Genomic DNA, 72089 nt, shown 5'->3' on the forward strand with positions numbered 1-72089 from the left:
CAATCGACGCTCTTCTAGCATTGTATGTGATAGTGTTACAGGAAGTCTGAACTCACTGGACCACGTGACTAATGTAACCAGAGATGTAGAATTCATCATCACACTGTCAGCAAAGAGTCTAAAGACACAACATAGATACGCTTAACCTTAAAGTTATGTCTGAAGTCAGGAGGATGTTTATAGATTGAACGCTCAAATCTCACCTGGAACACCTACCTTCAGGTTAATCTGAATAAAACTCATTTTATCAGCATTTTTATCTTTCTGGTGTCTTTTTAATGATCTTATATACAAAATGGATTTGGAAAATTCGCCAGGTCACTGCCGGGATTAAATAGATACAAGGATGCATTTATGGATTTTTTCTGATTTAATCCGATATTAAGCGAGATGTCTAGGAATGATATTCCTCAGCGCTCAGGAAGCGACCTTGACTCTGCAGGGGAGGAAACTCCCTCCTCAGACAATCAGCCATTGTTTTCCTTCAGGCCTCATTCACATGGTTTGTGTTGCTTTGCTGTACAAATGCACTCATCTGATGTTCCAGGAAAATCCTCATGTTGGACAACAAACAGCGTGACGCTTATTTCAGAATGCCAGAAGATTGCAAACATCTGGAGCAAACGAAAAGACTAAATGTTGTGCGAGGAAAATGTTTCCTTCACATTGGTACTCGAGGCAATATCACAATGTCTACCATTCATGGTGGCTGTGGGTAAGGTCTGCTTCAGAACAAAGCAAAGATTATAGAAAGAGACAATGTCTGTGGAGGCAAAACATATCACTTATACCACAAAAGCCACCTCGCCCCTATTCCCCCCAAAAAGTCTTTTTGTCAGCAAAGATATTTTAGAAACTGGTTTTGGGGTCAAACATCATTACGTCATATCATAACAGATTCACTGGCGCTGAGACAAGTTCAAATAACACAAACGTCTTCTTTCAGTTTGCATCCGATTTGTGGAAAATGAAGTCTTTGTGAGACTTTATTCAGGACATGGGTCACATGTTGGTCATAAGACAGGGGCAGATCTAGGATTTTGGAAATCAAGGCCAAGAATATGTCCAGCTTTTATGCATCCTTCCATGTTCAGTAAGATCTATGTAAATATAATTCCTTGTCTGCCACTGGTTCTACAAACTGCGCCTCATCAAACATCTGAGGATTAAATGATTAATTTTCAAATGATTGAAATTTTAATGAGAAACCATAAAGACAAGGTCACACAGAATGATCCATTGAAGGTTCATTGAGGGAAAAGTTTGATAAAAAAGCAATTTTTTGGAACACCCTTTCAAAGTCAACTCATAATCTAATGACACACAAAGACAGAGTGATTTCTGACAATAAACCCAAGTGCACTTCCATATACCAGATGGTGGGGGGCAGAATAGAGCTGCGTCTCATTTTCTTCTAACACAGTGAGCATGTGTGTGAGGGGTGTGGGGCTATTACAGAGGACTTCCAGCTCTGCAGCGCTAACACACCACCAGAGGGCATGGGAATGGCAGAAACACCACTGACATGCCCCACACTGCATTGAGAGATTAAACATGTCATCTAAATCAAAGCACACCTGTCTACTATCAATACTTTTAATCTTGACGTGAGCCCAGATCACAGTTTGACTTCAGTTCACTGAAGGCTATGCAGGGAATCACAACCAACATCGAGCGTTGAGTTTCGGGGGCCCATGCTGAGTATGAGCGATACACGTGTCACAATTTGCTCTGCTGTTGTGTTAGCAGTGAAGGTTGATGTGTGTGATAAATGATAGCTGCAGTTCTGTGACCCTAGAAGGTCATCTGTTATCAAATGAAACACAGATCCAACTAAAAAGAGATTTAATTTACCAGTTTTGTCGTCATATTATTCAGGATCCAACGAGAGATAAATGCACCAACTCTCAAACAGTGGAAGCTCTGCATCATGTTTCCTGTTCTGGAGGAAGTCTTCCTGTGATTACTGGTGAGTATTTCCTACCCCACTGTAAAAAATATTTCATATGGAATTCCACGGTCTCAAAGACAGATAGAGGGCTGATAGAGAACTACTACCTCCACCACAGGATGAAAGGTAAATGTATTGATTGTTGGAAATAGTTTCTAATCATAATAATTATTTCTGAGTAATTCATATGTTACTCAAATTGATTATTTATTTGTTTCTTAGAACGTCAGAAGTTGGGACACCTTCAGATGTATACAGTTGCCTGTAATGAAGTTAAATTTAATAATTGAATCTCTTTAGATAAGATCTTTTTTCATATATAAAGTGACTTACGACTAAAGTTTCAGACAAATTTAGTCGTAATAAAAGTAAAATCTTTCTCCCTGGTTGATAGAATGTGAATACTCATTGTACAAGTTAATCCAGTTTGTCCAGGCGGACAGTGTGTTATTACCAGATGCCACTGAGGTCAAGCGGTAGCATCCCTACCTGGGATTCATTTACATAGCAGCAACAGAATGGAAAACAAAACTATCCTGGCTAAAAGTCAAACTTTGTTCAGTTTGAAATATGACTAGGTCATCACGTTTTGCCATGCTATTCTTTATGCACCTGTGTGTATTGTTATATTTTTTTTTAATGAACAACATGGCTATAATATGCCCAGCTTCCATTCGAGATGGTAATGAACTGCTTTGGGGGGAAAAATTATCAGCAATATATTCCAACTGTAATTATACGAAGGTGCAAACATGTAAAAATGTAGTGGGACAAACACACACATACACACACACACACACACACACACACACACACTGAAGTTGACTTTCAGTATCACTGTAACTGCTGTGTAGGTCTGTGCTGTCTATTCATAACTGCCTCTGCAGTCGTGGCATGTGATTCCTGCCGTCGGTCTTGGACAGGGCTCAAACTCCAGGTGCATTGCGACACTTTTGTCGCCTCTAATGCCTTTGTCAGCTTAAAACAAGTCCAACTGACAATTATGGACTGCAACAACCCCGACGCACATGGGCGATAATTAATACGCGTGCACTGCACAGCCCTTTGACATCTCGGTGCTTCTCAGTGTGGAGCCCACTAGGGGAGTTTTATTTTTGGCTCCTTGGACTTTGATTAAAATATGACTTTCTAGTTGACCTTCACACCTACTGCGGCTCTGCCAGGTCCATGGGAACACAACCGCTTGATAAATAAAGGTCTCCCACTGGAACTGCTGACAAGACAATCAATTGTCCACATTGTGGGCCCAGATCTGAGTGATCTGTGGTGCTTCTGGAGGAAGACACCCGCCTGTCTCTACAGAATACGATGCTACATGAGACTCTCCACCATCATTTAATGATCTGCGACACTTTAACTATGTTATAAATACTTAAATTCCAAGCACCAATAGCCCAAATCACCAATTTTTACAAAAAGCAAATGAAAATTGGGATGCACTCAAGAGAGCAGAACAGAGCAGAACAGTCCCTTTTGATAGAAAAGTCTCTCCTGGAATGTTTCAGGGAGTAAAAAAAACAAAAACAAAACATCTTCAAACCATGCTTTTGTCTCCTGAATTGGATGATTTCTTAGCACATCTTGCACCCAATGTCATAGTTACATACTGTAGTTTCTTGAAATATTAAAAGGAGTGAGAAATATTTCCTGGATCTTCCCGTTTATCCAGATCCACCTCAGACTTAAATGAGTGTGCTGTTGTTACACGCCCAGCACTGCAACTATGCTTCAGAAAAATCTGCCAATTACTTCATATAATGCTGCTCCAAGACTGCTGCGGAGGTTAGTGTGTATCTGATTAAATATTTTTGGGTTTTTTTTGTTTGTTGACATTAGTCTCATAGAGAATAAAGCACTCATAATCCACTGGTGAACCATACTGTTCACCAGTATGACTACTGGTGATTAAAAATGTGTTGTTTTATATTTCAATAACTGATGAATCATATTGTTCACCAGTTATTGAAAAGTAAAAGACACATTTCTAACACTTTCAAGCATATCTTGAGTATCACAAACATCAGTAACATCTAGGAACATTTTTTAAAATTTTGACACTTTTATTTCCTCACTGTTAATCTTGTCAGAATTCCGTGTTGCTGACCTTACCAGGCAATCCCCCGAGGAGCCTGCTGATTTACAATGGCCCTGCCCTCTTCTGTGACATCACTCACATGACCTCATTGGATTTCAGCAACATGACGTACATGCTCAACCTATTACCACCCCGTGGGCTTGATCTTGCAAGAACAGGACGTAAACACTTGACTTCAGGTGTCCTTATTCCTCTTCATCTCAGATGACCTGAAATGACAGGTAGACCTCCTCTAACCTCCTCTACACGAAATATCATGTCTCCTTGATCATCTTCATGGCTCTCAAGTGATGCTTTCTGTCCTCAGATCTCCTGACTTCTCCATCAAGTGCAACTTTTTCTACTACTTTTTAAATCTACAAAACAAAAGAAAATCTCATTAGAAGACATTGAAACCATCAGCATTGTTTAGCATTATTGTGTTCTGGTGAGTGAAAACCGACAGCACTGTTAGTTTAACTTTCGACAAACTCTATGAGGTCCATCACATTAGTCTTCCCCCACATTTATCCTAAATCAATCAATATCCTGATATACCTGAACTCACCTGTGGAATTAACACTAGTTTCTTCTTCACCCAGAAGGTGAAGCTCATGGTTTTACAGGAAAATACCACTAAACTAATTTAAAGCTATTGATTTAAACTTATTGACCTGTCTGAAATTTCCCTGAACTGAGAGAAGTGAATGACTCAACAAGGAGCGACTTTTCAGACCATTGTCTTGTTTTAATGCTAACAAGAAGAGAAAGAAGAGATATAAATTGTGGATAGACACATGAGATGGATGAATGGATAGAAATATTGATCCACACAGATAGAGTAATTGACAGATGGCAGAGGGAAGAAAAAATAAAGCAGATTTGTTAGGTAAGGTTGAAGGAGAATGACCTGTGCTCCTGCTTTTCAATTTGCAGCTTCATTAAAGTAATGGATGAACGCTGGACGAGATTTCACTTTGTTACCCATAAAAAATAAAGGTGATTCCCTGTTGAGCATCGGTCTTCCTATTATTTATTAGTTTATTTGTTATGTGTCTGTACTTGTCTGTGGCCTTTGAGATGCATCACACTGTATTAGTGAGCAACACTGATTAAAGTACTTTAACATGACAGCAGAAAAAGCAAAAAACAACAACACAATGCTGTTTTAAAATGAATCTTTTCAAAGTAACTAAAATTAGTTCCATCCGTCCACACACTGGAATTTTACATCCATTTTCTTGTAGAGGAGATGATCACAATCGTCTCGTCTGCAGCCGCTTACCCTCCTTGCTGGGGCCTATCCCAGCCTGGTTTGGGTGAGAGGCAGGGTACACCCCGGACGTGTTGCCAGTACATCGTAGGGCCATACATAGACGGACAACCATTCACGCACACAGTCACAACTATATTTCCTGTGATTGATTTACCTATGCTGCATCTTTTTGGAAGTGAGAGGAAGCCAGAGAACCCAGTGATCCCGTAGAAAACCCATCCAGACATAGGGAGAACAAACTCCACACAGGAAGGAATTGAACCCACAACCTTCTTAATGTGAGAAAGCAAATCTTCAAGTGTATCCATGATACTGTATTTATGTTTCTTTTTCAATCTTATACAGTTTATTTTACCTTAAAATCTGTATTAGTGGTTTTATTTAAATTAAAAAGTGTTTGCATTTGCCCTTTGTCCATTTTTATATGAGCTGGCCGTTGGTTGTTATGTCACCCTCAATTGTGCCCCAACAATTGCACCATAATGATAGCTATTCCAGGAGAGAGATTGAAATTTCCTTCAGATTGTTATCACCTTCATCCTGAAAAATAACAGTGGTGTAAAATGATGACGTCACTAAAATCAAATGCCTTTTTCCCAAAAATGATTGTTGGGAAGTAATCTCTCGAATGTATTGGAAATCAAATGCTGTGTTCATTTCATCCTCTTTGGACGCTGCTGCGGTTTTGGATTTTCATCTGTAGTCTCTTGCCTCTCCACCTTGCACTACAGACATAAATTCTGCGTCTGTTTTGCATTTGGATCAGAAATGAGATGCCCGAATGAACCCAACATCACAAAGGATGGCAGTGATCACAAAGTCCATCTTGGTCACACACGCTTATTAGCATGCACAGAGTTGTATCATGCTCTGAAGGTGCTACTACATCCTGGCCTGTCATAAAATCAATACTCTATCTTCTGAAGGCTTCACCAATAACTCATATTGGCTTTGTCACAAACTCAGTTCAAGGACGGACTCTTGAAATTGTTTACCTTGTGAAATATCTGTGTACAGAAGATGTAATGGTTGGAAACGTGCTCATCGTAAAAACATAGAATGTGTTCCAATCCGTGTTCCCTGTTCTCTGCAGGATGCTTTTCTTTTTGTCTTCCATCCTGGCTGTGCCTATATTGTTCTTTGGACACGAGTGTGTGTGCGGCGCTTTGTGTTTGTTATCATTGGGGGTTCTGGGGTGTTGCTCTGAATGTGAGAATGAGACACTGCGAACAGATGTGGCAAAAACTCTAAACAAGAATCAGCACGACCATACACGTCTGACACACACCATCACACAGACGGATTCCAGCCACAGTATTTTTCTAGGTCACCATCTCATCGAGTGACTTGACAAGCCTTCCTATCTTGAAAAGCCGTTTGAAGTTTCCTAAAGCGAATGGATGAATGGATTAAACACTGTGTGGAGTTCCCTGCTGGTAATTGATGTATTTAAAACAGCTTTAAAAAAAAACAAAACTTGATCCAAACCCAAGGTTAATTATTACCCGTTTGTTCAAGAATTGAATTCTTTGTATTTTGGGCACCTCCAAACTTTTGATTTCAAACATCAGCCTGATATTTTTATATATGGACTTCAGTAACAGCCTGTAACAACAACAGTTTCAATGTGAAATCCATTTAATTGTTCTGGGGCTTTCGGCAGCATAAAATAAAAACCTATAATAAGGAGATAAGATGAAGTGTCCTCGCCCTTGGCTGAAGCAAAATCAGATTAAATATGCATTCACTTTAGCAGTTTATTAGAAATAAATATCAGAGTTGTGACAAAAACTGTGAAAAAAATTAACCAATATGAAGATAAACGTCCAAAGTTGTTTCAAATAGAAACTCATAACTAACTGGTACAAAGGAACCCCCACAGCTTGTGACTAATGTGCATGCACAATTTATGAAATACTTTTTAAGTTCTGCGCCGGACAAACAACTCCACACTCAAAATAGCCAGAGTTGAATGCTCTTATGCAGAAATATATAAATAAATAAAAATATTGGATGTCTTTGCTGGGCTTTAAGAAAAAAATATCAAGAATGGACATATTCCCTGTGTCATATCTCCATAAATAATCTTCATTGTTGCTATGTTGTCATGGAAAAGTGGGCTTTCAAATTGAACTTCATTTAAATGAATCATTCTTCATGATGAAAACAGATGTTAACATTTTTAGATACTCAGAAAACCCCCAAATAGAAGCATTGCAGAGATTTTTTATTCAAATTATAAGAAAAATGTTTTTTTCAAAAATCAATCTAAATCTTCTCAAGCTATCTGATGGTCAAACAAACAGATTTAGAACATGTACCATCACATACACGGTCGGTCTCATAAACCAATCATCTGAGCATCAAGAAAAACACCATACAATAAAAATTGATCTAACAAAAACAAAAATGCTTTCGGCCACATTGAACTGCGTTCGTCAGCAAACTCTCAGTTCTCTCAGTTGTCATGAAAGTATACACAAGCAGGAGCCTCGTGACAATGAGGTGAGAAATTTTTCTTCAGGGCATGCAGTTTAATTTTACTCTATACTTGTCTACACAGTGAATCTGAAGCCCCCCAAGGGTCTGGGGACCCGTAGTAGTTCACTGATTTGCCCGTCTGAGAGTCCAGCTGCAGTCAACTAATAGTGACAAGTCAATATTTTGTCTCCATCGACACACTTGGCTTCATCAAAACTGTTGAGGTGATTTAAACTAAAAGAATTCTGGTACACATTAGTGTTTCAATGTCAGTGAAACAGATCAATACACTAATAAAAACGTATTACGTCAAACAGCAAAGGTGGCGTAGTGTTCAAGGGAGGCGCTGGCGTCACACCAGCATCAGCTTCTTCATTCCTTTTATTCCATTGCCTCGTTTGTTTTATTGGAGGAAATGTACGAGACCTATTACCAAAGTAGCCAATTGTGACACTGTTGTTGTACTTTTAGAGAGATTTAAAGGAAAATAAAGTATTTCCCATTTTCCTGCTGGAGTCCTGAAACCCTCTTGAGAACTCCCACTGGGGGAGTCCCTGGACACCACTTTGAACATCCACTGATCTATATCACATTACTTTGCTGGCTGCAATTCCCAGGAGTCAATCGCAATGGCACTTCTTTTAGAATATAGAAACAGCCTAAAGGATTATTTCTACTGTCCCCTTAATCTACTGATCAGTTTCTGAAATATGTTTAAAAAAGAATCTTTTCCACTTGAGTTTATTTTCTGCGGTTTTGCCGAAAGATTTTGTTGATTTCTGAGTTCAGTTCCTCACATTTCTTCCCCTCTGCAACTAAAATAGCACACTTTTTCCATTGCTTTCCACCCAACTACCTGCTCTCATCACTCAGTGGGTTAGGTTACACATTCTCATCACCGAACGCATCCATGTGAGGAGAACAGTGCTTTGCTCTGGACCTTCACTGGAGCTGAGTACATGTTCATCATCTAGAGGGAGCGTGTGACACCACTACAATGTGCAGTAAGCGCTCGCTTTGTCATCGCTCATGCATCTGGAATGACCCTTGGCACACAATGCCTGCATCTGATGCTGCTTAGGGTATGTGTAGAGTTTCCAGAGCAAAGGAGGTCACATGTGTAGATGGAAGATAAATTGTGTTTTAGATTAGAAGGGGGGGGGGGATGCTGCCAGTTTGATGGTGAACTCCTCCAGCAGCAGGAAAAGGGATTAAAAAGACCATCTGACACAACCTTCTTCAACAAACCCATGTGACCTCTTGGAAAATCCACATCAAGACCAAGACGAATGGTTGCACTAAAGCATGCATGACACCTGTCAGGTTGATTAAGATGATGTTTCTTCACCACCTGCATGCTAGTCTCACAGACAGATGTGTAGGTGCACGGAACGAGTTCATTCTAGTCAGCGCAATCGCCCAGTTTGCCACGGTGGCCTTTTTTTTTTTTTTGACACTGCTTAGACTTTATGAGTGGATACTGTCATCTTGGGTTAAAAACATCTTTCAAATAAGGCCTCTTTGCATGTCACAGTGTTTAATGAAAGCGGTAGCGCAGCCCGCCATCCTTTCGCTCGCATGTGAGGAAACATACTATAATGTATGATGATATCATGCATGTTTTAAAATATTAATTTGGATTCAAACAAGAAGTAACAGGAGAACCAGGAAGAGGGAATCCTCTGTGATGCAAAATTACAACCAGGATGGGATTTGAAGACTGTAATTATTCACAATATATCTGGGGCAGTAAAGTTGCAAAGAATAATATGAACAATATTCCTCAGGGTCTCAGGAGATGCTTTCAGCTGACTTATGTTACGATCACCATGGTGATGATTCTGAAAAAATTTTCATGCCTGACTCTGCATTATCTCAGCTTCATATTGGAGGCTGCGTTGTTTCGACCCATCACCTCAAATGCATATTTAAATTTCTCTGGGTTATAGGATGCAGATTAAATTGTATGATTTGAACATCACAAGCTGTCCCTGCCTCATTAGGTTTATGTTTGTTGACTTTTTCCATGATATTGGCAACGTTTCAGAAATGACCTTTAAAAAAAAAATAAAAGCGTGACCCAGATTCTGCAGAAGGATGAGTCTCAAAATGTAATAAACTCCTCATCATCCTGAAAACGGAACATATCACTGACAACTCTTCCTTGATCCAACCTTCACCCCTACACAAAAAAAAACACACAAAAAAAAACAGTGAGTGATACCAAGGTGGGTTTATTCTCATCTATGTCAGCAGATATGAAATGAAAGACCAATCACCAATCACATGATTAAGAATGAGCAACTCGACCCCCAAAGTTAAAGATCACCATCTAATAACCATAGATCCCTGTGACTGACCGGTTTTATTACTAATCCTGCCACACGGATATTTAATTTATAAGAAAGTTCCGACAAAATGTGGCGTTTTTTTGTTTTTTTTTCTCAAGACCCCCGGGGGTGCTTAAGTTTATTGACACGGTGGGACCATCTGTCCTTTCCAGCCCTCAGCTAAATCTGTTAAAATGTGAACTTGGCTCTGACTCAAACTGAGAATGAGGACACATGTGAAAAGGATTCCCTTTCCTTGGAGTTTCTATTACGCATGGTTCCTCCTCCTTCAAAATCAGTTTACTCCTGGCCAGTCCTTCAACTTCTCTAAGGAAGCGACGTATAGATTGCAGAGGGATTAGAGATTGGGATCCGGAACAAAGCTGTTGCATAATTAATTCCACAACTAGGAATTCAGCTATTCCTCAGTTCCATCGCCAAACCACCCCCCCCCCCGCGACGAAGCGGCACAGAACGTGGGCGGCGCGTCCAGGAGCCGATCTGGACCGGAGCGGCGCAGGGTCAGACGCTGGACGCGTAGCAGCGGGACATGACAGGGCGACCTGCGGAGCGGACCGGGCGTCTAATAGGTGTTTGTACATTGAAGGGCACGGCGGTGCCTGGCGGATGGTGAACGCCTCTCCGGGGTGGATTCAGTTTCCAGCCCCGGTAACTGTAAACTGACAGAGACTTCTCTGAGTATCCAGGAGGAACCGACCCGAACAGAAGGGACTGTTAATCACCTGAGGACACATTTCTGCTCCTTAACTCCACGTGCAATTATCTTAATGGATCACAACACCTCTGATATTACCCGGATCTCTACTTAAGAGATCTGACTGGGGGATTTTTCTTTTTTTTTAAATTTTTTTTTATCCCCGCACCTTTCCCCCCAACAGAAACGCGTCACTGAAACCATCAACAAACCGTGTCGCTGCGCGTTTCCATTGCACAAACTCAAAGGAGGATGCGCGGGGAATGAGAGTCTGGTAAAAAGAATTGTTTCCAAGTCATAAGAGGACATTTAATGACAAGTGAAAATTATGTGAACAATAAAAGCTCTGGAAATGCGTCGTGAAGGCTTCTGTCTGCTTGAGGTAAGTTCTGCGCCTTTTGCGCGGTGACTCTGAAACCATCGCCTGTGGTTTGACATTTAGTTTGGATATCTCCTTAACCCGGAGGATAATCTGTCTCATTCTTAGGGATTTTAAGGTATAATCTTTTAAAGTATCATCTCGATGCCATAGGTTTTACGTTTATCCTCTTGTCCAGATGTCAGTTTTCGGATGTATTAAGAAAGGGTTGATCTGAATTGAACACCTTTCCGAGTGTTAATCCGCATTATGTTCACTTCAAATAAACTGATTCCGCAAACGTTTTTGTTTGAGATGAGATGTGAAGCAGCACTGTGGGATAAGATGACATGAGAAAGCGATCCCGAATGACGCGATTGTGACAAACGCTGATGCGGATCTGGGACACAAGAGATTTAAAAAAAAAAAAAAAAAAAAAAAAGTGTTAACACAGCAAGTGAATTCCACTCACTTCCGCTTCTCACGCATTTTTATTCATTTGTTAGCTTTTTTTGGAATTACTTTAAAGAAAAGTACACAAATTCAAATTAACACCAATCCCTGGGATGAGTCATCCGATGTCGTCCCCGGCTGTGATGCCCTTTGGACAGAATGAAGAGGCAGCAATGAGGACAAGTGGTTCCTGGGTCTGAAAGGAGACGTGCTGATGTTGCCACAGATGCCTGAGGTGCATTGCTTCACCTTCCTACAACCCGTTGAGCGAGCAGAGCTGCTGCACTAAGAATAACCAAGAATCCTTTTGAAAACCCCCCCCTATCCCGTTCCCATTGTTGTGATTTAAAGTCATTCAAGGGAGAACACGCTCAAAAGACTGATGTCAGAAAAATAACCAATTACTCAAGTGATTATACTCGCTCTTTGAGACTTTGGTGGTAATTCTTTTCTAAATGCTTTGTCCTACATTCAAATATTTACTAATGCTTTGTAAGCAGAAGGGTGCTGAACATCTCTGTCAATGCTGCAAAACACATTTCATGCAACTGCACTCCGATCTGGGTCTGTTGTTCAAAATGTCACCACTATATTCAACTAATTGAAAGACAAATAAACTAAAAGACACAACTTTCTCAGCAGAGGTTTGAAATTTATGCTGTCTTACGTCAGTGTGAAATAGAAATACTATATTAAAGCACATTATTACTGCTTTACTAATTATATTATTATTTTGCTGATAGTGTTTCACACTTCTAAAACTGTTATAACTAAATCTCCTCTCATAAGATCATTTGATTCTGGAAAACACACTTTGAAAAGTAAAAAACAAAGGAATCAGCCAGTGTCCTGTCAATAATTCATTTCAATAATTCCAGCTTTTTCATATTTTAGTGGCTTAACGTGATTTTATTCTTTCTGGTTTCTGTGAGAGTTGGGGAACGATGAGCGCTCAGCATCATTGGTGTTTATCTCAGTGACATTTTGCAGGTGAACCAAACCTCTACGGCTTATCTGAGTTGTTTAATATTTTGATCATTGTCAGGATAATGAGGGTCCGTCTGAATCCTGCCCAGAGCCTGCAGAATAACACCCAATGGTATTACCGATTAGGATAGCACACTGTGGAGGTAAACAGCATTCAAATGCATATTAAGCATGTTTAAACTCATCTCAACACCAAACTAGAAAGTAAAATAAAAAGGTTGTATCATGAGGTGAAAATAGGCAAAAACATCAGCAAAAAAAATTCAACATCACCAGCTTCCCAACATCAGATCTCCATGACAACATGGTAACCAGGGTATTCCAGATGTCGCCCCATCCAGGAGCAACTTTCCCAGCTCCTGTTGGGGAATCCCAAAGCACTACCAGGCCAGATGAGATCTGTGCTCTCTCCAGTGAGTTCTCGTTCTATCATATGGTCTACTCTCCAGCACACATCCCAACCAGATGTTCATACCCCCTCTGTTGCCTCCATCATGAAACTTCCCTTGAGATATCCAAGCTCCTCAACTGTCTGCAAGGCTGAGGAAACTCATTTTGACCACTTCTGTCAATGTTCACGTTTTTAATCATTAACCAGAGCTCTTGATTAAAAGTAAAAATTCAAAGCTTGCAGCTCAAAGTTGCTACACCTGCATTACTCCTGATCCGTCTCTTGATCTCATGCCCCATCTCATGCCATTACTCTTCAGCAAGACTCCAAGGCACTTGAACTCTTTTGCATGGGTCATCAACTCAACCCCAATTTGAAGGGCTCCTATTTTCTGGCTTAGAACCAAGTTTTCATGATGGCTACTTAAACTTGGCATACTCAAGATCAGAGACTTATGAAACCAATAGAATCACATCATCGGGAAATAGCTGATATGCAATTCTCAGGTTAAAAATTTGAAGAGTCCCTGACCGTTACTAAATTCCAACCCCCACTGAGGACATTTGACCCTGTATAATTCTCACTTTTGATACATAGGAATCAAATGGCTCGCAGCCAAGGCCCTGGCACCCATACACCCACAGTGCCCCCTAAGGTTCTCCTTAGGACACTTTTTTGTATGCCAGGCCAGGCAAACAAGTCTGAGCATACCCTCCATACCCTCCAGTCCCCCGTGTTGAGAATTGGAATGAAATCCTTGCAACACTGAATTTCATCTACATCTCGCATTGACTACACCTCCAGCTTCTTTATTACTTCAGAAATGTATGTTAGGGATATGAACAGAATGCCTTACAGTTTTAATTCTACCAGACTGAGGATATTACCTCCTATTCAGACATTGAGCATAATATATGGAGTCGGGGTCAGCAGACTTCTTTCCAAAGTAAAGCCTGGGCCAACCCCTGTTTTGCCCTCCTTAATCATTGAACAGTTGCCAAAATCTCCTGGAGGCCATCCTCTCCCCAGAATTTCCCAAAACTCGTGTTTCTGCTTTGGCAGTTGCCAAAGCCACTGGGCATCGGGCCTCCTGGTACCTGACAACTGCTTGAGGAGAGCCCAGACTCAGCCAAGCTCAAAAGACGTCTTCTTGCAACTTCCATCACCACCGGTGTCTGCCAGCGTGCTGCTAGGTGGACACCATGACAGGTATCCTTTTGACCACAAGTCTTAGCAGCTGCTTCCACGATGGATGCTTTGAACATGGGCTGCTTAACGTCCATGTTCCCCCCACCATCTCTACAACTACCACCATGGGAAGCGTGGAAATTTCTTCTTGAGGAGGGAGTTGAACAACCAGTGGACAAGGGTCTCCACCAGGTGTTCCAAGTTGACATTCCCTACCCATTTGGATTAACTATATCCGTCCTGTAGCTTCCGCCAGTCTGATATAACTCACCACCAGCTGATTGTCAGCTGACTCTTTGTGTCTAAGATAACCATGGGTCACGAGAGGGCACCAGCAATACCTGCAAATAAAATGTAAGCATTTAAATTGATGAGAGTCTGTTCCATACACTCACTCCACTGCAAAGCAGGGTGTTTCTTGGCAGAAACAGTTCAGAAGACGCATCTCTAAATAATGGTATTCACACATCTGTCACTGGGAAATGGTAAACACATTTTTTGTGTATCACATGACATAATATTTGGGTATTTTTGTTATATTTTATTATCAATATGCAAGTGTTATTTTCATGGTGGGCCTCATACCGTCTCCTGAGTGATTTTATACTGTTATTACTTTTACCCAAGTAAACAATAGGGTTTCAGGTGACATTAAGAGCATTGCAGGCTGGTTTAATGCCATCACTTACATTGTCGCTGCCAGTTGCTGAGCTTTATTTGGAAGAAGGCGAACAGCCAGTACTGTGGTTGTACTCTGATACCAGGGTAGGATTCACTGAGCGTGAAACAGTAAAGCCACCAGGAACCTGTCTTTGAAATCTGGGCCACTCTTGCATTTTATATAATGAGGCTACACTGACTTCTGGTAATTGACACTGTCGGACCCAGCAGGTTCTGAAGGAGCCCTTTGTGCACCAGAGTGATTCCTTTAGTGACACAATAAATGAAAGAATTTAAAAGAACCTTTCCCTCATTTTCAGTTTAAATATTTGACATGTTTATTGTTCCATGTGTTTTATTATTTATAGGAATGCTTTATTTATGATGGGGATCAATCAGTTCCTTTATAGGTAATGGTAGATGCCCTCTTGTGTCCTCAGGGATCTCTCGGAACTCAAGGACAGCTGTAACCGAGTTGAGGGTCAAATAGACAGGCGAAGTTTAGCTTAAACGAAAACTGACAAGGTAGTATTTTGCCATGATCAAAATGGCACTAACATATGCTGGCACACAACCAGTGGATCAAGGGTTGCAGATGCCACTAATGCATCATGATGAACAGCAGAGCACACATTAACTGTGTCACCAACCCTCATGGTTTGGACGTTTTCCAGCAATCACTCGAGCAGAAGAAATCTAGTTAAGATGAAAGTGTGTGGATGAAATATTAACACCAAACACTGAATTCCACTCAGCTGTCATTTCAAAAAATCTAAAAGGACACCTATTCTACCAGTGTGTGAGAACAGCAGATGCTGTCTTACATTTTTATTGAGGGTGGAAGCAAGTAAAAACACGCAGGCACTTTTTTTTCCCCCAGATCCAGCAGGTTCAAATGTAGATTGTCTTCCTGAACTGCCTACTATTTCATAATGATGTTTATTATTATTTTATGTTTATTCCCCACTGCATGTGCTGTCAAGTAGCCTGCAACTGTTACTAGACACACAATGCACAAACAGACATTTTCAATTTAACATCTACAAGCCTCCAAGAAGGAAATAACTTCTTAGCCTTTATACAACATTTAATCTTTTTATCTGTACACATGAAAGCATGTTGGTGCTGATAAATGATTACCGACCACAAAGTGGTTTTAATTTGAAGAGGAAATGCATGCAGCATCTGCTCAAGGGTACCACCAGTCTTTTAGTTTCAGTTCCACAGATGTGTGCAATGGGGAATTGAAAGAACAATGGCAGTTCAAACATCAGGACACTTGTCTTTGACGTTATGTTAATGCTTGACTCATTCATTGTGACTCTTCTCTGTTTGCAGGTTTGTGCTATCATAAGCCTTTTGCCTTCAGGCTCTTTAGCGGATCTGACATGTGAGGCTCTGCTCATGCTGTCAGGGAATGTCTCAAGTAAGTTGAGGACAAACATTGGCTAAATGCCTACGACAGACACTGTGAGGAGCTTTTAAAAGGCAGTTATGTCCCAGTACAATCCAACTTGGGTGTTGCACTCTTATTACACATGCCAGGCTGTATTGATTTTCAGTCAGTGCCATTTCATGGCTGTAACAGCTAAATGCTAAAACCTCATCCTCAGTCACATCTTCCTCTTACTGGGTATTGGCAGAATGCCTTTTACTTATTATTCTGCTTGTGTGCAGGCCACACACTACAATAGTTGGGTTTCAACACTTTATTTAACATACACAAATGTACTATACACAAATGTATTGGAATCTGGTTGGGGTAGTAAAGATATTCCTGGTAGACTGGTGTCAATGCTGTCTGTGTTCCAAGCGGTCACATTGCTCCGTGGTCACATGAATTGGTGTCAATCTGCAGTACATTTGAACGATGGCTGGTTTTTATGAAATCAGCTATTCAAACCAAACATTTATCAAAAGCATAAACAGAGAAAATCAATAAATACTGTTATTACATCTAAATAGATGTAGTAATGGTGAATCAGTTGGATGTTAACACTAGATTTCATGTTGTAAAGTTTTATAAACTGTTTTTTTTTTTATATGGAAGGAGGTTGAAATGAGACAGCAGTGGTATCATGTATTCAATCCTGAACTTTCGACAAATGTTGTTGTTTTTTGTCATAGGATTGTTTTTGTAAAAAACAATTTCCTATTTTTCATTTCCTATTTACAAACCGATGATTAAAAATCATCTGAAAGTGTCGTCTTTGCCCTGCAAACCAACCTTATTTCCAAATATTTTTCTTTCTAAATCTTGAGCCATTATAGAAATAATGGGCTGACCCTCGGGGCATGTCTAGAGTCATTTTTGCTGCTGCTGACTGTTATTGCTTGGGGAAAGGTCTGTCATGAGTATTTACTATTACCCTTAAATGCTCACCCTTTGTAGCTGTTAAGCTGAATCTAATAAGATTTTTGCAGCCTCTCCCGGATGTTAAGATTGCTGTCGCTGATGAGATTCTCTTTCTGGCTTGCAGTACAGTCCCTGGCCTCCTCCTGGAACCAAACCCTGACCAATGCCACAGGTCAGTGGAGCGGTGAGTCGGACAAGTTACTTCTTTTTCAGATGTGTGAAACTGATTGCCTGTGCGGCTACTACAAAGCTGATGTGTTGTGGAGTACCTCATGAGGGAAAAAGGTTTGATGTGAACTCAGATTAGAAGGACTAACTTCAAAGATGAGAACAATGCTTGAAATAGACTTGGCGACATGCCACGGGAGACAATATGCGAGTAATCATTACAGCCTGCATACGCAAACATCTTATTCAGCTCTATGCTTTACTGTCAAATAGCCTGAGCGTTGTCGGAATTTCACCGTGGCTATAAGTAGTCCTGAGCCATGCTGGGAATCTGCATCTATCTGACATTTCTGTCCCTACGCTTCAGGCTCCGGACCCTACTGCGACACCTCCATCGATGGCATCGGCACCTGCTGGCCCAGGAGCGGCGCGGGCCAGATGGTGTCACGACCCTGTCCCGAGATGTTATACGGTGTCCGGTACAACACCACCAGTAAGTCCACGCTGTCAACGCCTGCCAAACAAAAACACAAAACAATAGATTCAAAACAAGATTTAATTTGAACACCCCCCCCCCCATCCTCCCGCATGTTGCCAGCTCATCCTCCCCTGGGGCTAATCCTGTTTACATAATTGTATATAAAGAAATTAGCATGGGCATACAAATTAGCAGGAGACAAAAAAAAAGCGAGAAAAAATAAAATCAAACGTGTACAACCAAGGAGGAAGGCGGATAACACGCCGTGAAGTGTCAGAAGGGAGGCACGCGATGGAGTAGAACGCGAGCGGCATGGCCGCCAGGGAGAGAGACGTTTTTGTTAAGTCTTGGCGAATGAATTACGAGATAATGCTGCAAAAGGAGCTGCAAATCCCCGCCACCTGAGAAACTCAAGCCTGTTAAAACAATGGAACAAGGAGAAAGAGAGTCCTGTTGGCTTAAGTTAGTCAGTATCAGTCAAGAAGACTTCTTGAAACATGAACTGGGTGAAAGAGCAAAAGAAATTGACTATTTCTTTGTGTCTCTATGTGCAACAAACCAGAATTCTGGGTTGAGGTTTTACTAAAACCAAGACCCTGTGTTCAGAATTGTGATTCCATCCTCAAACTGATTTTCAACTATATACAACACAAGCGCATTGAAGGTCAAAATGTAATTTAATAGCTGCAGTACACATGTAATTATAGATCTGCCCTATAATTGAATCCACAATGTTTTTCTTTTATAGTGCAACACACCTGCGGCAGTGTAACATGTACCCAGGATTATGTAACTGGATCTCAAAACAGTTAGTGCCAATGATCCACCCAGGTTACTTTTATAAAGTGTGTCGTGCTCAGTGTGCCAGCGTCTAGCAGGGATGCCCATTTTCTCCATTATCAGGCACCACAAAGACATCAGAGATGACGCTGATGGCGGGAAAAAAGCAACAACCAAAGCACAATGACAAACAATGAATTCCCAGATCCCGCCCCCCCTACATCTGGATTCACTCTTGAAATATAAATATTTCTTGACTATCACATGGTGAAAACTCCCACCAGTAACAGACAAAAAGACAAAAATCTACAATCACAAAGAGACTTTCTTTCTCAGTTGCCAACATTGCTATTCTTTATTACATATCAGATTAAAAAAGTTTGTGTTGCTAGTTGATTTACAGCTATAAAGATGACACACACACACACACACACACAGATACAGATGTTAGATCGTTGCAGATGTGGCAGCAGTGGCTCAGCGGCAGAGCGGGTCATCCTATGATCCAAGATCGGCAGTTCAATTCCCGCTCCCGCTCAGCCACCCGGAGTGTGAGCGGACAGTGGGAGGTGTCAGCTCATGTCCGGAGCACTGCCGAGGGGCCCTTGAGCAAGGCACAGTCCCCTTTATAAGTTGCTCATGAAGGGGCGCACCATGAAGAGCCACTCTACCTCCCTTTGGATGCAAACAGGCTCCCTTGTGTGTGTGTGCGTGTGCTACAGGAGCCTGTACTCACTAATATGTATGCATGCGTTTGAAATACTAACTAAAGTGCGCTTTCTTAATTTCCCTTTGGGGATCAGTATAGAAAATTTAAAAAAAATAAAAAAGTTCTCCACATCACTTTTTAAAAGTGGGCATTCAAGATTGTCCAGTCAAATCTGAAAAACAGGTTTTCCGGTTTGTTTCACCAGCCACAGAATGATGAGGTCACAAGGAAGTTGATCCTTAACCTTTTCCAATCATAATGTCACCCTTTTATCCTTGAAGTCTGTCATGATGAGTGCCATCAAAATAAATCAGTTCAGTGTTGAGTCCAAATCAATATTTGAAGTCAATACACCGATAGGTTACTATGAGATTTAAACACAGAAAAAAATTCAGGTTACACTTTGGCCTTTGACCTTGAAAAACTAAATCAGATCGCTTTTAGCTTCAAGGTAAGTTTGAAGAAATTTCCTCAATGCTTTTTTAAAATGTGGCAAAAACAATTGGAGAGGGATTAGTTAAAATCAGTGTCTGAAATTTTGTGTAAGAGCTGTGTCTTTTTATTTTTTGTTACTGTGAAGTGAAGAATAATTCTAAAAGTCATCACAGTCGTGTTTTATAGCCATTAACCTGAAAAACTGCTCAGCAAGATACCACCTACACAATGCTGGCTGTGTTTTTTATCAAACCCCTATCGGTGCTCTGTGATGTGTCTCTATCTGTGACACACTCCGAGGTAAAACAAATATTGGATGGGAAAATACAGTAAGCACAATTAAATAAATGTAAGGGATTAAACCAAATGCATTTGCAGTCAAGTTAAGATCTGAACCCTCTGCAAGACCCCCAGGGTGCTCCTGAGAGAGGGAGAGTGAGCTGGCAATAATTCAGCTGGAGCGCAACAGTATTTTGTCACTGCAGGGTTCATTTCACCTTCAGGATTAAAATAATCTCTATTAAAGCAAAGCCTAAAGGCCCCAAAAAATACTACCCATCAGCTGACATTAGCTGCAAAGGTCAAAGCAGGAAAAAGGGGTCAGGATACAGGATGATGGCATTTTTCTTAAAATTAGGGGCAGATTCAGTTGGGATGTTGACCTACTGAATATTAAAATTCTCTATGATATCATTACAGGATTAAAATCTTGCCATAAAGAAGAGGTGACAAAACCACTTTAAGGTATTTTTTGCTTGAATTTGTTAATTGCAAATATTTAATATTTTTTCAATGAGTCAGACGTTGGAAAACACAAATTTCCCATGACGCACAACCTGAGAAACCTTGTGTAATTTTATTGAGATAAAGTGTTTGAAATACATCTCACACACTGTTTGTTTCAAAGGTACTATAAACTAGAGTTAGCTAATGGTCACCTTAATGATTCTTTTAAGGTTTTTATTAATTACATTGTGCTGAAAGTACATATTTGTTAAGATCCTGCAAAAAGAGAAGGACACACTTTGTGAACACAAGTCTGCTGTGAGTTATCTTACACAATAAAGCCGAGAAGACTGAAGAAGTTAGAATGGAGGGATTTAAATAACATATATAATGTGTTATACGAAATATATACTTCTTCAGTGCTTGTCTGTCACGATGCTGAAGATTTATTCATTTATTCATTACCGTTAAAGCCAACATTTTAATAATAGTTCTGTCAGAAACTAGAAAGGCCTCAGAGGGTGCATACCTCCGCCAACACCATGATGACTGAAACCTGAACAATTAGCAAGTAGTCTCCTCATTGTAAGGATTCTGTCTGCAGTCCGTAGGCCTTTGAAAGAAAAAACTTGTGTGTGTGTGTGTTTTCATAATACCTGCATTCCATCTAATACCATTGTGAGTATATAAACAAAAGATGTACTATTGACCTTTGCAGCACTCCCAGTCTGTCTTGAATTACTCTTGTCTGCTTCATGTCAAATTAAAGCACCCAAACAACAGGAGTTGCCCCCGTCTGGGTGTTTGAAATGTTTGTTGACTTATTTTATTGATATTGACATCTTGAAAAAAATTTTAAAAAGTGGAATTGGGATCTAGAATCGACATCTGTGCCCTATTTCACCTTAAAATTGAATTGTGGATAAACAACCAAACAAACAAAGAAATAGATGAATAAACACAAAAACTAGTAGTTGAGGTAATCACCATTTTTTCAGCTGTTCTTACTCTTGCCAGTTTAATTACCCACAACTATATTTCAGATATTATTATATTAATGCTCCGGTGCATCATTAAAAGTGACAACCAGCCACTAGTCGTCACCTCTCACCTGTGTTTGGGGTGTTCGTAAGGTACTTTTATTTTGGTATCCTCTAAAATACGAGAGTATATTTTGTGTTGTCTGTATTATTTTGTATGTCATATTGTGTTGTATGAGTGACAAAAGTTGATAGTGCATGTGCTTCCACCATCTGTAAATCTGCAAGTAGACCTTGTATATATTTGCATCTACAAAAGCTGCATGGCTTTTTCAAAAAGCTGCAGGTGTGCATTTGATGTGGGGTTTTTTTGTCTGTATAGACAAGCAATCTAGAATTGTCCAGCATTTATTTTGCAAAGTAAAAATTAACTGCTGTATCTGCCCCGTGATCTGAGCTCCGCCAAGGTTTTATGGGTTAGTTCCTTCGTCCAAAAAAAGATTTGGGAAATTTTCTGGAATTATGCTGGCAAACAAATAAATCAACCACACAAAGATATTTATAAAGATTTTTAACTATTTCCTCAAATAAACAATGTTTTACTGCCAATTATAGTAAACAAAAGTCATTCAGGGGATGTGGTACTAATAGAATTGGTAATGCCATTACTGGACGAGTATTAATTTAAGTGGCGGCAGTGTGGCGAGTGGGTGTAGCTGCTGTCCTCAGGTTCACAGAGAGCTGATCTGGTTCACAAGTGCAGGAGTCAGTTTACCTGTTCGTCCGACTAACTGGTGCAAAAGAAGAGGCTGAGAATCTGGAGCACCTTTCAGCTGCACCTCATTGCAGAACTCAAACAAATCCAAGACATTTAGTTTAAAAAAAATTAAAAATAAAAAAAAGATTGAAGCGTGACTCTCTTTTCTCTCCTCGGTCGCAGATGATACGAGTCATAAACTGGACTGAAAACTTGGAAATTTAAAATCTCACTGACCTTATTTTGAAGTAGCAGATGGCTTATCTGGAGCTACAAGATTGAAGTTTGAGACTGGAGAAAGTCTCCCTAAATAACAGAGGTAAATCTGTTCTCTCTGAACGCCTTACAGCGGAACTGAAAATCTGCAGTGCTCTAAAACTGTATTGTCTAACAGCAGTTTTGAGAAAAATACGTTCTGTGATACATTATTTCCAAAATTAGATTACAGTAAATCTTCAGCTTGAGAAGCTGACCATTCTGTTTGTGAGGTTTCAAACTGCACTACCATTTTTTTCAGAACTTCATTTTAACTACTTATTAATGACTTAAAATAATGAATTGATTCAATCTAATGAATTATACACTGGTCCATTTTGCAAATTCTTAGGCAAGGTAAGCATTATCCATGAAGTCAGAAGCAGAGGCTTCTTTATCCTGCAATGGCTGAGGATCCTTTATAAGCAATTCTGGAGTTGGATAATGATCAGGATCACAACTCAAAGTCAAAACAAAAATGTGGTCATAGGTTTTTAAAAGTCTTGCGGCGTTGCTCACACATATATGCATTTTAACAGGATGTTTGCACTGCAAGCAGGCAAACAGCTTGTGTAGCTTCTGACATATCAAATTCATGTTATTTGATGTTGTGTTCTGTTATTGACCACTGACGAGTTTAACCTGATAATAAATAAATAATGACATTTACTTTTTGTATGCATTAGCTGTCACGCTAGGAACTTAGAGATAACATTGGAACATCTCTACCCACAAGAATATTTAATCAAGCATTAGAACAGTTTTTAGTGTTCAGGAATAGAAGGTTCCAATAAGCTAATGAAAGTGGCATCATTCATCTCATCTGGCTCATAATTGCTGGTGAGAGGGCTCTGTTAAAAATCTGTGAAATTAATTTATTAAAAAATGCAAAGTTAATGCCAGTTCAACTCACATTTGTAATCGAAACAACACAGGGCTAAAAACCAATCGTGCCTTGCACAAAAATGACCAAACAGCTCAAAAAAAAAAAGTTGTGCTGAAAAATGTAATATGTTTCTGTCTCTATTCAATATGAGAGAAGAAAAACAGGAAAATTAAACGTCAATCCACGAAAGGAAAGCATGCAAACGAGCCACACTGCCACCCGTTAACCTGCTCGGTGAGACTTTGAAAGAATCCTAATTGGAGTGATGCGATCATGCTAAACAGTGCAGGCTCCTCGATATGTTTGATGCTCTCCTTAATGACGGCAGCATGTTGTCAAACATATGCAGGGAGGGGATGACAGACGTCCAGGGGGCGTTGTCCACCCAGCTTAGTCACCGATTCATGACAGGTGCCCGTGGCGCTGCATGCCCTGCTGTGGGTCGATGACTGAACGTGACGTTGTTATCTCTGTTGTTCAACGTCTTGCCCCACCCGGAAACTCCTTCGCCATTTTCTGCCAAGCTAGATTTTCCCTTAATGTTCCCCAAAGGGAGGCTGGTGGATTTTCATGTAGTGCATTCATGTGTGTGTGTGTGTGTGTGTGACTGAAAGTGTGAATGCACTTGTTCATGTGGGTGCCCACTTCACTGACGTGCTGCATGTTGTCAGGTCGAAGCAGACGGAGGCTGAAGGGGAGGAGAAGGAGGGCTTTAGTTTTATTTTGGAATAACGCTCGCGGTCAACGGGGTGGCAAAACCCCTCACCCCGGCTCACCCTCCTGCTCACTCACAAAGAATGCAAGGCATCTTTGTGCCGTGTGAAGCTGAGCGGGGGGCATTTGTCAAATAATAATTCATGAATGTATGTCCAGATGGGTAATATGAAAGATGAGAAGGAGCGAGTTCGAAAGTGGTGCCAAAAATGAAGAATACCTGTTTTCTTCTTCACATAATCCCACGGTATGAAAAGTAGATTCTTTTTCTCTCTAATTAAGAACAGTACAAACCCTCAAGGTGGCTCCCTCTGCAGAAGTGGGCCAGAATACACACCCTGTACAGAATCTGGCATCTATTTCTCTCACTGTGAGCACTGCCTGCACCGTCTCGAGAGTCGCTCCGTTTTTGTTTGGTTTTTTTAACTTTTACACTTTTTAAAAAATAAATAAATGAATGAGTTGGCAGCAAACATTTCCATGAATAGCACTGGTGCATGTTTTCAGAACACAAGAGCAACTGCTTACCTGAAACCAGGATTATTTCAGGGTGGAAGCGTCGGGAGATGTGGAAAGTTGCAGTAATGATGCTCTCTTCCGGTTCGTCTCGGACACAGATGAATCAGCCTGAGGGTTTGGGATTTGTTAGTGAAGAAATTGATTTGTGGAAAGTTACAGACTGATTAGGTTCCTTTTACTTTCCTGTGGTGGAGGAATAATTCAGACCCCTAGATAATTATACCAACACCATACTGGAACTTCTTTTTGAAAAAGCTTCTTTACCAAGAGTCTACGTGTCCAAGTTTATCAAACATTCTTGTACAATAACTACTGGCTGTTTTCCTGCAGGATGTAAGTGCTTATGTTTGATAAATTTACCAATAAATTCTGAAAATAGTGAAATAGTGACTTTATAATTGAAAATACAGCAGGATAAGATAAGTTAATTCAAATGAAAACCTTCATATTTGTGAATTATGGTGCAGGAAAATAACACCATCAAAAATAGTTTCAGTAAGTTAATTGTTTAACTGGTTGATTGTTTCAGATGCTCCCAAATAACTTAAGGTACAAGTGCTTCATCAGTTTTGTGTTCATACATCTTAATAAAGCTGGAACTGTAAAAGAAATCTACTGACATGAATAAATCTGTCTGAATTTAATAGTCTACATTAATCATCAATAACTACTTATGCTGCATAATTCATATATTATTTTGTTACGAGACTGCAGCTCTGCACTAATTGAGGCTCATCTTTTACTGACAAAGGCTGATCAGCATAAAAATGTTACATCCTAGATGTTTACAGTGTGTGAGAAACAACTCCTTTAATGCAAATAATGTTGTTTTCTCTCTTGCTGATGCAGTTTTTCTTAATTAGCCTCCTGTTTAAAATGCTCAGAGGACCGAGATGCTTCTACTAACTATTGATCTGATGTGTTGAAGTGTGACTAAATTTGGGTCTGCATATCCGCTTGTTAAGGGATACCAAATACATCTCTGCTCTGCATTTTTTGCCTCAGGAAAGGAACTTTAGAATGATCTTTGTTACCGAGCAGAAGGAGGAAATAAAATGAAAAAAAGGATCGTTTAGCCGTGCACTTGGAGATGTGCCTGTGTTCCATCCACATGTACCTAGAGCTCTTGTTTCCACTGGGAGGATTCAGCACCTGGCACGGCACGGTCGCCATTTTTAACACCCATTCAAAAACGACAATAAGCTGTCACCAAGGAAAAGATTAAAACTGATAATTTTCAGATTAGCACGTATTCTTTGCAGAGAAGATAACTGAGTATGAGCCATCTAAGATGGTGCAGAGACTAACCTGGCTGCCCATTAATAGAACTCTTGGCAAATCATCCGTTTGGCAGCGGTCGCTAAATGAAATCAGCGGTTATTTTTGGGACCTTGAGCTTGTGACCTATACAACTGGGGTTTTACGATGCTTTCAGTGGCTCATTCCCTACGTCCTCTGCGAACTGCAGGAGAATGTTAATAAAGAAGCACTACAGTAACAAACTAAAGGTGTTTGGGTATGAATCCCACAGCGTTCCCATCGCACGCCCTGCACGGCTGTTCACTAATGAATGCGGACTCTGTAACTTTTAATGACGTGAAAGAAAGATTGACTTTTCCAAGAAATGTGAGGAGCTGGCTCCCGTTCCAACTTGACCACACCAGTGTTGGCCCGAAAATCTTCATTTACTGTAAAATTCAGTCATGTTTTAGTCTAGAGTCGCATTGAAGACGAGAAGCAGTGGGAAACTGCTAACCTGTCTCTCTCAAAATGGAACAAGCAAAGATAAGCATTTCATTTTGCTAATTCAGTGTAAATTTAGAAGATTCATACAAGATTTGTGTAGCTACTGAACTCTGAACTAACTAACCCAAACCGGAGCTGGAAAGCTGGTCGTCTTGACTCTGACATGCGCGCTAGCTTCCAAGACAAATGTTTCGGTTTGTAAACCTTCCTAAAACCACAAATGATTGCTTTTCCATTTCAGTTCAGATTCAGATCAAACAATTGAGATTAAAAAAAAAAAGTCGATTAGAGAGCTTTAGAGGTTTTGTAGTGTGTGGAATATTTACCTCTCATGTATTTCATCCCACAAGGAAACCTCAGCTGCTGGGAAACGGCGAGAAATCCAAACAAGTGCGATATTGCCGTAAAATCATGATTTAGTTTAGATGTTACACAATCGGAAAAACATTTCTGAGAGACTGGCCGACCACAGTGTTTGATTTTATGGCCATCTCCGACCTGCAGGTCAGTGTCATTTATTGAGATTAAACATCTTGTATTACAAGATATTTGTGTTTTTTTTGTGTTAAAGGAATAGTTTGACATTTTAGGAGTTATGCTCTTTCACTTTGCTGAAGGTAAGATGTGAACATCACCTTCACAGACCAGAGGAATATTCTCTGTTGTTGAGAAATGAAATGTCTTGGTGAGTTCTCATGACCTTCTAGAATTGGTATTTGGAAATTGAATCAACTGTTCTGTTTATTTTCACTGGTGATAACATCCGTAAGGTTGCTGTTTAACAATAATGGAGGCCATCAGTTTCTATTGCTGTCTATCTTCAGAAAGATGTTTAGCTACTTTAAATCAGAAAAGAGTTCAAGGTCATACTTGCTATATATATTGTGTTCCTATTGTGTTTCATGTTTGTTGTCCCTATTTTTAAATAGTCTACTACAAAATATGTGCCTTCCAAATAAAGTGACATTATTGTTATGACTGTAATTATTGCAAATTCTTTGCCAGCTTGAGCCTGAAGGAAAGTTGTTCAACCACACAGTGTTGTGATATTAATTTGAATAAAGGGGAGAGAATTATGGCACAAAGTGTGTTTTTAGTGAAGACATTTTTCCAGTGGGCTCAACTTAGTGCGTCACAAATCTAGTAGTAAAAAATGAATAATAACAGAAATAAAGCATCTTAATATCCTTAAAAGATTAAATATCCATATAGACTCGCTGTCTGTCCATTATTATTTAAAGGCTTCTTCCTGGAGACCTAATTAAAATCCAAAGACTTAAAACTATTCTGTGCATGCTTTGCGGTTTTTGCATGACAAAGTTTGCCATTAATAACTTTAGTCTTCGACATAATACTCCATAGACAGACTTTACATCTCTTTGGGATTTTGCATTTGGGGTTAAGGGAACATCACAACCTAGGTAACCCTGATTGGGGATGACAGTTCCCTTACACCATCAACATGCTATTTTTACCCACTTCAGTGCACATTATTGCCCCGAGGCAACGTAATCCCATTTTATCTCTTACCCACACCAAAAGATTCTCATTATTAAAACATGCACTTAGGGTCATCTGTCTCTATCTCAGGTGATGCTTTGCATTTTCAATTTTTGAACATCTAAAACTAAATGTCAATCTTGTGTTGTAAAATAAATTATCCCTAAATAGACTTTCTAATTTTATTATTGATTTACTCTTCATATATCTCTCTCTTTTTTTTTTTCAATGTTATGTGGGGGAAAAAAAAATTAATCAACTTAAGTTTACCAGAAAATAAGTGAAAGCATCACCACAGTCGGCAGGATTTATCTTGTGGGGACCATGAATATACAAAGCTCATACTAATCCACCAAGCACTTGTTGATCTACCCTTACTTAAAACGACACTGGAAAAAGAATTTGGCAGACACTGTATACATCTAGCGGTTTATAAGAAGCTTAAAGGTTATGCGTACTTTGACATATTTGTCTGAATGGAAAATGACCTGAAGTCACCAAAAAAAGTTTTAAAGTTAATTTTAGTGTCTAGAATTGTATGACAGCATCCCAAAACTTTGTTCTTGTCAAAGTGAATTACCTGTTTGTAAAGCAGCTGTGTTACTATGATATCATAAAATATGTATTCATAGCCAGATATTCATGATGCAGATGTTGGTCCAACCTGATAATGTCTGGAGACAAACGAGCGCTCCATCTCGGTGATGTTGTTTTTCATCATTTCTTGATACTGACAGCTCAGAAAACAGTGAGACAGGTTTAATAACAGAGTCCAGGACAAACTTCACTTTCCCCACCAGGCTCTGAAAATGGTTCGACTGGCGCTTGAAGAGGTGTCTGATGACCTCATTCAACATCAGAAATGGAGCCATCCAAATAACTCGGTGGAAAACTTTCTGGTGCGAGATGAGCACTTAACTGGCTGTCTATTTTGTATTTGCTCTCACTGGCGATTGTCAAAATCTCTCCACTTTTGACAGAAAACCTTTCCTGGAGATGAAATAATCCCCCAAACCAAATCAGAGAGCAGCGCGTTGCATAACTTTCTTAAATTCACATTTGCTAAAAAAGAAAAAAAAACAAAGAATTGGACCTCGAGCTTTAGTCTTAAACATCTCACTTAAGACTCGGTGGCATCACCTGTTCCTCTGCAGAAGGCTGCTAGCACAAAGAATAGAACTAGATGTTTGAAGATGTGTGATGTCTTTCCTTTTAAATTCAGATAGCCTCATTTGCACCATTTCATCTCCACAGCGTCCCATTTCCTTTCCTTCATCTTAAGAAATAATAAATCTGAAATGACAAATGTGAAATTTGTTGCAGCTTATGTCATGTTTTCTTGCAAATGCAAAAAGAAATATGTGCTGTGATACAACTGGCCTGCATGAAAAATTTGAATTTTACTCACGAAGACCCCGTACTATTTCAGTTGATTATACATCAGTGTACATAAATATATTTAAAGTTATGACGTGGGTCGAACGCTTTTCCCTAAATGATAAAATTGGATGCAAGAAATTGATGTCAAAATGTAAAGGATATCAAGTCAGCCTGGGCAGAGGGGTGATAGACTGTCACGGCAGCAAACGTGTGAAAAATCACAGCTTTTAAGACTTCCTCTAATGATATCCCTCCCTATTAGTCTCAAAAGCAGGAAAGGTCACAATCGTGCACGAATTCCCATTTTATTTATTTCCAGCAGTTTAAGGCGGAGAAGCTGGAAGAAAATTCATTATTATTATTGAACTCCTCAAAAATTAAAATTTTATAACAGCCTTATTCCCCCATTCTTTTCCTCCTCTCTTTGCAGATAACGTTTATAGGAAATGTCTGGCAAATGGGACTTGGGCACTGAAGGGGAATTACTCCATGTGTAAAGCCATACTTCATGAAGAGGTAAGACATCAGTGCATGTGTGTGTGTGTGTGTGAGTGAGTGTGTGTGTGTGTGTGTGTTTCCTGCTATATGTCCTGATTAATGAAGCTTTTACATGGACCCTCTGCGCATGAACATGCATTAATCAAAACGGAAAGGTTAGCAGTGGAGGATAAGTGCAGCAGGTTGATGAGGGGCATATTTATTGTAAACATAGATTCAGGGGTCGGTTGCTTGGGACCTGCAGCCATGAGAGGATAATGCAGTAACACCAATGCTAGATATACCGCAAATTTACCATGAAATACCTGCTTCAAAAGCACAATGGATGTTTTTGAATAAGCGTCGAACAGACGCCATCACCGCCGCCGCCGCCGGCAAGGTTTAATGTCATCTTTCCTACAGATTATATAAAGGTGAGAGCCATTCTACTCACAGCCATTCTCTTGTCAGGACATCATTTTGAAAATTCCTCAGATTGAACTGCAGCAGTGATTTTCCTACACAAAATTGTCTTCTAGCTTTGTGACCAACAGACAGGTTTGCTTGAAAGCAACAACGGGGTGCTATGATGGTCTTTCTGTTTCCACATGTTACGCCATTCACATGTTCACATGGTGCATTGTGATGTGCAGATGTGAGTCCTCTTTTTTTCATATAATGATTAACTGGAGGACAAAGACAGAACATGCTGACCTAATTCAGGCTGTGATAAGTGGAAATCTGAACTACTGTGTGCGAGATTTAAAATGAGATGATGAATTATATGACAAAGTACACTTGATTTGCCTCACCTGGCCAACTGTGGGAAGTGAATATTCCATAGCTGAGTTTCCACAATTGCTACAATCCTGTGCTGGTTCAGCACTGGATGGTGGATTCCCTTTTTCGTCAATGTATATACTGAAAGCCAAAAACAAACGGTGTATTATTTCAATTTTCAATACTTTCTGAAAATTGTCAGAAAGTATTGATAATTGTGTGTGGCTCTCAGCTCGTTCATTAATCATTAGCCTGATAGTTAAGAGGTAATAGACTATTGTGATGATATATCTACAAAGACCTCACCCCTAGTACTGTATTATAATAACCTTTTAGATCTCTCATTTACCATTTAACATAATTATATGTGATTTGCCCATGAAGGGATTTATTAGACCCCATTTACAGACAGACAATTTGGAGGGAGGCATCAGTCAACAAATGAGAAGAGTTTTCCTCTTGAAACGTTAAAATGTTAATGAATTCTTTTGGTCAGAGCAAACATTTTGAATCTCTATCTACACCAGGCTGCAGGGACCAGCCCTCCTGATGGAGCGGAGCTGAGTCGTGTTGGATAATGATGTTCTTCTGGTAGCATGCACTGGATTTTTCCTCATGTTTGTCTGGCCTCCGGCACTTAAGAGAACATAAAGCAACAAATTCCTCTGCACATTCACATGGCGTGTAACATCTATATGGAGTCCCATGGCTCAAGCTAGCATAAACAAAGCCTGGGCCTTTTAATGTTAACATGTGGGATGGCAGGGAGATCCCACAATGGAGCCGTATTGCCAGATTTGAATTATAGTGAATAAAGATTTAAGGTTCTTTCATCAGCAAAGACAAGGAAGAGAAAAAATTATGTCTAATTAAATGTTTGTATGCAAAGCAAATCTATTTAGCAGATAGGAGAAAACAAACAGGCTTGTTTTGGTTATTGCTACAACGTGACATCCACTAAGAGGAAAAGTATTAATTATTTGAAATATCGCCATCATTAATCCTGCCTGTAAACATCGGATTCACTGATCCCCCCCCCCCCCCCATCTGGCCTAACAGCCGTCAGTGAGGGATGGGGATTCATTCTTGATCATCTCTGTAAACAATAATAAGAACAAAACACATTTACTATTCAAAGTTTTTTATAGGAAAGCATGTTTCTGTATCTTGAAGGTCACCAGATGCCAACTTTGAACCTTATATAGTGGATCTAAGAAGATTATGAAACAGTCTTGTGGTTGGAGATCCTTCATTTAGTGTTTTCCCACAGTCTGACTTCCAATCGATTCTTGGAGAAGATTGATGGTATCTGACCTTTTAAAAATGTGTGGCTTTTTTTTTTTTTTTTTTTACTTGTTTGTTTCCTCTTGTAGCATGACATAAATCGCTTGGCGGTTGCGGAGACATGATTGACATCATGGGAAAGGACGGGGGGGCTGAAGCAGCTTCTCCATATGGTTCAGCCTATTTGGAACTGGATATTCAGTGTTCCCGCTGGAATAAAAAGCTGTGTGGATCACAGCCTGGTGAAAAAGTTTGTTTGAGAGACCAAAAAAAAATTCCTTTTTGCACTTTTCCTCAAGGTCATTTCTTCAACTAAGATAAACGTCTTTGTTTGTTAAAGATAGGAAAGTGAGTCAGATTTGGCTTCCACTCCTGTGGCACACATATTCAGCAGGGCCTGAGGCGATTGGGTGGGTGGGTGTTATATTATCTTCTTTTCATTCTCCCCCTCCTTTCAGGCTCCACTCAAGGCTCCACTATCCATCTTAAATCCTTCTGTTTGCTTGATTTATTTGCTGATGCGTCAGCCAGTTCTGCTTAACTCGGTGTCTATTAGGGGACTGTATCACGTTTGTGTCAGATCTGTATTATTGTGCACTTGCTCATGTGCACCTTGATGGAGCTATCATTCAATGTGTAATCACTAATCATTGTAATCCCCCTTGTCAAACTACCCTTGGCATTACACTGGTATGTTCTAAGGGTAGAAGATGAAATTTGCGGTCCATGTATGGTAAAAAAAATGCATTGTACTTCAGAAGAGGCAAATGTCTTGGGAGTTAATGTATTTTTTCCATCTTAGACCAAACATCAACAATAAATAACAAAAACTCTCATATGAAAAAAATACTGTATATTATGGAGGTTGCTCACAGGAGGTTTGTTTGATCATAAAGCACCAGTGACCTGGACGTAGCGCTTCAGAGCCCATGTGTGCCCACACGCCTCCTGTATGGTGGCCTGTGAGCTCCACACAGAAATTAAATTAGAAAATGACTTATTAATCACTTAAAAAAACACCAGTGAACTCTCTTCTGTCCACACGTCTACATTTAAGAGTTGTAGTCTGTTAGTGGTATCAAATAAATGTAGAAAAAAAATTATAAAATGGAAATATTTCAGAATAACATTTCATTCATACTAAATAAATTCTACTTAATGACACTCCTTTTGGGGTTTTTCAAATTTTGGACATGACTGTCCCAGATGATGATTTTTACTACTGATGAAAATTGGCTAGCTGTGCCTTGATTTATGATATTATTACCTGGTAAAAAATGTATGCATCAATCCCTTATGTAAAAAGAAAAAATCCGACAGATTTTACAAAAAATTACTCGTTGCAGGACAATTCATGGCTTTCTTGTAATTTATCACGTTCTGAACTTCATCTCTTTATTTAGTTCTTCTTTCGGTACATGTGCTCTTAAGTTGGTGAGGATATTATATTTTATTTTATTTTATTTTAGCGTCTGTTTTCACAGAGTAACTAAGGAAACACACTGAACGATGACTGTAAGAGCTTGATAACAGAGCAATGCAGTGGACTGTGTTGTTCTCCCTGGTCATAATACATACCTGGATAAGTGAGGAGGCAATCTTTGACACAACAGACAAAACAACTGCGCACTATGGGATGGCAAATGTACTGATGGCAAAAGCTGATATAAAAAGAATTATTTGTGAGGTGTCATGTCAGCCTAGTATAGCTCTGAAACATGAGATTGAAAATCCAGATTCAACCAGAGGGGTGTTCTGACGCCACTGAATTCCTGTCCTACATTCTCTTCGTGCATCTCATTAGCCACATTCATGAATCAGAGAGGAAGCAGTTGGTATTATTGATACAATATTATAATAGTTGTCCACCAAAGACAAGAAAGCATTAAGGATTTGAGCTGCTGCACCAAAATTAAGCAAATAGGAAAGACGATGTGTTCTGCGCCGGGTTCTGCTGGGATTAAATATGGACATTTAATCCCAGCGCAGACACCAGTAGGTTACATAAATCCACTTAGAGCCCAGATTACTGATGGTAGTGTGGGGACAATCCGATCACAATGGATATCTGAATCACAGACAGTGGTCTTGGGCTCTAATTCAGAGAAAGATGTTTATGTGCACGAGGTTCAACTACAGCTGCAGTTTGCATCATTCAGAAGCAAACTGCAGCTGATGGGTGGCACAGACAGGTGCACCACTTACAGACAGGAGCAATGATAAACCGCCACAAAAAGAGGACATCACTTACCGTCAACCCCGGTAATCCTCAGCAAATGGGGAAAGACCAAAATGCAGATGACAAGGGCGTCAGCCTGTAGAGTGACTTAAGGTATTTATTAATAGATGGCTTACAGGCAGACAGAAATCAAGGTAAGCGTGGAAGGTAGAAAGATAGGTGCAAAGGTGACAGGTAACAGAGCCACAAAAACAAAACACGAAAAAAGTGTGAGTTGTTCGAGTCTCGCTGAGAACGCGCTGATTAAATCCAAGAAGCAGAGGAATCTATCTATCTATCTATCTATCTATCTATCTATCTATCTATCTATCTATCTATCTATCTATCTATCTATCTATCTATCTATCTATCTATCTATCTATCTATCTATCTATCTATCTATCTATCTATCTATCTATCTATCTATCTATCTATCTATCTATCTATCTATCTATCAGGTGAGATGAGGGGAGAGCAGGTTTATGGGTGTGGCTGTGGATTGATGGGCAAAGGACAGGAAGTCTGGATGTATCTGTGGGAGGAGTTCAGAATGGCAGCGAATGCATTTAGGATCTGAGAATGTGTCTGAAGGGTTTCCTGGAGAAAACAGACTGTGACACATACAAACAACAAACCTCAAAAGGCATTAAATCACCACAAACATCCAAACATGATCGTCAAGGGAGTCTGAGTAATTACAATGACACAAAATGATGACAGAGATTAAAAAAATGACCACAGGGAGATGAAACGTGACATTCAGAAGACAAAAGCACACACAAAATGACATTTAACAACTGTGGCAACACCAATGATTAAGAAATGGAAAGCATCTGTAAATAATAAACATCCTTCAGTTCATTGGTGATGTTTTTTCCTAATAATCCCTCAAAGGCGGTGGAATATTTGGAGCCAATAGATGCTATTTATGATACTTCCACAATATAGAATTTTGTACAGTATTTTCCGCGCTATAAGGCGCACCGGAATATAAGGCGCACACAATAAAAAATAAACAACATTTATTTGATAAACTGCAGCGGCTGTAGTTGCGCAATCCGTCCACTAGATGAAGCCGCGCTGCTCAGGCAGTCATGATTGCATTCATGACTTCCTGACTACCTTTGAATGGCCCCTATTGTTATGTCAATAATCCATTCTGAGCCTCATCAAGGAAACCTGATCACTTGATCACTTTGCCATCTTAGAAAGAAGTCAACACGCATATTAAAAAACCTGACATTAAAAACTGGTTAAATTCATTACGAGTGCAGTCAGTGGGAACAGAGAGGATTATTTCCTGATCTGAAGTTCGAAGCAGATATTTAAGCTCCGACGTTCGTCTTCGTTTATTAATTAATATTGTTTCGATCGGTCGTCCAGTCGGAGGTGAGGTGCAGCTATTTGCTGCTGTGTGTCCTAAACAATTTTTTAACTAGTTTTTAATTTCAGGCTGCTAATTTACTGCCAAATATGACGCTGTTTTACTCCTAGAACTGACTTTAACGTCGGTGTCTCACCACCGTGAATCTCTGAGCACGTCGCTGCGGACAGAATACACAAGCCTGAATGCGCCCCTCCACCGCCCGCCCAGAACTATCAACTACATTTTTGTAAATCAAATGCAGTACAGTAGACACCTTTGTCTAGCAGTGACTGCTAGACAAAGAAAAGGCTGGAAGTTCAGCTTTGAGGGTCTTTCATTCACCTTTATGCCAGTTTCTCCGTGTGTTTCCACAGACTAATAGAATGGACCGTCACTAGATTCCAGATGACAGCACAATGGCATTTTTTAGACCAATTAAGTTTAAAGTGCGTTATTTCCGACGCCAAATAGTTCGGAAATACTGAGATCAGTCAGTCAGTTAAACTTTATTAATAGAATTGTTGAAAGTTCCTTATGTTTCTCTACGTAATCACCGGTGCTCCTACAGTCTGCTCTACCGTCTGAGAGCAGCTCAGTCAGAGCCGGGACTTCGGTGACGCCCCTTGACCTCCGTTGTTAGGGGTCGTGGGCCCGAGTGCCCTGTGAGGGGGCTCCTCTGGTGGCGGAGTGCGGCATGACTGGCGGCCAGGCTGCCGGATTTTTTTCAGCGATCATGTTTTTAACCAATATTAATATGAATATTAATCCATATATAGGCTTTTAGGTGCGCCTTATAGTGCGTAAAATACGGTAATTACAGTACCTGGCATTCATGTATTTGATTAGGGAGCGAAACTACTTGCATCTCTAAAGCACAGGGTACAACAAGAAAAAATGTGGTTAACACACACCGTACAATGAACAATGCAGAAATGAATCTCTTCAGTCTGTTTTTAACCAAAAAATGATGTTTCTGTATGTCAGAAAAAAACAAACTTTCGTTCTCTCTTCTCTTTCCCCCTGCAGAAAAAAGGCAAGATGCACTACCAAATAGCTGTGATCATAAACTTCTTGGGTCACTGCATCTCAATGGTGGCACTGCTCATTGCCTTCTTCCTCTTCTTGTGTTTGAGGTAGGTGTTGGTCTGGCTGCCACCAGGCCACTGATAATCCCAAACAAATCCTTGATGTGACAGAAACATCAGTGCTGCTAAGATCCCTCATCCAAAGCGCCTCTCATTCTTATTCGGAAACCGTTTGGTCATGGGATGAAACGTTCCCTATCTCAATCCCTCAGATGTAATGGGGTTTAGGCGCCCGCAAATCTAGGGCACATTTTACCACAAATGGGAATAATATACACATTTCAGAAAGCAGAGAAAACCAAATCGGTCTTGCTGAGACCAACTGGGACATCCAGTGGAGGTGCAATGGGTTTCTCTGGCAAGCAGAAATAAAATGAGAGAGGAAGACACCCTCGAAAGCCAGGACCGCTATCGATCCCCAAGACACCTCCCAGAAGTGAGAAAAGCGTGAAAGGGCACAGAGAGACACAATAAGTACACATTTTACAGAACGGCGTTTATGCACAACCCATGTTTGCTGGCCAGAGTAGCTTCAACAGGAAGGGAGGGTGCCAGCTGAAAATGACATGGGGGTGGAGAAGGAGCTTGACATTTATTGCTCGCCTTCTTCAGTTTTTTTTTTTCACGAGAACCATTTAAGGGAAGGTAACCACTGCTGGTGTGAAGTAGAGAAATGTCTGATTGGTGTTGTGGAACTGGAGTCCAATGAGCATGTTTGTCGCTCAAACGGATGGTTTTCAGGGTTTCCATTTAATGTTCCCTCAGAATACAAACTCTGGTTGTCTGACTCAGTTCAACAACCTGAATGCTGTGACCATTAGCTTTACTAACTCTGTAAAGTGGACTATGGAAATGACCTGCCTTAATATATTGATTTTAGTGTTTTACAGTGTTTGCCTCTCATTAATCTCTCCACGCAGCAGATGCAGTGAGCGGCCAAGCAAGGAAATGAAGCGTAGGGGATCAAACCACCCACACTAACATTAGTAAATAAGTCCTACCTGCTGAGCCACGGTCGGCCCAGTTTGATCTGTTGGGAAACCAAATACTCGGATATCCATGAACTATTTTCTCAATTTAATCGCTGAATTAATCCCAAACACATCCAGAATAATTTAATCTTGCTGTATGTTTCAAAAGTAGAAAGTTTGTTCATTTTAAGGTCTGTGTTTGTTAGTTTGTCTGTGTCTGACAGTATCAGTGACCATTTTTCCTAAGAGGAAAGATTTTATATGCCACTTCAGTGTTCAGGGAGTGGATGGTTTAGCATAGCAAAAAAATACAGGAAGCTTATTATGCCTTACGTTTAAATCCGTGCCATAACAACAACCACAACTCTAAAGAGTAATAACATTCACAAACACACAAACAACAACTCGGAGAAACAAACAAACGGACACAGGTGAAAATGTGACCTGCTTGATGGAGGTAAAGTTAAAAAAAATTAAAGTAGTTACCTGCAAATATTTGACCAAAAAAGAAATCCTAATAATCTTATTATTAAGTTTCTTATGGTTTTTTATATCGTACTGTATTTCGTATTATATCTAGTGTCTTTCTAACATCTTTCTTGTAGGCACTATGAATCTTTTACTTATTACTCAAATCAATACCTGCAACACATAATAACTGTTTTTCTGAACACTTTTCTATTATTTTCCCGATACATTTTCAACTACCGGTCACTGTCAAGAATAAGATCTTGATAAAGGGTGGTCTCTATTTTTTTTTCTGCATCTTTATAAAAGAAGTGTCTGCAGGCCTGTTTCGTCTTTTCTCTAAATTAGATACACGTACGAGTGTGCTGTTCCCAGTGGCATAATTACAAGAGAAGTGAGGTCACACATAGTAATGACTACGTTTGTTGTTAAAAAAATCTCTTTCACTGTGCTTCCAATGTTGCAGAGACTGCCTTTGTGTTCCCAGCTCCAGTAACACTGTGACACAGTGAGGGGAAATTAGCTGCTTGCATGTTTGTGGCACAATGCATTTAATTAATCAGGGCGGCAAGATGGCACAGCGGGTAGCGCTGTTACCTCACAGCAAGAAAGTTCTGGGTTTCAGTCCTTTCTGTGTGGAGTTTGTATGTTCTCCTGTGTCCGCGTGATTTTTCTCCAGGTTCTCTGGCTTCCGCCCACCTCCAAAAACATGCCGCTTTGGTGAATTGATTACTCCAAATTGTCCATGGGTGTGAATGTGTGCGTGAGTGGTTGTTTGTCTATGTGTGGTCTTGCGATGCGCTGGCGACGCGTCCAGGGTGTACCCCACCGCTCGCACGTAGCAAGCTGGGATCGGCTCCTGTGAGAGAGATCCGTATTAAGAATTGATGCGTTCATGACTAGCAGAGGAGGCAGCGACCTTTGCTGGCTGCTACTGCTGTCGGCTGGTGACAGCGAATACGAGTGTGTCAACAGAGACCAAGGTTGGTTTGCTCTGTCCGTTAGTTGTTTGCTTCTATTTTCGATGAGTCCCTCTGAGGCAGTTGAGCAGATTTGAATTATATCCTAAGGTCCATTTATTTACACCATTAAAAAAGCATTAGACTCTCCAAACATGACACAAACAAGAGTCCAAACAGCAGGAATGAAATGTTACTTCATATTATGTGGTGGGTGCGGGGCATTGGGGAGTGACGGTGGAATGTTACGTACATAATTTATGGACTTAATTTTTATTTTCTGTTTTTTCGAGAGTACTTTAAAAGTGATCTTATAGTTTAGGAATACTTTATGTCTGACAGTCTCACCAGTTTTTTTTCTTTTATTAAAAAAAAAAAAAATTTTTCATCTTCTCAGTGCAACATTGTTTTCTCTGGCGCTGACATCTTTTTCCTTTGTTCATCTCATAGAAGCATCCGCTGCCTGAGGAACATCATCCACTGGAACCTCATCACTGCCTTCATCCTCAGGAACGCCACCTGGTTCATAGTCCAACTGACTATGAGTCCTGAGGTGCATGAGAGCAACGTGGTATGTTTCTCTGAATATATTGATCCTTCATTAAGGAAGCAATGTTTTCTCAAATGATTCCAAAAGAAGACCGAACCCAACATTGAATACATCAATTAACAAATGTTGTGCATCCGACCTCTAATATTGTCTGTTTAGGCTACTTTTGTGCCTGTTTCATTAATTCACTCAAAAGTCAACAGTAAAATACTGCAGCTTCTAATTCAGAACAGCAGTCAGTCTCCTCATCACACTTTTTTTCTACTTTCTTGTAAAGCTTTAAATAAAGTATCTTTTTAATCAACATCAAAACATCTTTTGTTTCCAACCAGACCAGTAATGTTAATTATCATGTGTCCCACGTAAATACAGGTGAGAGTGTGTAAAGTTTAACTCACAATATCAGTATGTAATATAATAACGCACAATATTTTTATTGTGAAAGGGAAATTAAATGCAGTACTCATCTGTATATTTTTTTCCACAGTGATGCCCGTAGGGACATTATTTTTCCACTCTTATATATACCTTTCATATACAGTATATATAAGCGCGCGCGCACACACACACACACACACACACACACACACACACACACACACACACACACACACACACACACACAGGTTTGATGTTTGCAATTTTTTTTCACCCAATATTATATTTTTGACATTGAACTGGGCAGTTTTACAGTAAACTCAGTTTTGTGCTATTTTTATAAGCATTTGGCTTTGAATGTGATTTTATTTTGCCAGGAATCTGTTTCATATATCTGTATATTATCAATTTTATCAAGTTTTTTTTATTTTTTTTAACAATTTTTTCTCAATAGCTCAAATCAACTCCAATTGATTTCTTACTTACAATTTATTTCCTTTCTCTGTGAAATAATGTTTGCAAAAACTGCTCTTCTTAAGATTAAACACATCACTGACTCAAACTGTTGCACTGCGTGACACTTCTCATTGTCACGGACACACTGATGTTTATTTTGGCTCAATCCCTCAGACACAGTCCAGCTTCCACAGTTATTCGACACAGAGCAACAAATGCTGATTAATCCTCTGCTGAAAATAGCCCTGCCGTTTTTACATCCTGTTTCAGTAATGTTTTATCTGAACAACACTGACCAGCTGTTTTGGGGAACTACTGAGAGTTTAACACTGAGAGTCAACATGGCGTTTTATTTTCATTGAATAATCATGACATAATAGGTTGATTTTTGTAAAATTTTATTGTGTCTGCATGTAGGATTTGAAACCCAGGGCTATTAATGGTGGTGCCAAATTAAACTAAAAGTATTATGATGGGAAATAATCCGGTGTTGTATCATACTATTCTGAAATTGCTTAACAAGTGTTTAGTTGAGATTAGATCTGTCGAGTTTGAAGGCCACAGAATTTACTTTAGATAATTTTTGAAACCATTCATTGAATCCTTGAAGCCAATATGGTAGAATACACCCTTATTATGTTCTTTGACTGATTTTTTACACATAATTTAATATGTCATGCTAACAGTGATGCTGTTTGATGATTGGCAGACAGTCATGAAAAAAGATGTATAATTGAGAATCTTAATGGAGCTCCTTCTTACGCACAAACAAGAATCAGCTACTTCACAGAATACTGATAATCTAACTCAGATGATATGGGCTAAATGAGACACCTTCAGATGTTGAATAGTGGTATATCTTGTAGATTTGGTGCCGTCTCGTCACCGCTTCCTTCAACTATTTCCACTCCACCAACTTCTTCTGGATGTTTGGTGAAGGCTGCTACCTCCACACCGCCATCGTTCTCACCTACTCCACCGACAAGCTGCGCAAGTGGATGTTCATCTGCATCGGCTGGTGTGAGTAAAAATTCAGTTCATAATCATCACTGTTTCAACATTTCTGCATTTGAAAGAAAGAAAAAGAGAAATAAGAAACTGCCCAGAATTGAATGAGATCATCAACATCAGCAGCAGAATTTTTCTTTATCTATTATTCATGTAGTTAGTTTAGATGAACTGAGCAGGAACACATATGTCATTTTTAGCATCTTGTTAAAAACGCAAACGACAATATCATAAATGCCTCTCTGTTTTAAAATCTCTGAGTCAAATTCACTGAAAACTTTGTTTATTGTGTGTTTGGTAGAGTGCAGATTGTGAAGAACATTTTCATTGGATTGTTGACATGATACGTCAATATTTAATTTTCCATAGTCAATTCTACAAGATTACAGCAAACCTAATTCAAGTTTGAACTCCTGTCTGCATGTGTAATGATAATGTTGCATATTTTTTTTAACTAAAATTGTAGTTATGTGCTCGGGGAGCTGTTTCCCGCTGTTTTGTGACTTCATGCTAAGCAAAGCCAATCACCTTCAAGCTCTAGATTAATAATCATCACACAGATATGAGAGCAGTTTCCCTTTTCAGCGAGAAAGTAAGATATTTATATGATAAAATGCTGATTTCACTCCAGGCAGTTTGGGTATGCTTCATTTCAGCAGAACAAACGGAGGGTCAGAGAGAAATTAAGCTAACAATGGGAGCAGTCGACATGATATTTCCATGGCAGTGGGGAAATTTATTGGTGTAGAGTTCACTAACACTCCGTTTCACACTGTCAAACTAAACTCTGTGCTGCTGAGATTAGGTGTATTGTGCCAGCTGGATTACATTTTCCCCCAGGGCAGTGTGAAGCGTCCGTGTGAAGAGGAGATGGCAGCACATTTCAGCACGGCTGTGAAAAAATAAATAAGATCAAATTTTATTTGCTTCACTTAGCTTTGACTCAGACTTCAAGAGCAGAAAAATTTTAAACCCAGAGCAGTGTGGACAAGAGATGAGCGGACAAATTACATTTATCAAGCTTTGAGAGAAGATTTTCCCGAGATTTAACATTGTACTGATGACAGCAAATTGCTAATGAAGTGGAAAGTTTCCAGAAACATGAGACTTCAACGTGTGACATGGCAGCTGGCAGCGTCTTCATGGCTACTTGTCTGCCTTATTATACCCCTATAAGTCAGTAAAGCAGACAATCACCCCACATTATCATCAACTACAGTCCAGGCTTTCATTTAATCACAAAGAAATATTCTGATGGTGACAAGCCTTGGCTTGCTTCTGTTGATCGTAACACACCGGCAACAATTGCTTTTGACAGAGCTTTGGTACTCACCACTGGTACAAATTAAAGAAGAAAAAAAAATATAGACGGGGATTTCATATTTCGCTGCAAAATCCCTGGAGTGGTGTTTTATAATGTGAATAACAGAGAAAGATTAATCACATTGTCACTTGCTTCACAGGTATACCATTCCCAATAATTGTGGCGTGGGCCATTGGGAAGCTGTACTACGACAATGAGAAGTAAGCCCTTTGTTGTCGTGCCTGATGTAAGGCTCAGATATTCAAAGAACGTTTTCTTTTTGCCCTTTCATAAAAGAATGAGGGCAAAGTCAAACCTGTATTACATTAAGGATATGAATGTCTATTTATATCCTGCTGTAATCACATTTTCATTGTACAATATTCTTAATTAGATATTAACCCTGCGGCCAGTTTAACTTTTATTGAGGGTGCTTAGCTCGTAATTGAAATCAAAGTTTAGAGTTTCCTGTTCCTATTAAACAGGTGAAAGTGGTTTTTATCTTTTTAAAGACTGGACTGAAAAATCCCTTCTTTACTCTTGTTTTTTTTCTTCTTCTCTATAATTAGCGCAGACAATAAACTGATGGTAATCTCTGGGTTTTTCTTTACAAATACTTCCTTTCACCTTGCTAATAGTGATTATTTTTATGAAGTGTCGCTCATTGTTAGCGATAAATATACATGAAAATACCGTAATACTTATACTATGTAGTAATTATATATTTTTTCAGTGTTTAAGAAGTTGTTTCCAACATATTATGATATTCAAATACAAAACCCTTTTTATAGTTTAAGAAATTACCAAGCTTTTTTTTTTTTAATGTCTTTGATGGGAAAAACTTTGTGTGACACTTCATGAACAAATCAATTACATTTCAAGTATTACATAGAAACACCTTTTTTATTTCCACTGGAGCAACCTGTCCTGTTCTTCTTGTTTCAAGGTGTTCAAGCTTATTTTTTAGAAATTTGACTGTCAAATGTTTTCATTTGGTGTAACAAGTGACTCATTTCTTTGTTTTTAATGACTCATTTATGAACCAAAATTACCTCCAAATGGTCTATAATTCATATTTTGGGTGGAATTACTGTCTGGAAAATGTGAAAGCACATGCAGTGAACTTGAAGTGGAATTCTTTATGTGGAACCTCAAGCACCAATGTAAATGCATCTGCCTGCTGGAACAAAAGATGACTGATTGCTTCTTTCTGACATTTCAGGTGTTGGTTCGGGAAGAGAGCAGGCGTGTACACAGACTACATCTACCAAGGACCCATGATTCTTGTGTTGGTGGTGAGAGCACTTGTTATTTGTCCTTGCAGTAGCATAGTGCTTTATGTAACACCCCACTGAAATTATTTTTCATTATCCCTTTTAAAATGCATGGCAGATGTGAAATTGTACATCCTCAAACTCATTCTTCATATCATGATAAATGTGAACTTTTTATCCAACACGGATCCAACCAAATATAACTTTTTAATTGCTGAAACTTGACGAAGTTTCGAGAAATCTTGGAACTCTTTGGAATCTGTGCTTTAAAATAATCATCCAAGGATATATTTAATGTTGTCTGAACTTATTACAAATGATTTCTATCACTGTGCCATGTTGTTCCATTATTTCATCATGTTATTTTGTGAATTTTTGTGTTGTCTCTTAGTCATAAAGGCTCTGTCTTCTGCTTCCAGCTCCATGTTTAACGACTACACTTTAAATTACAGAAAAACTAATAAAACATATTAAACTGAAGGATTTATTGAAGGATTTATTTAAATGAAGGATCATTTATGAAGACATAGTTGTGTTATTGTGATTTTTCTCATCGTTCATGTGATTGTACACTCCCATCCCTGACTCATTTGAATGATCTTGCAAATTTTGGAGATTGTCTGGAGACTCTCCCTAGCTGCTTGTACAACCCTTAGTTATGTCTTGTCTGGACTACCGTAACTCCTAGCTAGCCTTCCAAATCCTGTTCAGCTCATATCCATGTTCATGTATGTTACCTCTGCTTGCACTCCCATTGCTGTGGCAATTTGGCAGCGTTTCTTCTCATTTTGGACTATTTTGTCCCTGCTGGGCTTTGAGTGGTGGAGTGACCTTCTCATACTTGTCAAAAGCATCACATTCCCTTGTCATCTAAAAAAAAAAAAAATCTCTCCAAGAAGCACTTTATGTCTTACTCTTCCCTGAAGCACACATCTGCCTCCCTTAATATCTCCCTGATTCTTTTGCATACATTTTTTTTTCAGTGTTGTTTTCAATAGCAAATTCTCCCAGGCTTTTATTTCTGTGCTTAGCATTTGATCTTACAGGATCATCGTCTAGTCACCAGAATATTTGTAGCATCTACAATCAGGGTGCTGTTATTATGATCTTGTATTTTATGGCTGTTAATGTCAGCGATAAACTCGTATACCACCCTAAGAAATAAATACAAACTGTCTTTAACAATTTGAACTGAAGAATTTAGACATGGGGGGGGTAGTGAGGAACAGGTTTTTGAAAGATTGCCATGCATCTGTTCAGGCCAAGGTCAGGTCAACTGGCCATGGAAAGTATTCCTATTGCTATTTTTGGCCCAGTTGCATAATTCACACCTATTTCATGTGCTATTGATTTTGTGGAAACATAATCTCAAGAAGCACTGCAGAAGACCAAGAGAGTTTTAGGTGTTATTAAAGAATAAATCTATACCACCACAACCATCCAATAGTAAAAGGAAATAACCAGATTCTTTACTACAGTGTAAATCTAGTAATAACACTATGGTTCTGTATTTAATTAGGAATTCTAAAGCACAGTGACCCCTGAACAGTGACCCTCTTATAATGTCAAGGAAGTCCTCCTTGATATTATAAGGTACTGTCATGCCTGAAGAGTATAATCTCTCTTATTGCTTTGTTTGATTGATTTTCTCACAGATCAATTTCATTTTCCTCTTCAACATCGTGAGAATCCTAATGACCAAACTGCGAGCGTCTACCACATCAGAGACGATCCAGTACAGGTACTTTTTAAGGAACCTGCAGTGCCTATCAGACAGAAAGTCAACAAGCAAAACTTTCCAGAATCTCTTGTATGTACACACCCTAAATAATTCATGTTTTACGCTCTATAGGCAAAGTGCTGTCTGTATAAAAATACGATGAAGCCTGTAGAGGTTAGGAGTAGTTTTACCGGTTCTGTTTGCCTGATTACTGCTCTTACCTGCAGGAAAGCCGTAAAGGCAACACTGGTCCTTCTCCCTCTATTGGGAATCACCTACATGCTGTTCTTTGTCAACCCGGGGGAAGACGAGATCTCCCAAATCGTCTTCATATACTTTAACTCATTTTTGGAGTCCTTCCAGGTATAATTACACACAAAAGACTACATTCTATCTGTGATGAAATGAATAGAAATTCTCCCATGTGTGTTTTTGTGGAAATTTTAACGAGTGGACACAAACATGATTGTCCCCCTCTGGGGATGCTTCAATGAATGCTGTAAACTTATGTGCATGTGATTAAAGTAGGATAATGTATTTGATGTTATGAGTGATAACATTCTCTTTATTTCCCTCTTCCCTCCCACAGGGATTCTTCGTGTCAGTGTTTTACTGCTTCCTGAACAGCGAGGTAAGAAGAGCTACTCCCACAGCCCCCGATTCAGATAATCATTCATAAAACCTCTCTGCAGGCGCGTCCATTCTCTCTGTTGTTGACTGTTGCTGTGTGTTATTGCAGGGAAATGAGTGATAAAGGCCTGAAGCACTTATATTTAGGGCAAAATTAGTACTTGTCATGTAATGATGTAAGTGACAACAATTTGTACACTTTGTGACAACGTCAACCTTAATTCCTCGATGCAGAAAACAGGGATGAAACCATCTAATAATAGTCCAGGAATATTCACTTGCATGCAAGCAGAAATGCTAAAGGATTTTTAAAGTGTGATATTATTTATATATTTATTTAACTGTGCAGTGATTTTCTAGGTTTCCATGCCATCCATAACACATTAAAAAATCAAAGTCAGCGGTCTTAAAAACCTCCCAGGATGAAGCAACAGTTCTGACACCAGATCACATTCTCTGAATAAACCTTTTATACAGCTTTGAGTAGAAAAATAAGTCCCACTGTGAGAATTTAGATGGAAATAATTCACCGCAAATGTGGATGTGGTTTGAGCCCACAGAGAACAAATGATGAGTTAATATACCAAAGGTTTCCTGACAAAGAAAAAAAAAGAACAACCACACTGTTTGACCTTAAGGCTGAAAGATTTATTTCAGGTTATGACCTCATCAGTCATAGGAGACAAATGATGAGAAAACTTTTTTTCAAATATTTGTGCTCGTAAAATTCTTCAGCTGTGACTTCAGCCTGTGAAATACAGGCTGATGTTGCTGAAAAGACCCTGGTAAATAGGCATAAAGACATCTACATTATCACTTGACCTTTTCATTGTGAGGACGAGGATTACGGTAGATCTGTAGGTGGTTCTTCAGCTTACACGGAATAATCATTACTTTACAAGTTACTCCACGTGTAGCGTGTGAATGTAATTTTGCCTGACTGCTGCCCTTTGCGAACTGCCCCATGCTATGTTAGCTGGCTGGACAATGAATGAATATCTCATCACCAGCTGGGCTTTGGCTTCAACGCAAGGCTTAACCAGCATGTGTAGCTTATGGGGGATATTGATTTAGTGTTTCGTTACATGCGGACAGTGACAGAAAGAGAAGGAAGAAATGAGACAGATGAGTAAAGGATACCGAGGTCACATTTAACAGAAGAGGAAAGCAGTTCTGTCTATCTGTCTGTCTGTCTTTGCTTTGATATCAATATTGACTTGGAGGATTCTTGAATATTACACAATAAAATGTGTAAAATATTACAAAAAATTCTCAACATTTATATATATAATAATTTAAAGTGTTATCTCAGAAAACACAAGACATTATCTTAGGAGCTTCCTGGTTTCTTGTTGCAAGGTGCGGTCAGCAGTGAGGAAGCGGTTTCACCGTTGGCAGGAGCAGCACTCCATCAGAGCCAGGATGACCCAGGCCATGTCTATCCCCACATCACCTTCACGAGTCAGCTTTCACAGTATCAAGCAGTCCACATCACTATGAGGGACCGTAGAGGAACTGGCTGTGTCGCAAAGATGTACTTTGGGAAAAAACCAGCTGTCGTCATCATTTTCTGCCACATCACTGGAGGACACTAAAACACTTTCTGAGCTGGGGCCAGGCAGGAGAGCAAGAGAAAGGCTGCATCAGTCTCCTAAACCTCGGGAGGGACATTATACAGACTTTCAGGAGGAAATGGATGAGCACAGGGATAAAGACACTGCAGACTTTATGAAAGGAGAGGTTAGTGGATCAAAAGATGCATGTGACCAAGCTGAGCTGGGATCTTTTTGACTTGGGATTTTTGGTGTGAATGTACAGCACTCTATTTTCATTAATGTTTGCCTACCATAGAATTTTACTGTTGTGTTCCCAGTTGCACATTTTTTACTAACTGTTATCATTAAAAATGTTGAGTTTGTGCTGCTGGACTGCACTGAACTGGATTCCAACCCAGCGGAGACCGGACTCACATGCTACGGGGGCTATGATTAAGTTATTAAATTAATGCATCTCAGTCCTTGTTTTTATTTATTTTTCTTTTTGTATTTTGCTGTCACATCAGCTGTCTTGTTATTGTGTTTGCTAATTTTGTGATGTGGTGTCTTCCTCAATTTACAGCTTGTTGTAGTTGTGCTGCTTTCATTAATTTTCCACAAAGTTCAAACATTCCATACTTTCAAATCTGAAGAGTTTTGTTCCAAAATAACAAGTCTGCCAAAATGAAATGAAATGTATGTGAGTTCGCTGTAAAGTCTAAACTAAATCACATCCCTCCTGCGAGTTAGATGAAAACACTGATACCAATGTCATAGTCGATTAACTTAGATGAGCTCAAACACTGGATGCAGTGGGAATGCCTTTCTCCTGTCACATAATATATCATCTCCATCTTCTAATCTGAAGTTCTAATCTTAAAGTTTTAAGTTAAGTAAAAAATAGATAGATGCTCACATAGCTGTATTTTCTAATGGCGTTTGCAGTTGGTTGATCACACTTTTTTGATGTGGCTGTCATAGCTGGAACTGGAAGTTAAGTTCCTGATTGGTGAACCAAAACAATGAGCCAAAAGACACCAGATGGGGGTAGTAAGTAGCTGCAATTCCAAGTATCTTCATTCCATTTTTTACATCATCCTTGCAATTTGCCTCGTAATTTGACCCACCTTAATAATTGTTTAACCTTCACTGAGATATACTGTACATATATAATATCTGCCTGGAACAAAACTCTTTGGCCAAACAAAGACACTTCCTGCTGTTGCCTCTCTCTGCTGCCTGTAGTGTTTGGTTGAACTAAAGCATGGCATTCGAGCAAACCACGCAGTCGCTTTGTTTACTGAGCTATGTAAATATGTAAAATATCAGATGCAGTGGAGTCACCACAACTAAAATTACAAACCAAAAACACAAACCACACACTCTGAGACATGTGGGTGTATCATCCATGGGCTCATCCATTGACAGTTCACATTCCGACTACACCAGAATGCCTAGCACCTGTGCATTTCTATGAACTTCTTGTTTATGTCCAATTGTATATTCACATCTTTGTGTTGCCCTAAGAAGCTTTTTTTTTTTTTAAAAAAGGAAACATTTTCAATGATGTGTGAGCTCTGTTTGTGATGAAACGCTATTTAAGACAACATAAATTCACATGTCACTGGCGTGTGTGTTAATGTCAAGATTATTGTTAGAAACTTGCAGCCTCTGCAGCTGCTTCCTGGATGAGTGGAGTTGTAGGAGTAAAAAAAAGAAAAAAGGACAATGTGCTCTAATAGGGCTGTGCTTTATAATAAAATGTTTTCCTCATGTAGGTCACTTCATATCCAGAGAATAAAACATGTCCCAACATCTAGGTCATGTCTTTGGCGATGTAAGGTGCAGCTGTGGGATTTTCCTCTTCCAGATGATTCATTGCCATAAGACGGGCAAATCTTCTTCTGATAAAAGAAAGCTGGTGGTGTTTTGGTCAGTTCTGGAAAATCACCTTCAAAGCATGTTCATGGATCAGAAGTATAGTCCCTCATTTAGGTACAAACCCCTTGTTTAGTCAAGGCAAGTCAATCCGCCTCCTATTCGGGATCACCTCGTTCTGTGGAACGTTCACTATCGACCGTGTCTGTTTATGTTGTGTTCACAGAAATTCTTTGTCTCACTGAAAAACACAAAGTCCAATTGATACAAAAATTATTAAATATCTGTGACACACTGAAAGTCAAGTAATATGCATTGATTTGTCTTTCAGATATAGCACAGCCCTACCCTTAAATAAAATACTTATTGAGTATTTCATAATATAAAAGAATTTACCCTCCAAGAAAAACTGTTTTTTTTGGTTTTTGTTTGTGTTTGTTTGTTTGTTTGTTTTAGTTGTTGTTGTTGGGTTGGGGTTTGTTTTGGGGGGTTTTTTGTGGGGTTTTTTTAATAAACAGTTAAAAGTTACATGTCAGCAGGAATGAGCAGTATGAGATGTTGGTGACATGTTTCCATTCCAGCAACAATCACAAAGAAAAAACAATAATTGACACGGACTTGTTCATTGTCATGTGGTACGCTTGGTGGTCAATCATATATTTATTTTTTATTTATTTTGTGTATTGTTATTTTCATACTTGTGAAGAGATAATAAACTGTGTGTTGCATTTGACTGAATGAAAAATTTAACGAGTGGCTGGGATGCCAAGTTTATTTATAGAGAATGCATTTTCCATACAAACACGGACATACACGGACACATCCATCTACGGGTACAGGACGACGGCTTTAAAGGCTCTGCTCAGGATCACGATACCATTTGTCTCCAAGGTCCCATGAGACAAAAGCAAACAACAAATAGATTTTGAGCATCGTGTGATTCCTTTTAAGTTGTGTGTTTGCGTCTCAGTGGGGAGCACAGCTGAACATCAGCTTTTAAAATAAGGTCTTTCTGGCCAAGTGCGCATTTAATTTTTTTCCGTGAATGGGATCAAGAGAGGAATTGTTTCTGCTTTTAACCTGTGATGTCATACCAATACTCAAAACAGAAAAAATGGGGGATAGAATTAATTAACTTTAAGGTTTAAGTGATTTAAAACTCTTTATTATATCATGTCTATAAAGTAGATGTGGAGCTCCGTGACCTCCTAAGCAAAAAAATGCCTGAAGCTCTAAGCAAATGATTTGTGCAGTTTTATGGATTGATTTCTCAATAACAGATTTAATTTTTGAAAGCGTTGCTATTTGTCAAGAGTTCTGTTAGGGCAGACGTTTCTTCTTTTTAACAGTGTTGAGCATCACAAAAACACTAAGGGTTAGGTGAAAGGTCATGCTTTGCCAGCAAATTAGCATTGTTGTGACATACCTGGCTGGAAATTATTCAAAACATTCATTTTAATCACAGTTATGGCCACTAAATGTTCTACAGTCTCTTGCTTGGAAGCAGTTTCGCTCACACATGTAATCAGGACATGATATGACACATAAAAATGCTGATGAAATGCATATGAAAGGCACGAAACAAACATCTGTTGTTTCAAACCACAGCTGATTCTTGTGACTGGGCTGGATCATTAGTCAAACTGAGGCTGTGCAGTCAATATATCATTTAGTCTCACAGATTACACAGAGTCTATTTATCAGTCGTAGCCTCAAAACATATCAGATGCGGTAAGTATGGCAAAGCTCAGGCAGGATGTGCCGCAAAAGGCATTACTGCATTTCATTTGATTGAGTGCTGCAATCATAAAAAAACAAGTGGAAGCTGGAAGAAGCTCAGACAGAATATAGATGAATGTCAGAGTGGAATAACATGAGTTTAATAATTGCGGAGATTGATGGGATGAAAGTGCTAAAGACTCCGTTACAAAAATACTCTCAGGCCTATACCTGAACTTAGTCTTCTGTGTTCTTATATATTTGAGTTATAAAAGAGGTTTAGTATAACTGTGACTTGGGCAACTGTGATCTATAAATGAGGGTCCTGAACTTGATCTTAGAAGGTAAAATTATGCAATGATCTACATTTTTGTCCCTTGGGGGAGATGCCATCTATCCATCCATCCATCCATCCATCCATCCATCCATCTATCTATCTATCTATCTATCTATCTATCTATCTATCTATCTATCTATCTATCTATCTATCTATCTATCTATCTATCTATCTATCTATCTATCTATCTATCTATCTAATTCTAGACAGGCTCAGCTAAATATCAACAGCCTAATTATTGTATCATTTGTGGGCAAAGTACATTTAACATTTAGAAAAGACCCACATACTCTACCTGCCTGCCAAACAAACATCTTTCTATCTGCAATGGTTGTGAAGATATTTGGTGGACATACGAACCAACAAACGGACAAGCAGATGAATGGACGAACGGACGAACACTGACAATTACAATACATCACTGCTTTGATGTAATAAAAAATGAAAAAGTATACAGAAGAGAAGAAAATGTTCATTACAACATTACAACATCCCGAGATACCCATGAATTAATTTTTTACTCTGACCTACTTTCTGAGGTCAAAGATCAAAGTTAGTGCTCTGACATACTATCATTTATCAAAGCAATAGCTTTGATCTATGGTCATACTCACACTGGCCTTCTCCCTCGTCTGTCTATCTTACCCGGTTCCTGAGTGTACAAAAGTTGAAATTTGACATTGACCTAGTTTTCTCAAGGTCATGTAATCATTTGAACAGTAGCAAATAAATATGTGACTATACAATGGGACAAGTAAGTATTGAGTCAGCCACTAATTGTGTAAGTTCTCCTACTTAGAAAGATGAGAGAGATCTATAATTTTCTTCATAGATACAACTATGAAAGACAAAAAAAATCCAGGAAACCAAAAATGTAGGATTTTTAAAGACCTAAATTTATTTGGTCACTAGGAAGCTTTAGGAAGCCCTTCTGTCCTCCACCTGCTACCTGTATTAATGGCACCTTTTTGAACTTGGTGTCTGTATAAGTCACCTGTCCACAGCCTCAAAACAGTTAGACTCCAAACTCAGCCATGACCAAGATCAAGCAGCTGTTGAAGAACAACAGGAATAAAATTGTAAACCTGCACCAGGCTGGGAAAAGTGAATATACAAGATCATTGATAATCTCCCTCGATTCTTGAGTCAAGTTGATTGACTAACACTGAAAGCATTATACCACATCGGAAGCACTTCCTAAGTTCAGATATCTACTAGATATCTGTGCATCGAGAAGACGTGTCTGAGGTGTGAAGGTGTTTTTTTTTGTTTCAAGATTGCTTCAAAAATATCTGCATTTCATGAAAAATCCCAAAGATATTACAAAAGAAGTTTGCTTCCAAGTTGTGTAGTGCAACTCTAAAACAAGAGGCCATTGCTGTGCGTGCCAGCGCACACTACAAAAACCATAAAGTCATGATTTGAACAGCATTTGCTGTCTGTGATTTCTTGGCCTGCTTCGTCACCAGACCTTAACCTCAGAGAATTTATGGGCGCATATCAAGGCCAAACCAGTTGGCAGAAAATTTGGGGCGCCTGACCAGTTGTGAGAAGCTGTCACAGATAAAAAGAACAGCATTGATGCAACTCGGTGTGAAAGGCTTTCAGACAGCTTGTCCAAATGGTGCTGTTTTTTGAAGAAAACAAGGTACAGCCACCCCACACTAAGGCATGCCCTCTGAAACAGACAGTGATGTAGTACTTTGTAAGTGGTTATTTAACTTCAATAAAATAAGACTAAATAATGTTTTGTATGACATTTGCCTCATTTTCCCCCAGATGTCATTTCATTTATTCATATTTAATGCTTATTTCTCTGAATCTTTCTTTTTTGGGTTTTCTTTTTTTTTTTTTTTACTCAATGTGGTTACTAAAGTCAAATAATACGGCATCACACCACAGAGCCAGTGGTAAAATGATCTCGTCTCTGTTGAGTTAGTATTACAGGAACCCCGGTGAAGTAACAACTGAGGCTTCGCCTGATAGCCAGCAATGGATGTGGTTAGTTTCCCAGCATATTTTACTATAGCATGCTTAATTCTGTGACATGGAACTGAATCAAGTGAACAGAAGACAGACCACCAGGAACAGGCCTGACTTTTTCATAAACATGCCTTTTAAAACGGGCCTCTGCTGGTGTTGAGTGTGAGGCTCCTGCTCCATCTAGTGTTGTGTTACTAAACCTACAGTTATACATTTCCTCTGAGTGCCTTGACCCATTTAACTAGTTGACCAATTAAATGCCAAGTTAACCTGCATGTAAAGGATGGTGAGGCGGATATTACAGACAGGACATGAACTTAAAATATGTTTCGCTTTTAACAAATACACTCTCGATAAAGACAAATGGCTGTGGGGGCTCCTTGATGAAAGAGGGTTGACAGAAAGGTGGAGACAGCAGAAAGTGCAAGGATGAGCCAGGAATAAAGAGAATGAATGGGGAAGGCTGATGTAAATCAATAGCAAGTGCTTCCGATGTGGTATAAAAAGCCATACTGTGCTATTGTGAGCTCTGCTTAGTCAACTCCATAGATACTGCAGCTCAAAATAGATGTTCCTACAGTACACATCAATAATGCAGTCTCAAGTTGTGACTTGTATCTACATCATAAGTTAACAAAATCAAAAAATAAAATCAGAAAATGAAGTGGTGGTCAACTTCTTCAGATATAGACACCTGTATATGTATAGGCATAGGAGATGAAACACCATTGTGGACAGAATCCACTTGAGCATCTGTTAGATAGACATGACTTTGAAAAACCCAAATAATCCATGGATTCATGTCAACTATGTTCATAGCACTTACCTGATTCCCAGGAAAGAGATTCCCATACAACTGATATCATCCGTACATTACACCTTGGTGTGGAATGGAGATTCTGACATGCAAACGTAATTAATATGTAACAATGTGAGGGGTGAAGTCTGTGCTGCATTATTTCTTGTATTGGATGAAACAGTTATTGTTGGCAAGTACCTGTATGTTATAGTCATAGTCAACTTTATTGTAAAATGTACCATATATGCACGACATTCAGCACAGATGAAATTACTGTCCTCTTAGACCCACAGGCAGTACAAAAAACAGGAACCTGCACAGACAATCATAAAAAGTGTAATCCACTAGAATGTTTTTAGGAACTGCTCATATAACACTGTTACATACTGTGTTTAGAGGTCAGTATTCATAATAACAACCAAATCATGAAGGAAAAAATGGAAGAAAATAAAATCAAAAGAATAAAATACCCCATGTGGCTGTTATGTGTTGTGTTCAATGTTGCATGAGATGTCATAAGTTTATCTTTAGTCTGTTCTGTATGATAAACATACACAGAGGAAGCATTCATTTGTTGATAAAAATTGATAATACTGTACTCCACTGAATGACATTTATAGGTTTTGCATGCTTAAAAAAATACCAGTGGGGAGTAAAATACCGTATTTGCTCTCTGTCTTTAGCATTATAAGCCATGTTTTCAAATACAGTAATGCTGTATTATTGTGTATTCTACATTTTACAGCTATAGATGTTTCAAGTTAATTTGAATAAGATTACAGCTTGGTTATTTAATATACTAAAAACCATATTTATAAGACCATCATGTGTTTGCAGTATCGTTATCCCATGAGAACCATGTATCTCAAATTTGTCAACTTCTGAGACAGATATAATAGATTTTTTAAAGTATATTGGTCTCGAATGTTAAATTTGAAATACCAAAAAATGTAAATACTCATTTAAAGGACAAGCATTTTAAATGTGTATTTACATTCTGGACTACATTTACATTGATACATCCCACAACAGATAAAATATCAATAAATTGGTGTACTGTATTTCACAATTTTTTCCATTTAACATGCACAGAGGTAAAGACAATGCAAAATGTGGGTAAGATTTCATGAGTCAGCTGAAGCCAACGATGAATGAATTTAAAATATTACAATAGTCAATTAACAATCACTAATATTTATATTGAGCTGTTATACCCATACGTCCAATATGCGCTTCTTCAAAGCTTAGTTCAAAGACAAAGAGAATCCTTTAATGCAGGCCTCGTTGCTTAGCAGCAACAAACGTAGGATGAGGGTCGTTCTCAGTCAGTAATTTGCAGTGGATGTTATAAAGACGGATGCGATTTGAGCAACATGTTCAGTAACTTTAAGGGAACTTCCAAGGACTGGCCCACCGTGGTGCGTAATATTCACAGGCCTACCACTAGCCACTTGCCTCACTAATGCAGATTTACATCACTTATCTGTCCCGTCTGTTAAATTGTTTGCCATCTCACCAGATCTATCTTAACCTCCACGCTTTTTAAGCAAACGCCTTCTCTTGCATCTCTTAAACTACCTGCAGCAAGAGTTGAGTGACCTACATCCTTCAGTTTGTTAGCATTTACCAGAAGAAAGATCCAATTAAATTATTGAAAAAAATCTCGCATGGAGTCAAATGATGTTGACAGCGATTTCTGCGTATGGTTTGCATTCTGCCGTGGAACGCAGTGGTAGATTTCGAAGTGCCGTCCCGAAAACAGATCAATAAATATTTCATATTGTAGTTACAGTGAGTGAAAAGACATCAGCTTGAGCAACGAGTAGCTAGCATGCGTGTCGTGAAAACAACGCTCATGTACTAGCGCAGAAAAAGGCAGACAGTGGCACATGATAGGGGAGCTAGGAGACTTGAGGAAAAATTTTCAAATGAAAACAATATATCTGGTTATTGAAGTTGTGTGATATGAACTTTTGTCCACATTTCCGCTGTACGGGCATTTGGTAAGACTGACAGTTGTTTAAGCCAATAGAAATCCTAGAATGAGAGCATTGACCAATAGAAACGCGGGGGGAGGTAGTTATCAAGTCGTAAACGGTTAGTAACAAGACAAGCAGGTAAGTAAGATTTTCTCTTCTTATTTTTTGAAAATTGGAGAACGCTGTGCGTGTCAGGGAAAAGAACTCATTTGGTTAAACTTTCAGTTATTTGAGACGAGTGAGTTTGATTTATTTTGCATACTTTAATGCCAAGTGTGCACAAACGGCAGTCATTGAGAAGTCAGTATGGGATCGGGACGCAAACAAGCTAGCGAGTATTAGCTTAGCCCACTAGCTAAGTTCGCTGGTATTGGCCAGCCTCTACGTTAGCTCATTGCGTCGGTTTGCCCCAGTCTCTTAACATTCGCTTGGCTAACATTAGCTTTCCAATTGGCGTTGAGAGAAAATACTGTTATTTCCATTACAAAAATCACTGACAATACATTATTCGACTCGGTACTCAATAAATAACCCCATTCACAACTTAGTTTTAAAGGTTTAGGCTTCGTGTCAAAAATACGGAACATCTGAAACTTTTTCATTCTATATTTGATATGAAAAGCTTCGTTTGTCAATACTAGCCAGTTAGCGCTAGCTTAACAAGCCGTAAAAGCTCCCTCAGTCACACTTCAGGTGCGACAGTTGTCAACTTTATTTACGTGACCGTCTCTGTCCTAAAATGTTTGAATATGATCAACTAATGTTTGTTCCTTCTTTTTTAATTTCAGGTGTCATATTATTTCCATGCGCGATGGTTGGAATTACGCCCTCCTGGATTATTGAATGGAGTCTTTCAACTATGTGGTTAAAGGTATTTATACATTAGTATTAATTGTTTAGTTTTTGACTTTAAAAAAGAAGAAGTTACTAACAGAATGAGAGGTAGGGGTGATCTCTCTCACACTTTTTTTCGGCCTTTGAGTAGTGAGCAAAACAACAAGTTGAAATGTGTCACATTTTTTCGGGTATCATGGCTGGGCCCAACCCTCTCGAATGGAAAGGAGACACGTCAGGTGAGGATCCATATGGAGATATTCTTGAGATGGCCGTCTCTTCATCTGAGCATGCCTAAAACATTCACTGTAATCAATTGCAATTATGAGAGAGTAGTCGTAAAATGCATTTCAATACACCAGGAGCACAAAGGAATTTGAAGATGTAGATTAGGAGCTGGATGTGTACTGATGTAGGCACTACGGATACATGGATGATGTTACCAATCCTTGGTATAGTGGACAAAGTTTACTTATATTTGACCAGAAGATGTGCATAAACATTTGCTATAGAGCCAAGTACTGTAATTGTAGATTTCCCTCTAACATGGTTATAGAGATGTACGATTGACATATTTTTTTATGTAAACAGCTCACTGGTATCCACATGCTCACATTGGTAATTACAGATTTATTTTGCATATCTTTCATAGTCATAGTTAACTTTATTGTCAAATGTACCATATATGCACGACATACAGAACAGATAAAATTTCTATGCGCAAAGGAAATGCAAGACCTGTAGGGGGAGTATTGATATTGGAATTTTTTGGTAAAGCCTTATTTTGTAAATTTTCAAACATCGATACCAGGAAATATAAAACTCAGGAGTATAAGTGATAAAAAATAATTTTTTATCACAACATCAGAGAAATTGACTCTTGTAAATTCCAGCCACTTAATAACTAATTTCTGTTGGCTACAAGTCACATGCTTGACTTAAAGTGTAGAGGTTTTGCCAAGTAGAATGACATATCAAAAAACTGAGGAGGTAAAAATTTCCCATATATATATATATATATATATACAGTATATATATCAAAAGAAATCTAGTGTAATCCTCACCTCAACAAGACAGTTTTTCATAAAAAACTGTTTGTAATTCTCAAACTTAATTTATGACTACGAGTTCTATAATTACATCCCACTTCAAAGTGGTGATGTATTGTAATTGTCAGTGTTCATTCGTCCGTTCGTTTGTCCACCATTATCTTCGCAACCGTTGCAGATAGAAAGATGAAACAAAAAGCACGTTACTCAGATGGCAAAAGGGATGAAAATAAGATGATGCCGTTGACCTTGAGAACGTAGGTCAAGGTCAAATTTCAACTTTTGTACACTCAGGTACCGGATAAAACAAAGACGAGAGAGACAGCCGGTGTGAGTGAGACCATACCAATGCATTAGATAAGACTAGTGCTTTGATCTACCTATGCACTAGATTTGATCTATGGTCTTACTCACACTCGCCTTCTCCATATGCACTAGTCTATGCTCTAGTCAGGTACTACTTTCGGGGTACCTTGACCTACCCTGAAAGTAGGTCAGGGTAAGTTGTGGTATGTTTCAGTCTCTGACTGCCTTGTTTTATTTTATTATTGTCCAATTGATCCAAGCCACAATAGCTAGAGACTTATACATTTTTTTAATCATACAATTGGATTGCACAGCCAAAAAACATCCAGACCTACTGAATGCTTGTATATACAGCATTTTTTAGACTGTTCTAATAAAACTATGAGGATACAGTTTGTGGTATTGCTGTACTAAATATTAAAATGTATGTCTCAATCCAGCCCAAAACAACCAGTTACAGTAATATCAGTTTAAATTAATCCCAGACACAAGCAAATAATTCAGAGTAGAGTAGGACTTTGAGAATAGAGAGGCCTTTGTATTAATTTTATTTGGTTGATCTCTTTGCATTCACATCCAGACCTGCAGTTTTATTATTCCTCTCAGCAACAATAGGTTTAGCTTTTTCCTGTATGGTATTGGGCTAGGTTACATTTAGCCTTCAAGTGGAGCGCCTCCACGTGGCCACTGGCTGTCTGTTCACAGCGGTGGCTTTATGATCTACTGTATTTGATATATAAAAAGTACCGTAGGAACCATATCACTTTTTGTCACAATTTAGTTATTTAGAGGAACAGATAAATCCATAATGCATAAATTTGTGAGTGTAAATTATTGTTTATGATTACAGTTACTTTATGTGATTGAAGGACAGCTGAGTAAATGTAGAGCGACTTATAACATAATGGGATATTATGTGCACAGACGCTGAAGTGGGTATATTTACATTACAACTACAAAACAACACGTCAGTTTGACAAGTGCAAAATTAACATTTCGTTATGTATTGAAAGACAATGCCCTCCTGTGGTATCTTCTTTTTCGCTTTTATGTCGTTTCTTATCTGCCCTTTACTCTAGTGGTGAGTATGAGAAATGTCTCCCGCCTACCACCGAGCACACTCACACTCACACGCAGACGCACACACTCACACACACACACAACACGCGCGCGCACACACACACAGCCCTTCTATGTTTGTCAGACTCAAATCCGAGGGAGAGGAGCTAGCCGCCATTTTCTAAGCGTCTCTCCCTAAAACGAGAGAAAAAGCCTCGCGATATACTGCCATCTGGATTACATTTTGCTTGCTGAGAATCGGATTTTTTGGTAAAGGATTAACGTGAAATACCTTACATTTGAAGTAATTTGGGGTAGAAAAGACAGTTTCACGGCCTTGTCTTATATTCGCTATAGCGGCGAGGCGAGCTAGCTGGTGAGCAAGGTGTAGATCGTTGATTCGCCCATTGCTGATTCCGGAACGAACCCGAGCGGATATATGAACTGGGCCTTTCTGGCTTTTTGGTTTCATTTTTTGAGTAATTAATGGCAGAGTGATCGGTTCAAGCCGCGTTTTTATGTTAGCACCCTTGGTTTTTTCCACTTTAACTGCAGGGGATTGTTGCCGAAATTCCCTCGGATAGTGCAACCTCGTCACGTGGTAGGTTCCTCCTTTTTCTTTGTTAGCGAGCTAGCTAGACTGGCAGTGTCTACTCCCAACTTCTCTCCTTTTGACATCTGTGCATTAACGTTACGTGTTTATATGATTCCCACCTTTCTATACTCAAAGCGGGGGAAGGTCACCACAGATTTACATCACACCGCCTGTACTTGTTTCCTTCGTCTAATTGCAATGCATGCCATGTCTCTGCTCTGCAATATCGTTTGGACTTAAAGCGTTGTTTAAATTAGTTACAATGCATGATTACTAACCATAACCCATTACTGATTATACATGGACCTTAATGTATCATGTCCTGGATTTAGTGTTTACTCGGACGTCAACGCACATGTTACCATGGCTTTTAAAGTGTAGTACATATTGCGTTATATTATTGACTCCAGACTGCCACCAGGATGATCGTAGGTTACGTAGTTAGTGACAAAGATTTGTACTTGCCGAGCGAGGTTTGCGCAAAGCTCAGTGGATTTTCGTCAGAGGCACATCTCAAAACTGTGTAAATGTTGGTTATAGGGTAACTACAAAATGGTACATGATGTGATGGTGATGGGTAGCGATTCACTGCAGTTGGCTTGGGAGACACGCACGCTAGGTTTCGAGCAGGTTGTTTCTTACATCAGCAGCTTTTTAGGCTAACGTTAGCCAGAAACGTAACGCATTAATTTGCACGCAGTGGAGTGACATGTGTTAGGGAGATATTAATCTAAGCGCAGTGGGAGTTGAGCTAACGTGATGTTCGTTTGCTGATTTTCGCTGGCTCGCCTTCAGCGATACAAAATACTGATATGGCTTTCTGCAGAGGGAGTTAAGAATTCGAGATTTTGATCTAACATTACTAAAATGGACCATAAATAGACCTGAGAAACGCAGCGGTTCTGTATTAAATTTCAAATGTTATTGTAAACATCAGGAAGACATTTTGGTGATTACGTTATGGTTGGCTAACGTTGGATGTGGATATTTTTGTCGCATCTCTCGCAAGACAGTTAAATTGAAACTCGTGTTATCTACGAGGATATAAAGCCACGGTCTTGCAAATGTAATTTGATTTCTTCGGGTGTACCAAAAACAAGTTCGGTGTGTTTTGGAGCGGAATGGGCGGTTTTAGGTAGATGGATTGCATTGCATAATCTGCTTCGGAAATACCAATATGGCGTAGTGCGCGCTGACTAGAAACTGCGGTGAAATACTGAGCTCCCATTCATCTGACCCTGCAGATGCTACGCGGAGATGCAGCTCCCTTTTATCTCATATTATTTGATGGGAGCGTTTTTAAAATTCCAATCAATATCCAGGCAGTCTGTGGAGATAACATGTTGACCACTCAAGCATTAATTTCCCCCTAGTCTATTCATTGTCTGTCCCTTTTTGTATTTAATATGAGAATCATTTTTGCTAGAAGTAATGTTTGATGAAAATAAGGGATGGTTTAATAGGATAAGATGAATTTGACAGAACATACACAGGATGACATCATGTTCTTTGGGCTAATGCTGGGCCCTAAATCCACCTACTTACTGTGTGGAACCCTGCTGCACAGACTTGACAGGGCACTTACAGGGCAGTGGAGTTTAGGTAATTTGCATCAGTATTTCTGAGTCAGAATTTTATTTAAATGTCTATTGCACAAAGAGCAGCTTTTTTATTTTAATAGCAATGATCTATATAAGCATGGACAGAATTATTGTTCAAGGATGTAGCTCAGATGTCTGCTTTTAGCTCTATATATCTTAAGCATCCGACTCGCCAAACTCATTTCATATTTAATTAAAGGAGGGCATTTTATATAAATTACCTATTGGGATTAAAATTAAATCAGGTGGCATTTTCTAGAATGCAGAAACAACTGAGTGGTCATGGACATATCATAATTTTAATATTTACAGAATTTCCCATTCTGTAGTGTTTTTGTGATTCTTTCTCTAGTGATTCCTTTTTTAGCAACCTTTGAAACCGGTAGGTTAACCAAATGTCAATGTGTCGCTGTCTTTTTCATTAAACTTGGAACCTCGGTTTGGGTTTGGTTTTTGGGTTAGTAGGACTGATAATAAATTACTTTAGATTATAAGTAGTGACGTTAGTGTACTTATATGTGTCACTAGTTTGGAAAGGCATCTGTTATTGGTTGGTGGTTAGTAATTTTCCAGTCACTCTAAAGGCTTACAGAACCTGCAGTGCAAGTATTTCAGTTGTGTTTTATCTTATGGAGTATAGCCTGCTTTTGTGTTCTTTCACTTGAGAAGGATAATTTTTTTAAATTTATAAAGAATGTGTATTTGTATGTACTCACATTAATGGAATTTACTTTGTCTTAAATGCCATATTTCCTTAAACATTTGTTAATGCTGTTCAGTTAACTGTCACTACTTATTTGAAGCCTTTTAGAATATTTTGAAGTGTAATTATAACAAACTTCATTTTCTATGCAAAATTATGCATACTTACACCAAGTGATTGTAATGCTTTCGTTATGTAATGTTAATTTTCTGAATAGGTAAATTATTGATAAGGAAATGGCTCCACCTAAGTCTGTTCCACACTGATTAGGATCTGAGTTGGATGTGATTTTTGCATGATTGATTTAACATGTTCATTTTGTATAACCTTATTCTATGTCTTCCTTTTCCATCTGTTTATTTTTTTATTCAGGCTGTCCACAGGTGGGGCAGTAAGTGGGTGGTGTGGAGCAGGCCGCGGTGCCCGTCCCTCTGCACTGCATGGCTGCGATGGCGCCCGCTCTCACCGACGCCCCAGCCGAAGCTCACCACATCCGCTTCAAACTGGCTGCCCCATCCTCAAGTCTCTCACCGGCCAGTGCAGAGAACAACGGTAACGCCAGCAACATCCTTATCCATAGTAGCGGCCCCGCTAAGTGTAAGGCCACCACCGAAGAGTGCCCCCTTGACTTTTGTGGCGGAGATCAGGAACAGGAGCAACAGCAGCCCAAAGCTGACTCTGTGTCCCAGGCCTCCACCCTGGGCAAGCTCCAGCCATTGGTGGCTTCCTACTTATGCTCTGATGTGACACCCGTCCCTTCAACTAAGGAGTCGATCAAGCTGCAAGGAGTCCTCATCAAACAGTCTGTGTTGAAAAGTCACAAAATACTGCCCAGCTCCCTGCTTAACGGTGGAGGAGACTTCCTGCTGAGGAAGAGGCAGGCAATAGAACTGTCAAGCAGCCAGCTCAAAAGTCTAATGAGTGGCAGCACCAACGGAGGCAGCCAGCCTATGGCACCTGTCAATGGCCTGGCCAAGAAGCTGGCTACCATGTCAGGCCCTGGTTGTGTGGTGGCAGTGAATGGCGACAAGCCTCCTGCCACCACAGACTGTCAGTCTCAGAACTTGCCTTTGGATGTGGAGACCTTGACAGCCAACTTATCGGGGCATACCCCTTTGAAAGGGACCCTTAAGCAGAAGCATTTCCCCGGGGTTTCTCAAAGTACAGATGGAAAACACATTGAATCACCTGTGCTACAGTCTGTTGTACTTTCACCCTTCACCCATGAAACCCCTAACCCCTCTGAAGTAACGAACTTAGAGGAAGCTGATTCACACACGACTACCAGTCAGCCACAGGCATCTGACGGAGAAAGACCAGGGGGAAGCCAGCAGGGCTCCCCGTCATGTACGCCTGCGGTGCAATCTCCTCTACCCTGTAGTTCTTCTGATAGTCTTGAAGCCCACGTCAGGGAGCGCACCATACTCAACAGCAGCCGCCAAGTGGAGATTGAGAGTCGGCTAAGGCGCTTGCGCAAACGACTACAGGTTGTACAGGCCAAGCAGGTGGAGCGGCACATTCAGCAGCAGCTTGGTGGCTTCTTGGATTCAGCCTTTGGACGTCTACTGGCTGGTAACCGCAAATCGGAGACATCGACCCCTTCCGCCACTTGGAGGCCTGGGCGCCATTCCTCAAACAACAGAGATGGACTTCGTCGCTTCCTGAAAAGTGGCACCATGCCCTTGGAGCTGGAGAGACTGTACCTAAGTGGATCAGCCAATCTCCATTCAGCAGAAAGTGCATTTGACTCAGATGTAACTGAGAGCAGTTCAGGAGGGGACTCTGACCTGGAGGAGGAGGAGCTAGCCAGAGTGGACATTGAGCAGCGACACGTAAAAATGTAAGTAAAAGTATCCACCCACGGAGAAATTAATATTTTAGCTATTTCTATGTCCTGCATGTTGATGTTTGTGCTTAGCAGGTGCTAATGATAACTGTCTGGTTTGCCTCAGTTGTGATTGGGTCACTCTGAGGATGGGTAGAGCTACCGTTCAACTAGCGAGCATGTGTAGTTTATGTGGGTGGTATCAACCCTGTAGAAAAACCACAGGCCCGAATGTACTCAAAATTTAAAAGATCTCATCACACAGTGCTTTCTCCAGAGAAGGCCAAGGCTGAAACTGAATGTTCTGTTTATCTGCAGAGGGAACAAGTGAGCGCCCACAGAGCCTGTGAATGTTTTGATTTATACCGAAACCATGAAAAAACATAGAGCTGGAGGTGGTGGTGGCTTTGCAGAGGGTGTGGGTTTTATGATTTTACATGCTGCCTGTTGTGATGTCAGGTTTGCCACAGTAGGAGCCTGCAAATGTATTCCATGGGAAGTTCACACCAGAGTACTTGTTTGTGTGTCATTAGTATTTGGAAGGGGAAAAAGGTACAGCAGGTGTGTCAGCAGCATTAATGACTTACTGACCTCTGTAGGTTTGGGTAGATTATTAACGTTGTTGCTAAGAACACTGATTTTTATTATCCTTTTTGGTGTTGAGTTTAGACCTTTGACCTAAATAACTTCATAACAGGATGTGCCAGTGTGTACACGTATGATCAAAAAGTAGAACAATTTCCGGTTGAGTTGTCATATTGCATCTTGTGCCATTTAAGGTCCAAGTATTTATTTTCGGTTCAAATTCTGAAGAAGAATGGACATTGACCTACATTTGTGGCCTGACATTTTTGAAGGATAGATGGCAAGGAGTCAGTATGACTGATTGTTCATGTGATCGAGATTTGATTCAGATTTGGCATTTTAAAATTCTCAAAATAAAATTCAAATATACTCTTGTGTATGTTAGAAGTATGAAACACATGCATCTATAAGATTGTCACTGAATTTGTTTCCAGATAATGACTACTTAATATTCATTTAAATTTGAATGTAATTATGGTGATTTTAAAGGTAAATTATGCAATGAGGAAGTTTGTGGATCGCAACAGGGTGTCTAGTGGGAAAGAATTTGATCTGACAGCTGGGAAATGATTTAAGCTGGTTGAATCCTTTTGTAGTCTTTTTATATGTCCATTTATAATTCACATCTAAGTCATAAAGTGCACATTTAGAAAACAACAGCCTTTCAGTTAACGAAATGATGTGACTGCATTTGAATTAAAGTCTTGTCATACTGTATCATTTTACTTGTACATTGTTGTTTGAGGTACAGATGGTTTCATCTAATTTATTATATGCAAAGTCTCCATAAATTGTCAACTATGTGTGTATCCTGACTCTGGAATTATTATAATGATAACACTTGATAGGAAAAGGTATTGCGAATGACATAAAAATGGAGACCCCTGTTTGATGTAGGTGATTTTTACAAGCGATAAAATTTTCATACACCACAGCACACTAGTGCATGCAGGAACGCATTCACTAGTATGTTGTGTGTAGCCATCTTATTTGCTCGCAGTAGTGAAAGAAATTTGTCAGAAGCTACTTTGATCAAAATATTGTCAATATCAATTAGTGGCATTCAATAAATATAAATGTCCCACAAAGAAAAGTGACTTAAAACACTGTCAGCTATATACCATCACATTTATGGAGGATTGATTTATTGGCCAACTCTGAATTATCCTTTTTGACTGAACTGCATTAGAACAGATGGTTTTGTCACACATGAAATTGTATTGTGCTCTTTTACATGCCCAAAGTAATTATTTCCCTATTCACATTATATTCCTGCTCTGAGTAACAGCAGTTGGCTCAAATTTTCTGCTTAGCAGTGATGGATCAGTCATCAAAGGACACATTTAGCACTTTCTTCATGTGGTTATTATTTTATTTATTTTTGATAATTTCTGAAAGAGAAAGTTATTGTTCCTTGTAAACAGTAGGGACAATGTCAGCAATCTCAATACAATGGTAATGTAACTAAATGTACATTAATATCCATTAATAAACGGGCAAAAACAATTATAATCCATTTTTCTTTAGCTGTAGTGAATGTTGTGTTCTGTCAAATGTGACACATGTCCTGCTTTACCCTGAAAATGCTCCAGCAACAAGCCATTGTAAGAATTTTATTGCACAGTACTTAGTTTATTGTATCATGACTCACTGTTGTTATGGACTTTTAAGTCTCCAACTTGTTGAAATTACTTCCCATAAAGATGGGGAGATTTTTAATGCTTTTGTTTTTGTCAGATCATTATAAATATTCCAAGATAGAATTAAGCACAAGACAAATAGTTATTTTTTAATATGGGATTGAAAAAGCAAATGTTTCACAAACTACAGCAATGGGAGGAAATGTTTGCACTGCAAAGACTGAAATGGTTATAAACTGGTCTTATTTTTATGATTTTAAATAATATCGCAATCAAATGAAACAACATAGAGGCTTGTGCAACTTAGCCACACTTATGGTTTAGGGTGTGAGTGGAAGATAGAGTTGACTTTGGTCTGCACAAGAGAGCTGTAGTCAGTGCTGGGGTTAGCTGATAGCATAGGCCTGTATTACCAGACTTCTACAAAAAGCATTGGCTTAAAAAAAATCACAGTATTGGATGCTCTGAATTAAGGCAAGATAAATTTTGACACTATTACCAGCAAGAAAAAAAATACATGAGGTTATGAAAGCAGCCAAAAACATTGTTTCACGTTATACTAAAGGTGATTATCAAGAAACCCCTTCAGGCGGTCCTTGTGAGAACCACACCAACAATGTTATGCACCCTAGGTACGTATCATGATTCGATGTATAGTGTATTGCAGTGTGGGAATACTATAAAGATATTGTTTAAGTCTTTGGGCTATATTGTTTTTATGGTTACATGTAAGATAATATTATTGATATTGCATTTCAAGAGTCAAGTGGTTGAAGATTACAACGCATCTGTTTAGGGTTCAAACACAAGACAAAATGAAATGTGTATAGATATTTGCATGTGCTCTGTTAATCACAAATTAGTAAAATTGCAGTAAACTCCAGTATCAGTTGTTTGGGGTTTTTTTTTACACATGTAGTAATTGTGATGGAAATGGTCAGGTATTCCATTCAAATATTCTGTCACATCTGAAACGGTGTCCTAACTATTTTCTCTGTTAATGAAAATTGTTGTGATAACATTCCATCTAACTGATTTCAAAGCTTTGTGAAAAGGCAAGAAAAAGACCCTCCCTTTTCAACAAAAAAGATTTTTGTTAACCTAAAGATGGTATCTTTCATATGTGCAAAAGCAAATGTAGAGTCATTCTCTTTCATTTATTTTTTCAACAAGAAAACATGCCTGAGTGGTTAGTCAATGTTTGTACGTGTGAATCATACCAAGAGACATACAACATAAGCAGGCTTTATTTTCTTGATCTGGGTCCACCAATTCTGAAGTCCCAATTACAGATGATGCATTTCATGTACTGTAGTTTAATTTTTTTTGTTAACCCTTCCTGCTTTTCCATGAAAGGGAGTTTTCCTCATTGTTTGAACTTCATGATTTATTGAGCAAAATGGAGCATCTGATGCCATTTACTGAATTAAAGCAATGGAGCTATGAGGAAAAAAATGTATCACATTTCATTTTGTACCTTTGTTGTATTTAACCTGGATTTGTTTGATATGTTGGTGCTACCTATCAAATCATAAAATTCTGGAATCCTAAGTAATCTCCAGACTAGAGTGGGGTCCAGTACAACATACCATAATGATCTAGCCAGGTTTAAAAAAAAATTTCTTAAGTATTACTTAATATTACACTCCTACTTGCTGTAAAATAAAACAAAATGCTGGAATTTGGGTCGCTCAACATGCATAGCTGCATGCAGCTTCTGTATACTGAGTGAAAGGTGCCATGACAGTTTAAAACCATCTGTAATGGTTTTATTCTTATGCACATTGTATTATCATCCCACATCAAGTTTTCATATCTAACAAGTCATTGTCAACTGTACATGGTGGATTCTACTTCATGGTGAATAAGCTAGTGTGCACACATCTGTGCAGAGGGTGTATATGTATATGGCCATAATGCCACATTTTCATCATTGACATTTTGTCTGTTATCAATTAATGGCTTACTGCTCAAGACCAGTCAGTACGACACACAATGTAATGTTGTCTTCAGGCAGCAGCACCTCAATTATTTAACGTCAGCTGAGTTTACAGCAGTGTGGAAAATAACCTATCTTGCCTGCTTGTTTGGATGCAATCCACTGCTTACAGCGAATCCTGTCATCTTTCCCTATACTGTAGTCCTTACTTCTTTTATCTCAGAGGATTTGGGGCCAGCCGTTGCTATGCTAATGGTGTAAGGCCTTTCTGGTGTAGTCAGTGTGTCTCTCTGTGAATGTGACGTCTGTAAAGGCCTCTGCTGGGGTGTGGGCACTGAAGTATGCTTTTATACTTGCTACAAAAGGAGAGTTGCCCCATTAGAATAAGATATTTGTGGAATTCTGCCATGTAGGCATGTTGCTTGGAGCGCACAAGTTGTTCTGTGTTAAGAAGTGAGTGGGCACAGTTTCTTAGGTAACAATAACGCTCATCGGGAAGTCACAGAACTTACATAATAGCTCATGGATACAACAGTGACAACTTCGGAAATGTTATCTGACATCACAAAGAGGCATCTGGGTTTTTTCATCATGTTTTTTCTTTGCGGAATAATAATATTTTGGCAAAGTGATCCAAAGTATGTTTCTATGATCTGCATGCAGTGAGACAGTAAAAATGCCTGTTGCCTGTGAACTAGGGTAACGAGTCTGGCTGAGACTAGAGTGTGCCTGCCGTTAATGCTTATGGATCAGCATTACTTTGTAGTCTGAGTGGCTCAGCTATGTTTTTCCTCTTTTCATTCATCTGTGTATCTGTAAGTGTATATGTATGTTAGCATGTAAAGGTTTCTGTCCTGTTGGACACATCTGGATGTGTTTAGCTTGGCCCAAGTTTGTCAGTATGAATCCACAGTCGTTACATAACACACACACACCCCTCTTCTTTTATGTAATGACTGCTGTCGCTCTCTGGTAGAGTTTGCCCTCTCTATCTAGGTTTCCATGTCCCACTACCGGTCTGCCTGCCTCGTCCACAATTCTATCTCCAAAGTTGTTTTTTTCTGTAAATGATGAGTTTAACCAGCTGTCTTGGAACTCCAGCCACCCATCCTGGCCCATCAATATGAATTTTTGAAAATTGTCACCTTAAATGCTTCATTGTTTTGATCATTTTCAGCAGTTCTAATGTCTTCGAGAATCTTCCAGAAAATCAAGACATTTACATGACAAATGCTTTTATTTGCCTGAATTTACTGGTGACTGAATAAAGCAGGAATCATTTACGTAGAGTCGCTGATTTCAGATTTATATAGAGAAAGAAAATGTTGGGCTTTGTTTTTCTTTAACTTTGTTCATAACTCTGTTTAAGTCAATATATTAAGATACATGGGTTACAGTGGAAACTATGGCATTAGTTAAGTTGGTCAGAGATGGGTTTTTTTTTTAAGTATGGAACATCGGTTGGTAATTTAGTTTTTCTTCAATCATTGGAGCTACCATGATCCCTTACCCTGGAGTCGATCAAAATCATACAGTGCGCCCTCGCGCATTCACACATTAACACTCGTGACTTCATCTCATCGCGGATTTTTGGTAGGCAGTCACATGATACCGTACGCGCATTCTATTGGCTGACAGCATCCGGAAGTGCGTTCGGTTCCGTGAGTCTCGGACTTCCATGAGCACAAAAGTGCTGTGTAAACCTTTATATTACTGTAAATAATAAGATGAATAGTTCATTGATGTATTGCGGAATTCGTTTTTTGTGTGTGGTTCCTGGAGCGCATTAACCGCAAATAGCGAGGGCGCACTGTACTAATCCTGCTGAAATTACCTGATATGCGCATCTAGGGCTGGAAAATTGATAAAAAGTTGACATTTAGGAGCTGTCACAAATCTGATTTTGTTGGTTACTTGAATAAACCTACCCCAATGCGTGCCCTTATAAATCACCTTTTTAAAGAAGAAAATATCAGGTTCAATCACCTACCTCCAACGTGTTACTTTGTGTTCATTCAAAAAGGAACGCACAAGTATAACGGCATGATTGGCATAAACACAGAGCAAACGAATAGCTCTGATGGAGACTGGTTTCTTTACTTAGTGACACTTGGCCATTAAGCTGCAGGAAATGAAGTCATGCAACACCTTCTTTGGAATTTTCTTTGTAGAATTTGGCCCGTTGAACCTCATTGATATTCATGAGGAAGGTACAACACCGATGTTGTTGAATGACACAATTATTCAAGAATGCTGTTGATATATTTTCAGATGAGGATGGTATGTGTTCTAAAAGGTGGAGAAAGCGCTGGAGATGGCTCCACTCACTGATGAAATAACTTGAACGTATGATAGCTACGTCCATGGCCTGCACTCGGTTTCATTATGCACATTTTAATTTTCCCACTCATGCTAGCCCTCCAAATTGATACTTCTTACATTATATGAAATACAATTTCTTAACTTGCTATTAGAGGCTAGGCTAGGAACATTTTTGGCTGACTCTGCAGCAGTATGCAAGTAATATGTTAAGCTTAGGCCTTCCTAACTTTTGTTTCAGTGTGAGTGCAAGAAAGTGGCACAAGATTGATAAAGAGCAAGAAATTGAGAGCCTGGCATTTAAGTCTCCAAGAACTGAGACATGAGGGAGTAACTAGTGAAACTTGACTGTCCCTTTGGGGATAGTGGCTGTGTCCCCTACTGTCCATTCATTAGACTTGTAATTTACTCATAGTAGAAGTAAGTGCAGTAATGCATATTTTAGCACATACGCTTGGGTGATGCTGATTTGATGTCATCAGGGACAATCAAGAAAAAGTATGTGAATTGTGAACCTCATGTGCAGCCAAAAGTTTCTACAGTACAGCCTCAGCTAACATTTAGAGTTAGCTTTGTTGAACATTGCAATTTTGACCATGTATGTATGTAGGGGCTGGAAATAAATATTTTATAAGTGAGAATCTCACAGACATAAACAGGATTTAATTTGTTGCTCTTATTAGCAAATTGAAATCTAGAAAATTAAAGATCTAGTGATATTTTTAAAATATATTTTTCCTGACCATTCACTGGTTTACCACTTCTATTTAGTGCTTTCTAGGGGCATTTTTTCATCAGTATTGTGGTTTGTGCTTCCTTCTTTCCTAAAAACAAACAATTTTTTTGAATAGGGTGTGGTGAAGACTTTATTTTCTAATCAGAATTTCAGGGGGAAAAACAGGGAAATGGTCGATAATTACATGTGCTGTATGAATAATTACCTGTTGTTGTTGGTTTTTTTAGAGTTAGCCTGATGTATGTTGGCCTACTGTGAGCTGTTGTTACATTTAGTAGGCATAAACCCATTGTAAATGATAAATGGATCATCATTGCTATCTGAAATAGGAGCAGTGATAACTTATATCTCAGGATAGGAATCTGAGTGTCCGTCTTAAGGGTGCTTTGTTAATGTGGATGAGTTTGTGGGCACTATTTGTCTTGTGAACAAGTTGAGGCAGAGCTGTCGCTGCAGCTGCATTTGTC

The 72089-nt window shown here is 39.2% G+C and overlaps 2 protein-coding genes across 5 annotated transcripts in view; both read left to right on the forward strand.

The window, feature by feature from the left end:
* Window positions 1–10673: 10673 nt before the first annotated feature.
* Window positions 10674–50364, forward strand: LOC137588763 (corticotropin-releasing factor receptor 1-like). The gene is made up of 14 exons (XM_068306032.1): window positions 10674–11230; window positions 16224–16311; window positions 17366–17425; window positions 17777–17902; window positions 29705–29790; window positions 36426–36532; window positions 39333–39453; window positions 41133–41286; window positions 42738–42798; window positions 43800–43872; window positions 45507–45592; window positions 45799–45934; window positions 46161–46202; window positions 47561–50364. The coding sequence occupies exons 1-14, from the start codon at window positions 11201–11203 to the stop codon at window positions 47699–47701; spliced, it is 1311 nt and encodes a 436-aa protein (XP_068162133.1). The 5' UTR covers window positions 10674–11200; the 3' UTR covers window positions 47702–50364.
* Window positions 50365–56536: 6172 nt separating this feature from the next.
* LOC137588844 (KAT8 regulatory NSL complex subunit 1-like) overlaps window positions 56537–72089 on the forward strand; it is a 25612-nt gene continuing 10059 nt past the window's right edge. For 2 of the 4 annotated variants that reach the window (XM_068306142.1, XM_068306145.1), the window contains exons 1-2: window positions 59840–60280; window positions 62951–64418. In XM_068306142.1, coding sequence (XP_068162243.1) covers window positions 63019–64418 — 1400 coding nt within the window. In that variant the 5' untranslated portion in view covers window positions 59840–60280; window positions 62951–63018. Of the gene's footprint in view, window positions 56570–57219; window positions 57303–59831; window positions 60281–62950; window positions 64419–72089 lie in introns of those variants that run through there. The other 2 variants (XM_068306143.1, XM_068306144.1) reach the window with 2 other exon arrangements.

Source organism: Antennarius striatus, chromosome 21, assembly GCF_040054535.1.
Source record: "Antennarius striatus isolate MH-2024 chromosome 21, ASM4005453v1, whole genome shotgun sequence".
Classification (NCBI taxonomy): Eukaryota; Metazoa; Chordata; class Actinopteri; order Lophiiformes; family Antennariidae; genus Antennarius; species Antennarius striatus.

What these genes read in the sequence shown, in the direction of transcription:
- LOC137588763 (XM_068306032.1), top strand. Translation starts at nt 11,201, where the DNA reads ATGCGTCGTGAAGGCTTCTGTCTGCTTGAG. An exon ending in TGCCACAGGTCAGTGGAGCG is followed by an intron (nt 17,426 to 17,776) that starts GTGAGTCGGACA and finishes CCTACGCTTCAG; the next exon opens with GCTCCGGACCCTACTGCGAC. An exon ending in CCATGATTCTTGTGTTGGTG is followed by an intron (nt 43,873 to 45,506) that starts GTGAGAGCACTT and finishes ATTTTCTCACAG; the next exon opens with ATCAATTTCATTTTCCTCTT.